This window comes from Hemiscyllium ocellatum, chromosome 35, assembly GCF_020745735.1.
Source record: "Hemiscyllium ocellatum isolate sHemOce1 chromosome 35, sHemOce1.pat.X.cur, whole genome shotgun sequence".
NCBI classification, from domain to species: Eukaryota; Metazoa; Chordata; class Chondrichthyes; order Orectolobiformes; family Hemiscylliidae; genus Hemiscyllium; species Hemiscyllium ocellatum.
Genome location: NC_083435.1, coordinates 13,573,074 through 13,645,162, shown reverse-complemented (window position 1 = coordinate 13,645,162; position 72,089 = coordinate 13,573,074). Strand labels below are relative to the sequence as shown.

General features: G+C 39.1%; 1 protein-coding gene across 2 annotated transcripts; it reads left to right on the top strand.

The window, feature by feature from the left end:
• Nucleotides 1-29,519: 29,519 nt before the first annotated feature.
• On the top strand, nt 29,520-56,941 carry LOC132832733 (myelin protein zero-like protein 1). Of its 2 annotated transcripts, none has more exons than XM_060850854.1 (8): nt 29,520-29,601; nt 35,393-35,462; nt 39,163-39,486; nt 39,783-39,917; nt 41,493-41,511; nt 41,597-41,631; nt 53,678-53,721; nt 55,647-56,941. In XM_060850854.1, exons 2-8 carry the CDS (start codon nt 35,402-35,404, stop codon nt 55,731-55,733), a joined length of 705 nt encoding a protein of 234 aa, XP_060706837.1. In that variant the 5' UTR covers nt 29,520-29,601; nt 35,393-35,401; the 3' UTR covers nt 55,734-56,941. The 2 variants fall into 2 exon arrangements, with proteins under 2 accessions (XP_060706837.1, XP_060706836.1); XM_060850853.1 differs by lacking the exon at nt 29,520-29,601 and adding an exon at nt 35,259-35,302.
• Nucleotides 56,942-72,089: the final 15,148 nt, after the last annotated feature.

Genomic DNA, 72,089 nt, shown 5'->3' with positions numbered 1-72,089 from the left:
TTTGCATCTTATTACAATGTCCTGCGTATGACTATTGCAGAGAGATTAAATAGCATTAGTCAAATAAAAAGATTGGCTACAACGTATAATACCTGACTGAATACTGTCCGTCTTAGTCTTATCCATGAATGAATGTACGTGTATATTGAGGTTTAAAGGGGTATAGTTTATGTCCCATCGGCCTAGATAATAGTAGTCGGGATTCCTTCCTTTCCCTGTCGTTTGTTAAAGTTATTTTTGCTACTTTATTTGTGTTAGAATAAAACGCGAGTTACTTTCTGTTTATGATGAAATGTGATGTGTATTACCGTTGTGCAGAATAACAGGTAGCCAGATAATTTGCTGTTCCTAGTTGTTTTAATGAGATTTATAACTTGTAATGGTTCTTCGAACAGTGGTGATATAATTATTGTTGCATTCATTCCAGTTAAGTGAGAATTGCTGCATCTGAGCGGGACACTTTCAACACACCACCGCTTCTACACACAGAAGGGCTTGAGCAGCAGATGAATGAAACATCACCCCCTGTAATTTCCTCTCCAGGTCAGACAACATCCTACTTTTCATATCACTGCTCCCTCGCTGTTATAACCCCAGATCTTCCTTCTTTTGTGGCCTTGTTAGTGTAGTGGTCATGTCACAGGATGAGTTACCCAAAGTATCCTTATCCTCTGGGAGTTGGTTGAATTCTCGTTTGTAAAGTACTGAATCAAAAGTTAATCTCAGTGATGTTGACCATGGCTAAATTATTCAATTTTGTTAACAAGCATCTGGAAGGTTTTTCTTTTGCCCTCTTTACCCAGTCTGGTCCATATGTGATTCCACACACAACATGCTTTAGACTCATTTATCCCTCTGCACCACTTAGGCCTGATCATGGAGTGCTGGCCTTGTCGCACTCATCAAAGTGTCAAGAATAAAAAAGAAATGGCCTTTTCTTCACGTTTCCTGTGACAAATCCAAGAGCTCTCTTCTGTGACAATGTAAACTTCACAACTTTAATGACTTAATGCATTGAGACAATCAGAAAAACTCTCTGGAATAAATTGTTTCTCAAGATGAAAGGGATAACGAGAATCTGTTATAAAGGATATTAAAGCAACATGCAAATTAACCATCCTGAGAATAAGCAACATAAACAAGCTGTTTCCTGGGAGAGAGGAAGTAATGCTGCTTGATAACTTTCAGCCTCGTGACAAATAAGCAATTAAAACTGCCTGCAGAAGGACTGCTCTGAATGAAAGGGGTTAATTGGAGCAAAAGCTGCGTTTTAAACAGACAATTAGCTTCAAATGTAACAAGGAGCAGAGGAGTTACATCTGATCAGAAGGCTAACTACAGATTGGAGGTCTCTAGAAACGTAACCAATTTGGGGATGAAAGAATTTAAAGAATATCAATAATGTCACACCATAACTTGAATGTGAGAAAATCGAATAAGAATTCAACACCAAAACAATTCCGTAGTGGAATTTTGAAGCACAATACTGTTCAAGGATCAAACCTTGGACACATCCAGTGACAGATACTGTTGCTGGAATCGTAGCTGAGTTCCAAGATTAGTTGGGTATCAGACAAATTGAGTTGTGAGTACGACTTAGTTATTTGAAGGGAATTATTTTAAAGTTTAAAATATCTTTTCAGTACTTGACTATCTGTGAAATTTCTTAATAAGTAGCTAAATCAAAGATAACTTGCTTACATCCGTTCCAAACTTTTTGGTGTCCTTACTTGAGATGAAATGAAGCAATTGAGAGTTCTTGCCACATTCTAAGTGTAATTAGAGATGGGCAGCAACTGTCGATCTGGTAAGAGAAGTTCATGTGCAAGAATGATAACGTGCATATTATTTTATTTAAAGAAACAACAACTTTCAGAAGACTGAATGCTAAGTAGCATTCGTGTCACTCAAATTCCAGGCAAAGACCATCTCCAATATGAGACAAGCTAATCACCACTCCTTGACATTCAACTCTATTATCATTACTGGAAACTCTATTCTCAACATCCGTCGGGTTACCATTGCCCAGAAGCTCAACTGGACTTGCCACATAAATACAAGAGTGGCCACAACAGTAAGTCAGAGGCAAGTAATACTTCGCTGGGTAAGTCATCGCCTGACTCCTCATAGACTGCCCCCTTCTACAAGGCACCACTCAGGAGTGTGATGGAATATTCTGCACTCATTGAATGTGTGTAGCTCCAACAACACTTGAGAATACTGCATTGACACTGTCAGGGACATAGAAGCCTCGTAATTGGTGCCACATACACAAGTATGCATTACCTCTATCACCCACACTCAGTAGCAACAGTGTGTACAATGTACAAGATTCACTGCAGAAATTGACCAAAGATCCTTAGATAGCACCTTGCCATCCCACGACTGCTTCCATCTAGAAGGATACGTGAAGCAGATACATAGGAACACCAACAATTGCACGTTTCCCTCCAAACACTGACTATCCTGATTCTAAATGTATCCCAATTCCTTCATTGTTGGTGGGTAACAAACATTGAATTCCCTATATTAGGGCATTGTGGGTCAAATGCAAGCTATTTTTCATTTATTATGGCTAACTTGCTAAAAAAAAACAAAGACCAACGTATTGGGAATATGATTGTAGGATGTGATGAAACATTTCAAAAATGGGAAGGCATAAGTGATTTGCCTGCATTCAAATGCCATTATGAAGTACAGGAACTGTATTTGATTCGAAGGTAATGCCTTATTTTGGGGATTCTATAGACAGGTGAACACCTGTTTAAAGTGTGTCAGCATCAGCAAGAAAACAAACAAAAGTGTGGCCTTTACTAACTGGGTCACAGAGGTGTAAAACCATTAACCTAACCAAAGTCTGACTGCGATATGTCTCTTGCACGTGATTGACCCTGTACGTTGTGGAAGTTCATGCAGAGGCTTTTATTTAAGTCCTTTTCCACCAATTAGGTGGTTGCAGAATGTAAGTGTAAGTGAGTTGTTTTTCTTGTTGCTTCAGTGACAGAACACACCGGACACACACCGGATTGTGGTTTTGTATTAGTTTCCATCAAAGAGTGCTTAATCGTTCTGATACTCAACCTAAAATGCACAACTTACTTGGTCACGTACGTGTGAGGACATCTTTTGCATTGCAATCGTCCTTCTATTTTTTGATTTCATAAATGAGCAGCAAGGAGTGATCTTTTGGAATGATCTTCATCTTGAAGAACCCGTGATCAAGAGGTTTCACTCTGCAATGTACAATAACAGGAACGCTTTACACTCAAACTCAAACCACAAATTGTTCCATTTACGTGCACATCAAATAAAGTGTGTTCATCTGCGGACTGCAGTGTACATGCCAAGTATCTTTTTCATGATCAAAAGGATGTTACAAATCATCCAACGAAATGCATTTATGCAGCTGATTTTCTTTGTAATCTGCACGGGTCAGTTAACTTATTCTCCCGAGTTTCTACTGTACAAAGCAATAAATAGCGCTTGAACCTTCATCTGAAACTGCTAACAATTTGAGAATTATTGCAGTCAGTTATGTTGATGTTGATATGATTTGTTACACTCGAACATACAGATTTACGACAGAGTTCGGCCAATCGGCCCCTTTTTCCTGTTGAACCATTCAATAAGATCAAGACTCATGTAATTGTGGCCTCAACTGCAGTTCACTGCCTATGTCTGATACCCCTTGATTCTCCTTTGAGTAAAGAATCTATCTTCAACTTAAAATAAGCAGTTATCCTATCCGTATTGCGCTGTGTGGAGGGGAGTTCTAAAGACCAATGACCGGCTGAGAACAAAACGAAGTATCTTCACATTTGTCTTGTAGTCTGGGATTCATTATCATAAAGGTTGACATTCTATATCATGTCATACACTGTTCAGTTATACCCTTGTTGATGTCCGTCTGAGCTTTACCACTGTTAGAATTGCACTGTTTTTAAGGTACATTGAGCTCCTTAACATTATTAGCACTGAACATTTTCAAAGGGAACTTGTGTAGAATTATTTCTTGATGGAAGCAAAGTTCTGTGAATGATGTAAATCAAAATTAAAAACAGAAACGCTAGAAATTTTTTGCCATGTCAGACAGCATCAGCAGTGTTAGAAAACAAAATAATTATATTTGATCATTGGCCTTTCTTCAGAACATTCCTGAACAGATACCCTTGTCCTGGAACATTTACTCTACTTCTACATCCACAGGTGACGTATTTGACATACGGAGTTTGTAGTTATAATTTCATAAGATATGGAGTACAGTTAAATTTAAATGCGAACCGTTGTGCTGCCCAATATCCCTAACCAAATGTAGTGCTCGAATCATCTTAAGCCATTGAAGGACGATGCCGATGTAGAGAATTGCCAGAATAAATTGCTGCTTGATATCTGCAGGTTTGATTGCATTTGTCTAGAAATTGGAAATCACGTACACAGAAGGAACATTTTCCACACCTTTTTCAAAATCTCGCAGCACGTTTGAGCTGTTGGGTCCGACAGTTACATACGAATATCATACAAAGTGCGCACCCTGATTTTCTATTCCTTGGTATTAAAATTTATGGCTCCTGCAGCAGAACTGTGCTTCACTGATATACCTGTCTCTGTTTCAAGGCCCACCTCTGTGAATGGCCTCATGCAATCTCCTGCTTCAAAAAATGACCTTTGCATTCACTGCATCGATCAACTCCAGCCCACAAGTTTATTATTTTCCTTAAGAATTAAAATCTTGTTTATTATATTTGGATTGTACGTTAGAGTTTGAGTTCAAACAGCGAAGTCTTTATTCAAGCATTTTTTTTTGCATGATTTGTTTCACCAATTCAATTCTACTCTTAAGAAAATGCCTCCATCTTGTGGGTGAGTGGAGACATTTTCTTGCACTTTCTGCAAATGAAAATATATCGCCCATTATAAAAGTGATCTAATTACATGTTGTCGAAACAGAAATATGTCACAACTCACTCCATCAAATAATAACATGATAATCCCACCACAGTCTTGTTTACTTGTTGATTTGTTCGTGGTTCAATAAATTATTGACTTCTTGATTCTGGTTTGCAATTTAGCCCCCAGCTGCTCATATTCCCTCAGACAACCTCTTTGCTCTTTCTACTTTTATCATTGGACCACGACAACTGGATCTTGTACTTCCAACTCCGAATTCCTCTGCAGCCCAGATGGGATCTCCTGAACCCAGGAACTAGGCCGTGCACACAACTTTAAAGATTCTCGATTCTGACCACAGAGAATGTGATTGTTCTCCAGGACATGCTAATCCAATTACAATTACATTTCCCTTTTCTCCACTACCGTCCAGCACCTCACACCGCCTCAATTCCCACTCCCAGAATGACTCTCTGTACCACGGTGCAACAGTCAGTTTGTTCATTTTTCCTGCAGCCCAACTCTTATCCACCGACGGATAAGAGGTGGATCTTACATGTTAGACAAGCTCAGGGGCTGGGGCTCTTTCAGTACCACCTCCTGGATACCTTTACCTTCCTCCCTGGTAGTCACACTCTCCTATAACCACTGAATGAATTTGAGGTAGTTAATCGAAGCAGTGTTTCCCCCTCCTGAAACACAGAGTTCAGATAATTCCCCCCTTCCTGATGTCTCGCAGCATTTGAAGCTCATACACCAGCTCACCAACTCTGAGCCAGAGTTCCTCAAGCATTCAACACTTGCTACCGATGGCATCTCTGTGAACCATAATGCGCTCCACTAGCTTCCATATAATGTATTGGTCTGGTGTAGTACAATATAGGTTTACAAAAATGATACCTTGACTTCAGGGGTTAAGCTGTGAAGAGAGTTTATGCAAATTAAGCCTGTTTTCTCCAGAATGTAGAAGTTTAAGGGGCGATCTTGTCTTCAAGATATTAGTTGGAAAAGGCACGGCAGCTAAAAGTAAATTGTTTCCACAGTTGGGGATTCCCAAGCTAAAAGACATTGCCTGAGAATTTGGGCCAGACCATTCAGGACCTGATGCTAGGAAACAGTGGTATATTTTTGCAACTGCCCTTCACAAATAGCGTTGGTGCTGGCTCAATTCTTCATTTTAAATTTGAAATAGACAGTTTTAAAATCATAAATATCAAGGGATGTTGGCTAAAACAAGAAAGGTGATCATCAGCCATAATCTCATTGAATTATGGAACAGGCTGCAATATCTAAACCTGTTGCTATGTTCTTAAATATGATACAATATAAGGTCAGAAGTTGTTATGGTCACTGGCCATTGCACGATGTTCAGCATCATTTGTAACTTTTCAGATTCTGATATTCATGTATATGCCTTAAACCTGGACATTATCCAGACGTGGGTGGACATGTGACAAGCACCACTTGCAAAACACGAATTTCACACAATAATTATTTCCATCAATAGAGAATCCAAGTCTCATCTATTGACATTCAGTGGTATTAACATCATCCAAACCCTGATTGCCAACTTACTGGGGAATGCAATTGACTAGACGTTCTCTGCTCAAGCCATATGCATTTTTTTTCTGCATTATCAGGTCAATGGCCAGGAATCCTGTAGCATATAACTCATCTCCTGACTCACCAAAGCCTGTCAACAATCTACAAATGTCATTTATTATATCCGTTGCTCCCGATGCGATCTCCTTTACATTGGGGAGACTGGACACCTTCTCGCAGAGTATTTTAGGGAACATCTCTGGGACACCCTCACCAATCAACCCCACTGCCTGTTGCCCAACATTTCAACTACCCCTCCCACTCTGCTGAGGACATGTAGGTCCTGGGCCTCTTCCACTGCCACCCTCTCACCACCCAACGCCTGGAGGAAGAACACCTCATCTTCCGCCTCAGAACACTTCAACCCCAGGGCACCAATGTGCACTTCACCAGTTTCCTCATTTCCCCTTCCCCCACTTACCCAGTTCCAACCGTCCAGTTCAGCACCATCCTCATGACTGTCCTACCTGCCAAGCATCCTTCCCACCTATCTGCTCCACCCATTTCTCTGACCTATCACCTTCATACCCACCTCCACCCACCTATTGTACTCTTGGCTACCTTCTCCACAGCCCACCCCCTCCCATTTATCTCTCTACCCCGGAGTCTCCCTGTTTTAATTCCTGATGAAAGGTTTTTGTCGTAAATGCCAATTTTCCTGCTCCTTGGATGCTGTGCTTTTCCAGCACTAGTCTAATCTAGACTCTGATCTCCAGCATCTGCAGTCCTCACTTTTGCCTAGACAATCTACAAAGCACGATTCAGTATTTTCGTACAACATTCGCTGATTCCCTGGTTGAGTGCAGCTCCACCAACAGTCAAGAGGCTAGAGATCATCCAGGATAAGACAAACTATTTGATTGACTCCATACTCACAAATATACATAGTAGCAGTAGTAAAAATCTCCAATACACGCTGCACAAATTTAACACAACCAGATAGCAGCTTCCAAATTGAAGTCCACTAAAATAGTGCAAGCTCCCCTCCAAACTGATCGCCATCCTAACTTGGAAATACATCGCCATTCCTCCAGTGACATTTGGTAAAAATTTTGGAACTCCATCTTCATCAGTACTATGAACCTTTCACTAATGGGATGCAGCAGTTCAGGAAGGCCGCTCACTACAAATATCTCAAGAGCAACTAAGAACAGACAATTAAAACTTTGGCCTCACCAGCAACATCCACTTCATTTTCATGAAAAAATATAAAATGCCATGATAAATATCCTTGAATAATCGTTACTTTTCATATTCAAGATTAATTCTGTCTCTCATAACGTTACAACTTTTTCCTTTGCCAGAAAGTGTGGACTCACTGCCTTACTGTTTCCTGGTTCATCTATACCACCATTCTTAAATAACAGTACAATAGCTGTTTGTCTGTCCTCTGGCATCTCTCCTACATCTAGAGAGGTTATATATATATTAAGTCAGTGTATGTGTAATGTCCTTCCTTGCAACCCCATACGATGTCATCCCGAATAGTTTTGAATGACCACCACCACCATCACTGTTATCAGCCAAACACAGATAAATTCCGATCTGGTCACATGCTTTGTAAATAAGAAAAAATCTCTGGTAACTTCGCCCAAAATTGTAAGTGTTATTTCTACGTTGTGCAACTGTAGAATAACTTTTTACAATCTGCACTACTGTATAATTGATATTACAGTTGTCCAACAGGGAACACTGTGACGCCTAAACATAGATTACAATGCTTTCAAAGTTTGTGGAGACTGTCAAGTGAACCATAGAACAGCAGAAGTCTACTTCACCCAACACTTGATTGCACTTTCCATTGAGGTCAAAGGAAGTGAAAAGTGGTCGAAGCAATGTACATTTCAAAATTCCACAGAATACTATCTCTCAAAGTTAAGATGAGTGCAAAGACATCAGGTGGTGTTGAGTGCACCTTCACAGGAAATACCACATTCTCAAATGTGTAAGATTCAGAGGAGCATTCGACAATGATGCGCTTCTGCCTCATTGCATTATCTGTTCTCATGGTAACCCAAAAGAACCTGGCACTGGAAGAAGCACACTACACTTGTGTGAGAGCTTCTGCAGCCTCATGACCAGCAGTGGATTAGCCGAATGCTTTGCTGAGTATCTTCAATCTTCTGTAAACATAACCTCGGTTTCCAATTCATTTAACCTCTTTCCCACCCCGCTTGAAATTCAATATCTGTTAAATCTCGCCTTCTTGTGAGTTAACCCAGATTTCTGGAATAACTTCATATTTTGCGAAGACCACGAAGGCTGGTTCTTTGCTCCCAACCTAGAAACGCCTCCTCAGTTTCCTCACTGGTCGCGTTATTGACTCGGGTCAGCGTCTGGAGGAAGTAATGCAGGGTCATGATTTTGTTGATAGAGCACATTTCTGGCAGAGATAAAAAAAAACAGTTCAATTGGTTTCATGAACTGTGAATATTTATTTTTAGTACAGAAATGGGGGTAATTTATTTGACCTATTTCAATATGAATTCAACCTTTGTGGTGCCACTGTTATTTGCAAGTGTTATAAAGGAAGCCAAGACGGACGTCATGCCGATCCTGCTGGGCGTCCTGGCGTTGATAACTCTGTTCATTATATTCCTGACAATTCGGGTGTTGTGGGAAAAGCCAGGTTTTTATTCTCGTTACACTGAAGGATTCCTTATCATGCAGTGCCCTATTCCGTGTATGTTATCGATGTAGGGATTATTTCCCTCCCAGTTGGCAACATTTATTTGGTAACATTCCAAAAATTACCCCAATTTCAATGGGAACCATGATGTGAAGGTCTGAGAAACGTTTAACTATTGAGAGGGGCAGTAACGTGGATCCATTTCTGAACACGACTGGGCTGATTTTCTCTCTCTTTGTCAGTTGCACCGAGATGTTAGCCGCAAAATGCTAAGGCTCCAGTTTAAATCGGCCTTCAGGACTTGATCGCAAAAATCAAAGACAACAGATAAGAGCAATACTGAGGGAGGGTCTAAAATATTGCTTTGCTTTCAGATGCAATAGACAGTCCAACCATGCTGTATTTGCCTGTTTGAGTATAAGTGTACCATCGCCTGGTAGATTTTAAAAGGAAAGGTGGCTATTTCCCAATCATATTTCTCTCACCAACAATTATCCCCAATAACCACCACAAAAAAAAGCCAGAATGTGGTTGGTCATAATCTCTTTGCAGTTTGTGAAATTTATTTTGAGAAAGTTTACTTTATTACAAGATAGCTTTAATGTGTACACCGTAAAGAGTGGCATTGTCGTGAAAAAAGCTAATTCTTAATTTTTGCTTTTTATTTTCGTGGTTGCAATTCGTCCACAAGGTCAATTGTCATAACTATTTTACCACCCTGTTTGATGACAAAAGCCTTTAGGTATGTCATCAGATAACAGAAACATGGGACGCCTTAAATAATACAGGTTGTCTGAGCATTAGGCTGGAATTTAAAATCACCCACTCAATAGTATCACATTATTGCCACGATATCCCCTAGATAAGTCTTGCCACCGTGCTCTATGTCTACGTTTCTAAATGCAATCAGATACCAATGGTAAGTCACGAATTAAGACGTCAATTTTTTGGATAATTAAGGAAAATATTTTGTTCATATTTTCAAATGATAATGATGCTACTTCGGCACAGAACAGTGGTTACCATTGAATTACAACACCTTACTGATTACCTCTGGTTACAAGATGAATGTGGTATCATTGCCAATAGAAGAATCAAAGTTTATGTATTGATGTTATCTGGTATTTCTTGTTCAGTAGAATGTGAAAGGGATAGACAGCATTTGACTTTGATGGTCTTTTAAATGGGAGCCGAAATGGGTTTCCTTTTCATGCTTATCTAACTCATCTCATTACTTTCTTGAGTTATGGCAAACTGGTTTTTATTTCCAATGTATAATAATTGTGTGATTATTTATTCCCACAGATTCCAATAATATACAAGCGATGGCAGAAGTAAGAACTATTAGATATTTTACATGTTGAGTGATGTATTGTTATGTCATTAATGTACGGTTCCAGGGATTAACCAAAAACATAACTAGTCATTGCATTTCCTGATATAACATTGGTCCAGAGAGAAGAAATTTGATTTTGCTCAAATTTACCTTAACAGTGGGTATTGAATGCCCCAAAGGCTTCTATAGGAGGAGATGTTTCCTCCACCTTCTAACATACAAAATATACAATTTGCCTGATATCCATCCCAATCATTTGAAGTGTGATATTTTGTTAACATGAGATTGTTGTCTTATCCCATACAAACGACTTGTTTGGGATTTTGCTCCTTTCTTTTTGATTTGCACCTCACAAAAGAGTAGATTGCTGACGCAGTATCAGTATTAAGTGAACAATGACTGGGTTAGAAGTCTTGTGGGAATCAGGGGAAGTTTAGCAATTCATGATTTTATCACCAGTCAGAGGGCCCGTCTGAATTAATCGGTACTGAGAAAGCACCGACTTCTAAATTGTCTTCCAATGCGTGGAAGACAATTTAGACCTCAAAACAAATATTCCAAACTTTCGTTTGAGACAATTGCTTGTGAATTAACCTGGGGATTTCTACGTCTCGGGCAAGGGGAAAGGTTAGAAAGAGAGAAGTTCATAGTAAACTTAGCCAATGGGGAAATTAAACGTATGCTTTAGGTATCACTCTGCATTGGAAATCAGCTTTCCAACCAATGGTGCTGACTGACTCTCAAGCGTGAGCACTCGTTTCAGTTGTGGGAATATATGACTTGGTCGTTTTAATCCTTTTAGGAACTTCCACGTTGCCATGTTGCTGGAATGGAGTCACTGCATTGTGCTCAATTGAGCATAAAGCAAGGGAGAAGGAAGGACCGAGTAAATGGAAGCTTAGATCACATAGAATACGCATGAATTAATTTACTGGGCGTGGACAGGCTACTCAGACCTCGGAGACCTGAATACGAACACGCCAATCTCACGGGCCAAATGTGAAAAGCCTCTGAGTGAGAAACTTTTTATGGGCAGAAGGATTAAACAATCGGAGCTGAACTCCAAAAATTGGAATTTAGTTCCATGCGGAGCATTGATCGGCTCAGAATATCGTGCAATCCTACAAATGCCCACGTTCTCCCTGGCCTCCACCTTATCCCTCTGAACCTACTTTATAAAATATTAATGATTTAGCAATCCCTGCCATTTTAACAATTGTCCAATTGTACAGTAACACTGTATATTGAACTGATCTGATAAACAGGAAGGCTTTTGTGGTTGCAAAGCTGCATGACTTTTCTAAAAGGCCTGGACTATGTGAATGATTAATGATACAAATGGGAAATTACGTTAAGCGTAGGGTATTAGGGAGGCCCTTCAGTTGCATTTTTAATCCAACTGGCCTGCTGAGAAACTAACGTGGTGGGTTCAGATTTGTTCTGTACCTGCCAGTTAATTCACTCCTTCAAGATGATGCAGATTGATCTTCGGTGTGAGGAGCTAAAACCAGCACGTGTGCTGCGGGCAGCCCTGTAACCATTTAACTGTCTATACAATGTAGTCTAATTTAGAACCTGAAACTCTTTTATAATCCTTTTCTTGCCATGCTATCATGAACCCATACTATGAGTCGAGCTTTCCATAGCGTTTTCATGATGAACATAGAAAACATATAAAATAAGGTGCAGAATGGACCACTTGTCTCTTCAAATCTGCCGTTCATTATAATAATGGCTCATTATCCAACAGAATTGCCTGTTCTTTCTTTTCCTCATATCATTTGATTATTTTAGCCCCAAGTGTTCTATCTAACTGTTTCTTGAAATCATACAATATTTTGCCTGAACTGTGCTTTCCGTGGCAGAGAATTCCACTACCTCAAAACACTCTGGGTGAAGAAATTTATCTTCATCTCAGTCCAAACTGATGTACCCGTATCCTTCGACTGTGATCCTGGTTCTGGGCTTGCTGCTATCAGGAATGCCCTTACTACATCAATCCTGTCTAGTCTTGTGAGAATTTTATAGCTGTGTATGAGAGCCACTTCCATTCTTCTAATCACCATTAAAAGTAATCTTCACCAATTTAACCTCATCTCAAATATCAGTGTCGTCATCCCAGCAATTATTCTGGAAAACTGCTGCAGTCCCTCTACGGCAAGAACAACTTTCCTCAAATGAACAGACCAAAAATGCATACAATATTACAGGTGCCATGTTACGAAAATCCCATACAAATGAAATAAAACGTCCCTGAACTTGTACTCCAATCCTTTCGCTCTGAAGGTCAGCATATCTTTTGCCTTCTCTACCACAGTTCTGTTGCTCCTGATTAAATTGAATTCTCAAAATGCTCCACATCAAATCGCTAATTTTAAAAACAAAATCTTTGGTAATATCCTTGACATATCCATTTGTCCTTGACACGTTTATTTATTAATTTCCATGCAAACTGATAGTCTCCAACCAAAGCCACGCAAGAGGTATTTGTTGACGATGCTCAGGATCACCTCACCACCAATTTTCGTAAAGGTTCGACGGTTTCAAAATTGTCTGACTTTGAGTACTGAATTTGAGCAATAAGGAAAAGCTGAACAAGCTTGGGCTTTTATCAGTGTAGGGTCGGAATCTGAGGGGTGACTTTATAGAGGTTTATAAAATGATGAGGACAATGGACAGGGAGAATTGCTAAGGTTTCCCCGCCCCCCCCCCCCCGCCTCCCCTAAGGCATTGGAGTTCAAAACTAGACGGATAGGTTTAAGGTGAAACGGTGAAGATTTAAAAGGAACCTGCTTCAACTTTATCTTGCAGAGTGTGATGAATGCATGGGACGAGCTGCCAGATGAAGTTGTGGAGTCGGGTAAATTGCAACAGTTAAAAGGCATCTGGACGGTTACGTGAATGAGAGGGATATGAGCCAAATCATAGCAAATGGGACTAGATCAGATTAAGATTTCTGGTCAGCAAGGATGAGTTGGAGCAACGGGTCTCTTCCCATGCAGGCCAACTCCATGACTTCTATGAATTAATGAACAGCCACCTCCGATATTCAATAAACTAATAACTCATCTTTGATCTCAAATATACTTTCCCACTTTATCCCCATGTGGCTGGGGATGAGGCTTGGCATCTGTCAAATTTAGGCCTGCATGTAGTCAACAGCTGAGCACCCTCAGTTTCCTGTGCGTAGTATTTACTATGAAATACAACCGTTTGAATGACTAAGTTTACCCTTAACTGAAACGTGTTACAATAATTGCATGCAACATTGTCATTGCTCCTTCCTCCTTAATCCAAACATCCAACGTGCGAAACACTTGATGAATGATGGACACACCTATCGGCAGCCCTAGGTTCCCAATGATCCCATACTGTCTACCAGGCATCGTTAGCATCAATCAGGCGTTGGGATCTTACAATGTCCCCCAGTAATTTGCATTTCAAAGTTAATGACTTTATTCTTTTTCAGACATTTCCTAGATTCCCAGAAGGATTGCTGAAATGTTGTTATTCATTTTATTCATTGCCTCCCCATCAAACACTGTTACAAGTTTTATATTTCTCATTATCCTAATACACAAGATACCGAAAGGCGTCAATCTTACTAATTGTTGAAATATTCTTGACATTCGCTCTAATATAAGGTTAATTACATATAATCACACTACTGTTAGAATTGTTTAGTTAACGAGTTATGTGTTAAAACATAGAACTGTACACACAAAAACGGGCCCTTTGCCCAACAATGTCACATGACGTCAAATTAAGCTAATCCCTTCTGCCTGCCCATGCTCCATAACCCTCCATTCCTTGCTTATCTAAAAGGGTCGAAAACACCCCTGTGGCATCCACCTCCACCATCACCCCGGCATTATTTTCCACACTCTTAGCACTCTTTGTGTAAAAAACTGGCCCTCCACAACTCCTTTGAACTTTCTCCCTCTCACATTATATGCATGTCCCTTATTTTAGACATTTCAAATCTGGGAAAAAGATTCTTACCATCAACCCGATCAATGAATTGCATAATTTTATAGACGTATATCAGGTAATCCTTTAGCCTTTGCTGCTCTAGAGAAAACAACCCAAGTTTTTCTAGCATCTCCTTATAATTCTTTACTCTAATTCACGCAGCATCCTGGTAAACCTCTTCTGTACCCTCCCCAAAGCCTCGATACCCTTTCTGCAACGTGGCGACCAGAATTACAAACTTACCTATTACTTAAGGACCTTTCAATATCTGTTATACTGTTTATTAGTTATTACTGGACATACAAAAGAAGATTAAATTTACCAGTTGTTGTAACATTTGTAATATTAGTTGCAATAAGTTATATAGTTAAACCAAATTTTTTTGGCCATCGGGTTGTGAGCAGCTACTGTCCCACCTGACCTTGGAAGATTAGTTAAACACTGCCCCTTTATCTTGCAACTGGACTGAACACATTCTAGTCACATGCTATCTTCTGAGATTAAATTACCGACCCTACTCTAGAGTTTTTTTTAGATCTTTTACCAAATAAGGCAACATCTATTTTATTAATGAGGCTAAAACTCAATCACTGTCACAACTCAATGAATTTATCTGATCTAGGTTTTATCTCTGTTCTTGTGGAAATAACTTTACTTTTTAATGCTTGTTATAAACTTCAGGCTGTCTGCTCCCAGAAATCTTTTTCAGACTCTGTCTTACAGGCATTGACAGCTGTTGTTTTTGTAGAATTCCTTTATATTAATTTGTGAGATTCTTTGTTCAAAATAGATCCTGTTACATTGGGCTGCCTCTTTCTCAATGCTTCCAATATGCTAACAATGACCACACTTTAGTGGTAAATAAGGCAAGCTAATTCTGTTATTTCGGTCGCATTCATGACAACAAGCGACCATATTGTGCAATTGCTGACTAGGAGATACCCCAACATTCGCTGATCTCTATCTTCTCAGTTCTCCAACTATTCTATTGAGATCTCTAGAAACCTTATATGTTTCAATGAGCAGACCTAATATATGTGTACATGAATGCCCTTTCACATCAGGAATGAACCCACTCGACGTATTCAATGTAAATATTCGAAGATTGAATTGAATGAAATGGAATTGAATTGAATTGAATTTATTGTCACGTGTGCAGAGGCACAATGAAAAGCGTTATCTTGCGAGCAATGCCGGCAGATTACATAGTTAAATAGCATAAATAAGTAAATAGTAGGCAAACAGTGGCGAAACCAAAAATAAAACACAGGTATAGGCGAATGCTAAGAGTTTGTGAGTCGATTCAGCATTCTAATAACAGTAGCGTAGAAACTGTTTTGAAACCGGCCAGTGCGTGTGTTCAGGCTTCTGTGCCTTCACCTCGATCGTAGCGGTTGTAGAAAAATATTGTCAGGGTGGGATGGATCTTTGAGAATGCTGGGGTCTAGATTAGAGGGATGCTGGAAAAGCAAAGCAGGTCAGGCAGCATCCAAGGAGCAGGAAAATCGACGTTTTGAGCAAAAGCCCTGCATCAGGAATGGAGGCAGGGAGCCTCCAGGGTGGAGAGATAAATCTCTTTGAGAATACTGACTGCCTTTTCTTGACAGTGGGCCTGGTAGATAGATTCTATAGATGGGAGATTGGCATTTGTGATTGTCCCGGCCAAGTTCACCACTCTCTGGAACCGTCTCCAATCTTGAATGGTACAGTTACCATACCAGGTAGCGATTTATTCAGTCAGAATACTCTCGATGGTGCACCTATAAAAGTTGGCAAAGGTATTCACCGTCATGCCAAATATTCTCAGCTGCCTGAGGAAGAAGAGACGTTGTTGGGCCTTTGTAACCAGTGCGTCCACATGAAAAGTCCAAGAAAGCTTGTTGTTGATGACTACTTCCAGGAGTGAACACTCTCCACTCGTGCTGTTAATGTGTAGGGGGGGCATGAGTAACATCCCGCCAAAAATGAATAACGAGTTCCTTGGTTTTGAACATAGAACACAGAAAAATACAGCGCAGTGCAGGACCTTTGGTTTTTGATGTTGCGCCGACCCAAGCCCACCTAACCTACACTAGCCCACTATCCTCCATATGCCTATCCAATACCTATTTAAATGCCCATAAAGAGGGAGAGTCCACCATTCCTACTGGCAGTGCATTCCATAAACTCACTACTCGCTGAGTAAAGAATCTACCCCTAACATCTGTCCTATGCCTACCTCCCCTTAATTTAAAGCTGTGCCCCCTCGTAATAGCTGACTCCATACGTGGAAAAAGGTTCTCGTTGTCAACCCTATCTAAACCCCTAATCACCTTGTACACCTCTATCAGGTCTCCCCTAAACCTTCTTTTCTCCAATGAAAACGGCCCTAAGTGCCTCAGCCTTTCCTCATACGATCTTCCTACCATACCAGGCAACATCCTGGCAAACCTCCTCTGCACTCGTTACAGACCATCCACATCCTTCCTATAGTATGGCGACCAAATCTGCACACAATACTCCAGATGCGGCTGCACCAGAGTCTTATAGAACTGCAACATGACCTCAGGACTCCGGAACTCAATTCCTCTACCAATAAAAGCCAGTACGCCATATGCCTTCTTCACAGCACTATTTACCTGGGTGGCAACTTTCAGAGATCTCTGCACATGGACACCAAGATCCCTCTGCTCATCCACACTACCAAGTATCCGACCATTAGCCCAGTACCCCATCTTCTTGTTACTCTTACCAAAGTGAATCACTTCACACTTACCTACATCGAACTCCATTTGCCACCATTCTGCCCAGCTCTGCAGCTTATCTATATCCCGCTGTAACCTGTCACATCCTTCCTCACTGGCAACAACTCCACCGACTTTCGTATCATCTGCAAACTTGCTCACCTAACCTTCTAGCCCCTCCTCCAGGTCATTCATAAAAATGACAAACAGCAATGATCCCAAGACAGATTCTTGTGGAATACCATTAGTATTTGCTGGCATTGAGAGCTAGGTTGTTCTCAGTGCACCATCTTCCACCTCATGTCTGTAGCCTGTCTCATCGCCATTTGAGATTCGACTGACTATAGTTTTGTCATCAGCGAACTTGTAAATGGAATTAGTGTGGTATTTGGCGACGCAGTCATGGGTATACAGTGAATGCAGTAGGGAGCTGATTATGCACCTCTAGAGGGTTCCAGTGTTGAGTGTTAGTGACGATGAAATATTGTCCCCAATCTTCACTGTTTACTCAGGTTATTGCAAGCCTGGCATGTTAATCAATTTTGCAGATATAATGTCATAACCTGAGGGACGCTTGAAACCCAGTACTCCAAGAATTAGGTGTGTTTCAGTGTCATGATGGCTCAGTAGTTAGCACTGCTGCCTCATACCACCAGGATTCCAGCCTTGAGTGACTACATGGAGTTTGCACATTTTTCCTGTGTTGCATGAGTTTTCTCTGAGTACTCCGGTTTCCTCCCACAATCCGAGGATGTGCAGGTCTGCCAAATTGCCATAGTGTTAGGTACATTAATCAGTGGGCCACGGGTCTGAGTGGATTACTCTTTGAATGGCTGGTTAAGCTGAAGGGCCTGTTTCCACACTGTAGGGAATGTAATCTTCAACCATTTTAGTGAGATTGGTGTCTCCCTATCGTCCTGATGGGTAAGTGAGGAAGGGGCTTAACTCAGTTAAGTAACTGCAGTTAGTTAAGCCCTTTCTGAATACATATCTTGAAGTGAGCCAGTAAACTTCTGCTAAGTCATGTTGTTAACCATAAGCAATCAAGCAGTAATATCAAAATACCACAAATACTTTAGCAGATAAGTTTTACAACTGAATTTTGACATGATTGGTAGGATTAATTATTTAAGTTGAGAAAGCAAAACATACAAAAGTAAATGCAACCAGATCAAATTTTCTTCAGAAATGAAGAGGAATATGAATCCAGTGGGTTCCATTCCCATCACTTCTTTGAGGTTACCATGAAAGCCTTTCCTTCCCAACCTCTTCCCTCGCCTAAGGTCTGCAGGGCCTTAGGTTAACCACCACCAGTCACTTCTCTTTCTAATGAGCGAGCAGCCCCTATGGTCTGGTAAGACGATTGAGATACAACTGCTTGCTAAACATTTTAGCCCATTCATAAATGTTCTGTACATATAGTTGTTTGTTGTACAAAACTTCAGTATCCCTAAAAAAAATTATCTTAATCTCATCGAGGCGAATTGCATGGGTACAAACGTACTTAGAAAATCAACACTGCTATTGTAGGAGATGAGATTGTTTAGCAAGTGGACTCTAGTTGGCAGAAGTATTGCCATCGAGAATGTAACAATTAAGGGAAATTAACAATTAACTGCGAGGCTTTGCTTAAACCTGACAAGTTGATTCTAATTGGGCATGGTATTGTGGTCATTGGATAGCTGTTGTGACGATGCTGCTGCTTTAACAAGGTTATGTTGTCCTTGTTTTGTTTTCAGCGGGTTCGTAAATGCAGAGACTACGGGAGGTCTAGGTGTGAAGGGTTTTAGGGCCAGTTTGATTGTAGCTAACAGGTACTGCCTCAGGAAAAGGGCTTTTAAGTTTTAAAAACTTGTACAATGGAAGTTCTCCCAGTTCAGCTTTACACTGTTTTGGTTTGATTTTAGCAGGCAGTTGTGAAGCTGTTGGACCCAAAGACACAGGTCCATGCTGATCTTTTCTCTCTCTGACATGTCTCCTGTAAGAACTTGTGTTGGATTCTTCCTTTATTTTGCATAGGGGTGTTGATGAGAATTATTGCACGTATTTTGAACAGCATCACTAAGTTGGGATAATCTGTTGGGTTTTCGGATATGTTAAATTATTCTACGCTCTGTTCTCTTTTGTTTGTGTTTTTTTTCCAGTAATCTTGCAAATAAATTCTATTTTGTTTTAAGCTAAGTGGTTAGGCCAGCTGCATCACTCCTGGAATATCCACCGTACATCTGCTTAAAGCAACTAGCAAATGTAGGGTGGGGCTACTTTCTTGAAATATTTTGAGGGGTCTGGCCTGGTCCATAACTCTGTCACTTCTCTTTGTGTTGAACTGGTGTAGTCTCGATGAAAATACTATCAGTTAGAGTCAACTTCCCAATCAATCAGCAACTTCCTCACGTATGGTATTAATTTTCGTTGTCCCTTGATTTGACATTCTTATGAATTGTTCTGATGAGTACAAAGTGAAAAGTATTGATAAGATGCATATTTTTCAGTAAAGGATTAATAAATCAGTTGAACAAATGAGTCATGGCAACAATTGTTTTACTGAGAGTGGAATTCCAGTCATGGAAGTTCTTTGTGTCCTGGATTCATCTTAGATTTGCTTGAATTAAGAAGTTGTCCTGAGAAATATACATTGTTAAATGGCGTGACCTACTTTCAAGAGTGCATCCCATTTATTCTACTAGCTTGTGAGGCATCTAAAACTTTAAAATTTAGTTATTTCAACTTTGTTGCATGGAGTTGTTCGAATTGGAATTGCATTACTTGCCATCAAAATCTCCTTCTATCAGAAGGATCGAAGACAATTGACACTTCAATGCAATTATAAAGCTGCATAATGATCATTGACCGGGTGGAACGTAAACGACTGTAATACCAGAAAGTTCCAGCATGTCGCGCTGTTCTCTACAGAAAATGATAATCCATAACGTTATTGCTGGTAAAGTTAACGTGTTACAGTATTCCATGCATTTAATATTATAGGCATCTGAATGGGAATGTTAACTGACAAACATCACACCATTCAAATTGTGAGGAGTATGTTGTAATTACTGTTCGTGCATATGCATATGCTGATAAAACCAACAGTAGATTAGAGAATATTATGAAGAACAAAGCTATACATTTGCTTGAAGAACAAGCAATAACTGAACACAAAATGCATTTGGAAAACTGTTCGTTGCAGTTCACGAACAGTTTGTGAAAGTACAAGATGATCATTAAGATAAGGGTCATAATATATTAACAACAACAAACCAAGGTTGACTGCGATTTGTGGCATGTAGAAAAAAAGAAGATACAGACAAAACGAAATAGCAACAAAGGAACATAAATCACAGTTCAGACTTCCAGCCCATCAGTGGTTGTCATTAGGATAACATAATGACTGACTTGCTCCAATCACGCCTGTATTTTGCTCTCCAAGAGTTAACACTGTCACTGGATTGTGGTTAGCTCAGGTTACCAGAGGGCTATCATTCCTTTGAGAAGCCAGCCGCCGCTGGGCGTTGGTTTAGCTCAGTTGGCTGGTTGCTGGTTTGCAGTGTTGTATAGTGTTAGTTGTGTGGGTTCAATTCCCATCATGGGTTGAGGTTGCCATACAATACCTCCCTTTGCCTGAGGTCTGGTGGCCCCAGGTTATGTTGCTTCTCTCTAATGAGAGAGCAGTCCCTATGGTCTGGTAAGGCTATGGTGACGCAGCACATACTTAGTTCTGCCGAATTTTATGTCTTTTCCACTCCATGTGCATTTAGATCTTAACTTCTCATCCGCCCCTATAGCAGAATAAAAGTATAGGCTTTGATTTGCCATCCCTAGAATACTCAAGACTGCTGCATCAAGACTCTGAAATATAAGCTGTAAGTGCTGGAGAAACTCAGCATTGTTGTCACCCCAAGATTTAACACTACTCAGCATTCAGATTCCCGCTGGTTTGGTTTGCCATATGCTTATGATTTGTAATTGATTAATGTAGCGCTTAGTCAGGAATCAAAGCTGTCAATTTTCTTTAATAACAGAATATAAATTTACCAAAAAAAGATAAAACAAACGAAGTTATAGCATCAAAGCAAAGTTTCAAACTGTTTCCTCTCTAAGGGAGACTCATTGCCAGAAAAATGTCTTTGTATGTCAGTTTTCTAACTTTTACTAACAAATGCTTTCCTACTTATTACCCTTGAGCTTGGCACAAAGCTGGTCCTTTTTGTTCTAAAAGCGTTCCTTTTCTCAAGGATACTGTGTCCTTGAATTCTTTTAGAGGGGTCATAAACACGCCGGGCTCTGAAACGGCTGGTTTAGTACAGAAGTGAAAAGTGTATTGAGTGGCCTTTTTGTTTATATGTAAACAGATGAGACTTCAGGCCAAAGCTTCTATGTTTTAGAAGTGACCAGTATAATGAAAAGGGGAGTGGTCTGTTCTGAAAGCTGGAGTTTGTTGAGTCAGTTCAGTATTGGATTATGTGGAAAGAGGCTGCTAGGCTCTCTCTCCTTCTACCCTTCTAACTTCGCCCTGTAAGCCTTTGTTTCATTTTTGCTCTGTGTTTAAGTGGTTCGTTTATTGGGCCTGTAGTGTATAGTTGGAACAGCATAATTTAGTCTAGTTTAGGATAGTCTGAGATCTGTGGGTATTCTATATTTTGGTCTTTGTGTTTCATTCTATAATTTTGTGAATAAGATTTTGTCTGTTTTAAAACCTGGTAGTCAGTCTAGCTAACTTTCTCTGGGTAAGTTTCACTGTACACTTACTGAAATAAATTGTAAAGTTACAATCTGGTCTGCCTGCTTAAGAATGTTTACAGTGGTCTGGCCTCGTCCATAACAACTCTTAAGAACGTTTATAAAATTCTTTGTAGGTTCTGCTAGCAAAAATCTCTCACAATTTAGATAGCCTAAACTTTTTTAAAAACTCTAAAACTTAAGGACTTATCCCCAAGTTCTGTTGGGTGGAGACTCCACAGATGAGAACTCATGTCTGCTAAGAGGACTGGTCCCCCTGTATTGAACCAAAAACAACTTGGCTCCACTGTTATTAGAAAAATAAAGGATGTCTTAGCTGCCCTCTGAATTGAACTCAATTTTCTATGGAACAAGCAGTTTTAGATTGCTGTTATTATAGCAAATCTAAGCACCTTATCTTTATGAATTTACCCTACTTGTCATAACCCAACAAAATGCACATCAACACGACAGGGCGTCTTTGACGTACTCCTTTGCAATGCTGTCCTCGTGGAGCTGATATTACTGGTATTACTCTTTCCTAACGAAAACTGATGGAATGTATTAATTTGACAACTCTGCCTATTGTATAAACTAATCTTTACGGCTTCCTACACGTTTTGCTCACTTTTCTGTCCTGGTAACTCTGCACCCGTGTTTCCATATTGTCACACATAGCAAAGTGTGACCACATCTTTGTTTAATATTACCCAACAGAATAATTTTCATAGAACCCCTACAGTGTGGAAGCAGGCCATCGAGTCCACACCAACCCTCCAACAAGCATCGTACCAGACCCAAACCCTACCCTCTCCTCATAACATTGCATTTCCCGTGGCTCATCTACTTATCTTGCACTTCCCTCGAGACTATGGGCAACTTTTTATGGCCAATTCACCTAAACTAGGAAACTTTGGACTATGGATGGAAGCCAGAGCACCTGGAGGAATCCCACAGAGAGAACTTGTATACACTGCATAGATAGCCACCCAAGGCTGGAAATGAACCTAGGTAGATGGTGATGCGAGGCAGCAGTGCCAACCACTGAGACACCGTGCCATTCATACTCAAAACTGCATTTTCTTAATAACTTGCTAACTGTTACTGGAATTCCTGGAGCCACACCTAGAAATTCATAACCATAATCAGCTCGTTCTACTACCTCATGGATCACAGCACATTCTCCATTGGACCGATTTGAGGTGGTCTTCGTTTACTCTGAATATTGTAATTTAAATAAAATATTAGATGTTGGTTCTGGATCCATAACTTAATAGACTGTTTGATGTAATTCTCTCAATTCAGGATGCATTTGTTGTCTTTCCATTAAAGAATATAACCTGATCACGTTATCCTCAAATTCTTTGCCTACATATTCTTTATTTGTCATGCTTTGTAACTGAATTTGACAATCATCTCCCATTTTCATATGTATTCCCTCTTCCTTTATAATTCGGTGTCCTATGTTTTAGTCACAACATAATCAGGAAACAATCCTAGAAAACTCTATTCAATCGCACCAGGTTTTAACCTTCATGTATACCTCCAATTCATACTTTGTCTTTCATCAACTTCTTGACAAGACCAATAGTATCAACAGTCCAGACTAACTTCTTAAAGTGTTTCTCAATACATTTATTACTTCACCTCTCCTTCCTGAAAATTAAAGAAACATTTCCCCTTTTGAAACAAATTTTTCAGAGTCTCTAATGGTCTGATTCTGCTAATTAACAATTGAGATATAATTTCCTTGACTGTGTCGAATTATCTCTGCTATTCTGGTATATGCTAAGGAACATATTCATTTTGTTGCACAGCTAGAGTTTTAATACACCTTCCATTTACTACTCTACCATTTGCTTGTCTAATATAGCATTTGGTCTCCAATTTAATTTCTAAGAACTTACGTTCGTTTGTCAAGTTTATTTACAACGTAAACATATTATTGTGTTTATGACATTTTTAGGACCTAGACTTTATAAATTATTGTGTTGGCATCCTCTGTTCATTCATTTAATGAAACACCTCTTACATCCGCCAATACTCTATTCTTCAACTTTCCTTCTGGATTCCTCTGTGAGGTATCATAGGTATTTACCAAATTTACTGTTTCTCTGAATTTCGAGACTTGACATTCAATTAAATACGGTTACTTTAACATTGATAATTTCCATGTGACTCACATTTTTGTCTGACTTCTGTGATCAAAACCATTCTCTTATAACATTTCTTTTTCTTATCAAATTCTACAATAATCTGAATGGTGTTATATTCATAAATTTACATTGAGAAACATCAGCGACAAGCCAATAGTTCCTTTTTCTTCCTTTTCCCTTTCCATTGTTCTCTTCTTTAAATTTAAGTTCTTTTATTTCTCTTTGTTCCCCTAAATGCATGGTATTCATTTCTAACCGAATCTCAGCTAATTCTCGCCAAAACACATCTGTTCAGGTCTCTGTTACTTGCAAACATTTGCTATGGCCCAGGTCAGACCCCCTCAAAATATTTTAGGAACGTAGCCTAGACCCTATATTTTTCTTAGTTTAATGGTAAGTGTGAGTGGGTGTACCAGGCAGGGTGCAAGGGGTCAAACCATTCAGTTTTAAATAAAACTGAATTTACGTAAATATGACTGTTGAAACACAAACAAAAGAAAGCTGAGTTTAGACTCACTTAACTATTGGGTAAAACTAAGGACTGCAGATGCTGGAAACCAGAGTCTAGATTAGAGTGATGCTGGAAAAACGCAGCAGGTAAGGCAGCATCTGAGGAACAGGAAAATCGACGTTTTGGGCAAAAGGCCTTCATCATAAATAGAGGCAGGGTGCCTGTAGAGTAGAGAGACAAATGAGGGAGGGATGGGGATGGGGAGAAAGTAGCATAGAGTACAATAGGTGAATAGGGATGGGGATAGAGATGATAGATCAGAGAGGAGGGTGGGGGAAGGTAGTAAAGACTACAATGGATGAATGGGGGTGGGGATGAAGGTGACAGGTCAGAGAGGAGGGTGGAGTGAATAGGTGGAAAGGAAGATAGGCAGGTAGGGCAGTTCATGAGGGCGATGCTGAGCTGGAATGTTGGAGCTGGGGTGACGTGGGGGAAGGGGAAATGAGGAAACTGGTGAAATCCACATTGATGTCATGAGGTTGAAGTGTTCTGAGGCAGAGGATGAGGCGTTCTTCCTCCAGGCATTGGGTGGTGAGGGAGCGGCAGTGGAGGAGGCCCAGGACCTACATGTCCTCGGCAGAGTGGGAGGGGGATTTGAAATGTTGGGCCACAGGGTGGTGGAGGTGATTGGTGCGGGTGTCCCAGAGATGTTCCTTAAAGCACTCTTCTAGGAGGCATCCAGTCTCCTCGCTGTAGAGGAGACCGCATCGGGAGCAACGGATACAATAAATGATATTGGTGGATGTGCAGGTAAAACTTTGATGGATGTGGAAGGCTCCTTTATGGCCTTGGACGGAGGGGAGGGAGGAGGTGTGGGCGCAGGTTTTGCAATTCCTGCGGTGGCGCGGAGGGCGGGGGGGTGGTGGTGCCTGGAAGGGTGGGTGGGCTGTTGGGGGGCATGGACCTGACCAGGTAGTGACAGATGGAATAGTCTTTGCGGAAATCAGAAATGGGTGGGGAGGGAAATATATAACTGGCGGTGGGGTCTGTTTGGAGGTGGCAGAAATGTCGTCGGATGATATGGTTTATGTGAAGTTTGATAGGGTGGAAGATGAGGGCGGGGTTCTGTCCTTGTTACGGTTGGATGGGTGGGGTTTGAGGGCGTAGGTGCGGAATGTGGACGAGATGCGTTGGAGGGCATCTTTAATCACGTGGGAAGGGAATTTGTGGTCTCTAAAGAAGGAGGCCATCTGGTGTGTTCTGTGATGGAACTGGTCCTCCTGGGAGCAGATACGTCAGTGGTGGAGGAATTGGGAATACGGGCTGGCATTTTTGCAGGAGGTAGGGTGGGAAGAGGTGGAATCCAGGTGGCTGTGGGAGTCGGTGGGTCTGTAAAAAATGTCAGTGTCAAGTCGGTCATCATTAATGGAGATGGAGAGGTCCAGGAAGGGGAGGGAGATGTCAGAAATGGTCCAGGTAAATTTGAGGTCAGGGTGGAATGACTTATCTATTGGAAGACTTAAGTGATGTGATACAGCAACTTAACCAATTAACTGTTCCAATATAATTACATCCATGAAACACACTCATTAGCAAAAAGGTAAAATCAGACACAGATTATTACAGGCAGGAGGGAACAACATCCAGAGAGACTTCAGAGAAAGTCAGTTATGGTTCTTTTACTGAGGCTTGCCATTCTTCTGGTTGTCAAAGCTTCCTTTGACAGCTGCAGCTGAAAGCAAACCTGCAAAATCCTGAACTGGGAAAACTGGCTACTCCCCTTCTATTGTTAAACTGGTTGAAAAAAAGACCTAGCCCCTAAACTCTTTGGCACCTCTGCCTTTACAACCGGTCATCAAAAAGAAAATCCAAGACAAAATAACCATTTTATAGCGATAGCATTTTCACGTATTGAATAATTAATTTAAACATTTTATCCTTGTCTCATCATACTTGCGCTTCTAACCTGAATTTACCTGCCAACTCTTTAAATTTGATATTAATCAAAGTCAACATAACCATTGTTACATTTTCTACTCCTGGAAAGGTTTTCACGACATTTAAAGCCATTTTGAACGTCCACTCTGTGCAATAAATGTCACCACAACGCTCCTGCTTTATTTCAAGTGTCTCCAAGTGATTATGCTTTTAAAGACAGCGCAGTGCTTCCATTAAGTCAATCAATCCTAATCCTGTACGAGCTCCACTTTATTAGGATGAGGTTGTTTTTGTTCGAGACATGTTACATCCTAGAGTCAAACCTGTATTTACACGTCATATTTTATTTTTGCTTGCAATTGGTTACTGTATTGCTTAGTCTCTGAAACGTATTCACGAAAGGTTGTACATGTTCTTTACTGGTAGAACATATAGTTTGTACAAAAACAAACAAAGAAAGTCACACATATAGGAGAGAATTAGAAAGATGCTAACACACACAATGTTTCATCTTTCCAATTTGATTCCTAATGCCACCGTTAGAGAGACGCAATCCAGAGAAATATGGCTCTGGGTTCAAATTTCAAATCATTACTTGACTGCTTTACAGCTCTGTCAGTCCGTTTTCTTTCTTTTTGTGATCTCCTTATAAGTCTGTTGGCGTGAATCTCTCACATTGCTAAACGAAACTTTTTCAATTTTAACCATTGGACTCCTCTTCCCAGCTGGGAAACTCTCTCCTCTAAAAATCACTTCTACATAGGAAATTATTGCCCTCACCTAAACTGCTGAAAAGAAAGATTCTCCTGTTGGGAGATTCATTTGTTCTCTGGTAAATTACACTCCCAGTGAATCTCAACTTAAACACGAATGAAGCTTTATAACCATGAATTAGACATGGGAGTTGGCATTTCAATGCATTTAACATTGCTAAAGAGAAAATAACTTAGGTTGTTACCTAGTGTGAAGATTCAGAGATACGTGGAGTGACAGAATTATTCTGATGAAGGGTTTTTGCCTGAAACGTCGCTTTTCCTGCCTCTCGATGCTGCCTGACCTGCTGTGCTTTTCCAGCACCACTCTAATCTTGACTCTGATCTCCACCATCTGCAGCCCTCACTTCCGCCTAGAATTATCCATAAAGTAGTCAATTCCTGTACAGGGGTGCTGGCAAGAGAAGGCTGATGTGTTGAACTAAATATTAAGGCACCCAGAGAAGAAATACTGGAAACTGGGTTGGAGGATTCATGTTTAATACGGAGTTAAAGTTATAGTGATTTTGTTTTACACGTTTACAAATGTGAGGTGATGCATTTAGGCAAGTCTAATTCTACAATGAATGGAAGAGCCTTGGGAAAAGTCGATGGGCAGAGAGATCTGGGAGTGCAGGTCCATTGTACACTGAAGGTTGCCGCACAGCTGGATAGAGTGGTCAAGAAGGCATATAGTATGCTTGCCTTTATCAGACGGGATATTGAGTATAAGAGCTGGCAAGTCATGTTAAAATTGTACAAGACATTGGTTCGGCCGCATTTAGAATACTGTGTAGAATTCTGGGTGCCACATTACCAAAAGGATGTGGACGCTTTGGAGAGGGTGCAGAGAAGGGTCACGATGATGTTGCTTGGTATGGAAGGTGCTAGCTATGAAGAGTGGTTGAGTAAGTTAGGTTTAATTTCATTAGAAAAAAGGAAATTCGCAGGGACCTGATTGAGGTTTACAAAATCATGAAGGGCTTAGACAGGATGGATGGAGACAAGCTTTTTTTCCCAGGGTGAAAGATTCAATAACGAGAGGTCATGCTTTCAAAGTGAGAGGTGGAAGGTTTAAGGGGGATACACGCGGTAAGTAGTTCACACAGAGAGTGCTGGGCGTTTGGAACGTGTTGCCAGCAGAGGTGGTAGAGGCAGGCACGGTAGATTCATTTAAGATGCGGCTGGACAGATGCATGAGAAAGTGGGGAGCAGAGGGATACAGATGCTTAGGAATTGACTGAAAGGTTTAGACAGTACATTTGGATCGGCTCAGGCTTGGAGGGGCGAAGGGCCTGTCCCTAGGCTTTAAATTTTCTTTGCACTTCTTTGTTCTTTATTGTTTCAGGAAAATGCAACAGACGAAATAGGTATACAAATTGTGAACACAGAAAAAATTGCTGAAAGAACGACAATTGTAGCTGTGCCAGTCTGAACAAGAATTCCGACTATAAAATGTGTGGCAATTATTGACTGAAGCTTGAACGTTTATAATGACGTTGCTGGGAGAAAGGGATTGGGCATGAATCCATTGCGACGTTTCACTTTGGGATCTGATTTTTCTGGTGTTAAAATCAGTTGCAATCATAACACATATTTTACATAATTTACCCGAAATGAAAAGAAATGTTGTTACGTGACTGTCATGTTAAGTTTAAATACCAATCAGCACAGTTCAGCTATTATCACTATGTAATCTACAACAGGTCCTAATTTCTACACCAGTTGTATAAAGATATGAATTGCAAATATTTGCATATAATTAGAATATTTCTCAGAAATACATTTGAGAATAAACGTGTGTGCATTCTTCAAATATTATGGTACATCTCAACAACTATGTTCAGTTTCTTGTGTATATTAATTAAGTTGCTAATACGACTATGATTGTTGTGGGTATGGTATGGATTACTATGTAGTTGCAGCAAAGCCATTGTTGCAGGGATTTTTTTTTCTGGATAACAGAAGTAAGATGGTACAGGGTAAACACAATGAGGTTTTCATTTTATTAAAATAATTTCCCGTCCCCTATCAACCAAATAAACCTTATATATTGGTGGTAGCAGCTTGTAGGAAACAGCTTTGATGATGCATACCGCCTGGCACACCAGTGAAATGCAAATGCATCAAGAATCTCGTTGAAGCATAAAAGAAAAGTAATTGTGTACACGCTGCAATCATACAGCATTTAAACATTTATGCAAGTTAAAAAATGAACTTGAGTCAATTAGTAGTTAAAACCTTTCGTATCCATGTGTCACAGACGATTTCGCTGACAGGAAAACCTGTTTGCAGGTCAGAATAAACAGTCAGGTAACTATGTTAATTGCTAAGCTTTTGCACTGAACGTACTTGGGACAATTTTGAGAAAAGTTTTACAGGATTCTTTGAGGACCGTCGAGATCCCAGCATTACCTCCGAAAGTCAATCGTTCCAAAAGTGAGTATACAATATAACCTACAAGGTGAAATTATGGTTGTTCTTTTTTTCACAACAGAGGTAGTTTTAAAACCGTAACCACGCTTCTTATGAGGTCTGGTGCATTACAAGTATATTGGAATATTTTGGGCAAGTGTGCTGTTTCTAGCAACATTTAGAAATCACTCTGGTAGGATGCACTATATCACAATAATGCTCAAGGATAATATTGTACCTTTGCCGCCACAGGCATATACAATATTTGGCAGAATTATATCCTTACCAATGTGATGTATAACTGCAGAAATAAATTTTACAACATATTTTTCCATGTGGGGATCGTAAAAAAAGTATTACTTTGGTATAGGCTTGCTTTTATTTCAAATGTATCACTTGTTGATTCAAAATTGGGGGGGTGTAAGTTGTTTTAATGCAACGTTTTTAGCATTCTTGGGATAAGATGAAATATGTTCATTACTCGCTGTAATCACTTAAAATTAACAAATGCGAATTTAGTTTTCCAAAAACAAGAAAGGTGCCATCAGTTTGGTCCAACTAATACTGCGAGACACCTACAGACAATCCACCTGTCTTTTACATCTCAATATACCGTTAAGAGAAATTTGGGTCTCTATTGTTGTACTTTCAATATTTGATTTTGCTAAATGTGGTTTGGTCAGTTGCATCAGTAAGTGTTTACCCGTCTAACAATGCTCTACTTGTAAGATTAAAAATGGTACTATTTTCCCCTTCCATTACTTATTCTTCTAGCACTGGAACATTCAAAGACTTGCACATTTGAGACTCGAGTTCTCGATCCACATCTGGATATTCTCCCCTTGATTAATTGCTCAGTTTTATTTCTCTTCAAAATGCTTGTTTCCGTTTCACACATGGTCTTCCTTACAGTTCTTTGTTATAAGCCGTTCTGAGCAGTTATTTCTGTTATACTTTGAACTAGTCCATGCTATTTGGGTCATCAGCAAATTTTGAGATTTTGAGCAGTGCATACATTTCTAAATGGAGACTAATTTTTGCTGGATTTGTGAAACACTTAATGCATGAACGAATATCTGACCTTATTTTTCTGATGGCCTTTGCCGTTATTTTCTCTGATGAATTAACCCTGCTATATTAGTTGCTTACTCCTCGAAAAGCACAAATTAATTTTTAATCTGAATTCAGAAGTTTGGCCATAGTTCTGTTATTTCATCTTTTGTAAATTTCTGGATCTCAGAGATCCATTTAACTAGTTTTGATATGAGCATCTGGTCTCTCTATGCTCAAATGCAATCATTCGAAGGTGACTGAAAAATTGGTCCCAGCAGCAAACAATTTCCCGTTCCAAGCTAGTATTGAATAATCACTCCATATCTTCTGCCACATTTCCTTTTTTAAAAATAAATAATGTCAAGTGTAGTCTACGTGGGAAGAGGAGAGCCAACGGTTCTGTTATTGCAGCAAACAATCCCTTAAATTTGCAAGTAAAGACCCCTTCACGTGGTACACAAGTTTTAAGAAGCACTAAGAAAAGCAAGAGTACAGAATATATTCAAGTTAGAACTTCAATAACCGTTAGCCAGAGTGGTTAAGTAGTTAGGAGAAAGTGAGGACTGCAGATGCTGGAGATCAGAGCCGAAAATGTGTTGCTGGAAAAGCGCAGCAGGTCAGGCAGCATCCAAGGAGCAGGAGAATCGACGTTTCGGGCATGAGCCCTTCTTCAGGAATCCTGAAGAAGGGCTCATGCCCGAAACGTCGATTCTCCTGCTCCTTGGATGCTGGTTAAGTAGTTATACCAGTAACTTTGCCAGCTGAGGTTTGTTGAACATCACTTCCAGATTGGACATCATCCTCCTTGACGTTTTCTATTTAAATTGAATGAACGTTTCCAGAATTTTAAGGAGGGTGTCACTTTGAACCACTTGAATGTACTTAAAGTGGAAATTGGCTAAATGTGGCCATACCTGTTTGAATGACTAAATAAAATAAGAATAAATTTAAACTGAATAAGGGAATTTAAGACGCACTCCAGATTCCTACTGCAAATTAGTATGAAAGTCCACAAGATGCATTGGAGAAAATTATCAAAAGCAACGAGGACAAAGGTTCCACAACGAGGCCAAAAAAAGTAGAACTTGAACTGTTTTACAAATATAGGTAACCTCCCGTTTTTCGAAAGTTTGCTTTATGCCAGTCTGCTTTTACGAAAGACATAGATTAATACCTGCTTTCACGAACCAGAAGACATCCAAAGAGGATTTTCAGTTTTATGAAAAAAGACAAAACTTTTCCCTTATAAATTAATGCTTCTTTGCTTTACCCCATTTCAGCTTTTGTAAGGTTTCAGAGGAATGTTCTACATTTGAATAGCCGGGGATATCTGTATGCATAAAAGTACATTAAAGGGAATTATGGAGTCAACTGATAAGAAAGGGGGAAATCTGCTTGTGGATGTAGGAGGCTTGCCTGAGGCGTGGATAATTCTTTGATATCTTCAAAAAAGTGGAATTGATTCCTCTATCATAGAGAATCGTATGCTTAGAATGAAATGGCGAATGGGGAATTACTTAATAGATTAGTAGCATTAAAAGTAGAAATGTTTCAGTGGTATGATTCATTCATGGATTGATAGGGAAAGTATGGAATAGGTCTTAGGATGTGACACTTGGAATTTTCGAAATAATTAATGATTTCAAAGTCATGCTAAAATCTTTGTAAATCTTTGGTTGCAACGTTTCTCTCTTAAATGTCAAAGCCTTGGAGATAATGCAGAGAAGATTTGTCTTAATTATATCAATATGTTTACAATTGTGACGAGGGACTTCTGTCATGTGGGAGTCTGGGACAGTTCTCGAAGGATCAAAGGAAATAAGTGACAAGTAGTAATGGTGTTCAGAGCAATACTTGACTTTGATAGTTCAGGTAAGAACACACCGTTTCCACTGGCAGAAGACTCGTAAGCAGATGACACTAACATATGAGAATTAGCAACAGAACCAGAACGAAAATAACAACATTCATTTCCCACCAGTTATTGAAATCTACATCACCCAAGTGCATCAGGATAAGAATTCAAAGGTAAGTTTAAAAATGGAATATATTTACAATTGAAATGCAAGTTACATGCAGGACTATGCCAAACGTGGAATGGAGTGGTTGGGGCTGTGGGACGCGTCTAATTAGGATGTCCTTTCAAAGAAGAAGAAATGGCACGTTTTGTTGACTCCTGTATTGTTAGATGATGCCCTGGTTTTTAATTTCCGCACATGGATCGCTGAACAATAATCCTGCTGTTCTTGGAATGTGATGTTTAAAATTAGATCACGTAGGTGACGTGACTCAGCTGGCATCGGCAGTTAAGGAAAACAGAACAGATAAATTCAGCGTTTCTTATGAAGAATCTGATCATACATTAGCGTGTACGTTAACCAGCTCATATCTACCACAACAGCGTATGTTTATTTAGGTCAAGTGCTGACTATACTAAAGAGAAAATATTGACTCTAGAGTGTGGTGCTGGAAAAGTACAGCAGGTCAGGCAGCATTCGAGGAGCAGGAGAATCGACATTTCTAGCATAAGCCCTTCACACAAGATATGAAGACATTTGTTTTTCTTGACATGCTATTCTATTCAATTCAGTTATTCTAGCAAATACAATGCAGCTTATTTACATGACGATGTAAGAAGGAATGGAAATTCAACTAATTGCACATTTTGCACACATGCCCTCACATAATCAATCACGCTTCATTTAGTCATTCACAAAGCAAAACTATATTGACTACAGCTTTAGTGCAACATGCGTGTTGTTTTAATTACATTTAATCCTAAAATGCAATGGCATATGAGAAGTAGCTTAGAATTTCTTGATGTCCTTCATTTTATGCAGTTAAAGTCTGCCATCATATTACTTTATTTGCGAAGAAACACGTAGTCCTGCATTCAATTTAAAACCTGACTGCATTTTATGCATTTTTTACTTAGGAGCACAGAACCTGCAGTGTGCGTGTTCTCACCTGTGTCCTTCAAAGTGACTTTCTATAGCTAAAATCCACAGCACCAAGCATGTCGAGTAGCATCTTACACTGATCAGGTGTACCCTAGAACTCTGTGGGAAACTAGGGAAGTGATTGCTGAGATATTTGTATCATCGATAGTCACAGATGAGGTGGTGGAAGACTGGAAGTTGGCTAATGTGGTGCCACGATTTAAGGAAGGTGATAAGGACAAGCCCGGGAACTATACACCAATGATCTTGACATCGGTGGTGGGAACGTTGTTGGACACAGGATGTCCATGTGTTTGGAAAGGCAAAGACTGATTAGAGATAGTCAACATGGCTTTATGCGTGGAAAATCATGTCTCACAAAATTGATTGAGTTTTTTGGAGAAATAACAAAGAAGATTGATGAGGGCAGAGCAGTAGACGCGATCTATATGGACTTCAGTAAGGCATTTGAAAAGGTTCCCCATGTGACACTGTTTATCAAGGTTGGAATACAGGGAGTACTAGCCATTTGGATACAGAACTGGCTGAAAGGTAGAAGAGAGAGGGTGGTGGTGGAAGGTTGTTTTTCAGACTGAAGGCCTGTGACCAGTTAGGTGCCACAAGAATCAGTGTTGGGTCCTCTACTATTGCCATTTACATAAATGATTTGGATGCGAGCATAAGAGGTATAGTTAGTAAGTTTGCATATGACACCAAATTTGGAGGTGTAGTGGGCAGCGAAAAAGGTTACCTCAGATTACAACGGGGTCTTAATCAGATGGGCCAATGAGCTGAGGAGTGGCAGATGGAGTTTAATTTAGACAAAGCGAGGTGCTGCATTTTGGGAAAGCAAATCTTACCAGGACTTATACACTTAACGGTAAGGTCTCAGGGAATGTTGCTAAACAAAAGACCTTGGAGTGCATTTTCATAGCTCCTTGTAAGTAGAGTCACAGTTAGATAGGATAGTGAAGAAGGCGTTTGGTGTGCTTTCCTTTATTGGTCAGAGTATTGAATACAGGAGTTGGGAGGTCATGTTGCGGCTGTACATGAGATTGGTTAGGCCACTGCTGGAATATCGCATGCAATTCTGGTCTCCTTCCTAACGGAAAGATGTTGTGAAACTTGAAAGGATTCAGAAAAGATTTACAAGGATGTTGCCAGGGTTGGAGGATTTGAGCTATAACAAGTGGTTGAATAGGCTGGAGCTGTTACCCTGGAGCGTTGGAGGTTGAGAGGTGCCATTATGGAGGTTTATAAAATCACGAGGGGCATGGATAGTATAAATAGATTAGATTGGGTTGGGATATCTAGTCGGAATGGACAAGTTGGACTAAAGGGTCTGTTTCTGTGCTGTACATCTCTATGACTCTATGACTCTATAAATTGTGAAGTAGGAGTTAGATGATGCCAAGTGTGCACTTTTACGTTCAATATTGCACGAGCAGAATTTCACAGGTATTGACGCATTTGCAGGCAGCGTGTCTCTATCGAAGAGATTATAAAGCAGAATTTCATGTTTTAAAATGGTTTATTGCCGGTATAAGGAGTGTGTAATGGAGTTCATGCATAGCTTGCCATCTGACATCTTACTCTTCCTGCCTGCCATGCCCGTTAATTTCGTTGACGCCTCACTTCCTGTCAGATGTGAGCCTGTCAGTTCAGCAGTACTCTACAAAACCACTTTATGAATTTACTAGCAACCCGCAGTTCAACTTGTACCGTTTCATGCTGTAAGCCTGGCTATTTTATCACTCTAAAGGCTGATCTTATCTTGTACTGCAATTTGGAGTAACGATATTTATTTTCCTGTTTAAACTCAGTTCATAACAATGGTGACAGAACGGTGGTCAACAGCCCCTTTCTTCCTTCTCTTTTCAATTTTCCTGTCAGGTAAGTGAATCGTCATGCTCTTATTATTGTTAATTGTAAGGCAGGAACAATAATTAATTTTAGTAAGTTGACGATTACGTGCATTTCTGAAAGCATAGCTTAATAAGTTGCTGTATTGGCTGAAGCAGACACAGGACTAAATAGCATTTTCAACATTTGATGAAGCATGCATTTAATTACACAAAAAACATTCAATTATTCCATTTGGCATCAATACATTTTAAAACTTCAGCACTGAAAATCACTCAAACAAAAGCACGTCTTTCGATAATATGGTATAAATTTCAAAGGCAGATGTCTTGTGCTAACAATTTACATTAACATCATTCTTTGTATGCGCCGATGTTGTTCAGCTGATTGCATTATGTATCTCCATTAATACAGCTGCGCATTTTTATTTTGATTAAAACAATTATAAGCATTTTATGTACGTTTTATGATATCTTTCCTATTTGTTTTGCTAAATAGATACTTTGCTGAGTTAACAAGCTTGAAGTACCAAACAGAATTCAGTAAGCAAGTTAGTAGATTAGTGGTCTCCGAAAATCAAAGGCTACCTTCAATCTAATAACTGCAGAACATTTAGTTCAGCTACCACAATATTCCTACCGTGGATTTCTGAGAGTCGTGAATCCTAACACTTGACAATAATATTTTTATAACGTTTTGAAACCTATTACATTCTCTTTACACTACTTATGCTAGCAACATATCTAACATATTGACTGCCAATGGCAAGTTAGTTACTTCGTTTCATATTTTCCTCTTTGTTTCTGATTAGCTAGATTTCATTTCTGGGCAACACACATAAGGGAAGATGTGCATCAATACGTATTAGATAGACTGCAAAAGAGGTTTACGAGAATAGTTCCCAGGATGAGTAACTTGAGCTACATTGATAGAATTGGGAAATTGCTTACTTTGGAATTGAAAAGACTGACAGATATAGTCGATTAGATTACCTACAGTATGGAAACAGGCCCTTTGGCCCAACACGTTCACACTGACCTCGGAAGAATAACCCACCTAACCCCCGACTAATGCATCTAATACTATGGGCAATTCATCTTACCTGCACATCTTCTGATTGTGTGAAGAAACCCACGCAGACTCAGGGAGAATGTGCAAACTCCGCACAGTCACCCGAGGCAGGAATTGAAGACATGCCCCTGTCGCTGTGAGGCAGCAGTGCTAACCACTGAGCCACAGGCTTCCTTCATCTGAGTATATCGGGAGAAAATATTCTTCCTAAAAGTGACCAGAAGTAAATACATTTGCAGAAGAAGCAAATTTGTATAAAAAATGAACATTCCCCTACAATGTATAAAAGCAAGTTATTGCAGAAGGTAAAAATTTGAAATGAAAGCAGTGTACTGGAGAAATCTGGTGATCTGGCAGCAGATTCAGTTTTCAGACACCGAAAAATAAAAGCCTAGCGTTCTGAAGAAACGTCAGATCGCCCTGGAAATGGCAAATTTATTTCTCTCTCTATTGATTCTGCCAGACCTGCTGAGCTTCTCCAGCAATTGCTGTTTTATTTTAATCTCCCACCGAGAATGCTGAGGGTCGGAAATGTCCGGTCTGAACTCACTGTGTAGGAAGAGTCAAGCAAGACATTGAGACAGACATTAAATGATTATTTGAATAGATACAATGATGAGGGTTACGGCAAAAAAGCAGAAGGATAAATCATACTGTTCATTCAAAGAGGCGGTGTATACATGATGGGCCGGATTGCCGTCTTCTGCACCGTAATAATTCTGTGCTTTTATAATTTGTTAATCCCCTGTAACCAACAGACATTAAACCAGCCAATTGTTTTATTGTTTGGAAACGATCTACCATTATCACTCTTCAAATCTTCTTGTTAAAAATGTCTCATAGTCACCAATATTGGCGCTCACATATCATTGCCCTTCAGTGAGGGACAATCCTTGCTGCCATTCCCCATAGCTATTCTGAGTACTGGGTATTCAGTTTGAAACAGTGACCAAAGATCACGAGCAGCACTCCAGATGTAGACTCACCAGCGTCAAATACAATCTCAGAATAATTAAACTGGATTCTTCATTTTTTTCATCTGGAATGCAGCAAATGGGGAGATATAATTTACACAAATGATTGCTTCAAAGTATTCCAGAAACTGAAAGAGATAACCCTACGTTTACTAACAATTTGTAAATCCACTTTAGGTTTTAGAAATGGCATAATTGTCTGTATATATTTTGAAGAAATTAATTCTGCAGTTATAATAACAATTTTGTAAACGTATTAATATGGACATTGAGGACTAATTTGAAAATATCAGACTATTTGAAGTTGATTTGAATTGTTACAACAATCTCTCAGATGTTGGAAATAACGTGATTCTATCACTTATAGCGTTTTTCAAATACTGAACTTTTTTTAAAAAAAACTATGCAATAACTAATGCTCAGAATCCTTTCCTGGGGATGCGTATTTTCTCTGAAGTTAGATACTTGTTGCGGGTCATGATCAGCGTAAAATCTATCGTTTATTGGTTGAATACTCCTGATTCTAACATTTGTTTAATGATTCAGCATGCAGCTGAACTGTACAGTTTTCATACCCCACCCCTATGGATTTTAAAACTCATAGATCCAGTAAAAATTTTTGATAAAAACTAAAACGAAGCTTTAAATGTGCACAATCATTCAAATAACTTGCATGCAATATATTTATAGACAGCTTTCGCTTTCTTTGAGGTGAACAGGCGAAGGAAACACCCATGACAAAAAATAAGATTACAGTTTAAGATTACAATCTTTAAGTCTAGGAAGTAAATGATGTTTCTTAATTTAATGAGGCGATGTAACAAAAATAAGAGGCTTGATGTGATTCCATTCAGTTTGCACACTGTCACATGCAAACAAATATCAGTTCATTTGTAGATGAAAAAAATGCAGCTTATGTTCCAAGAGAGAACGCTGCCGAACTTTATTGCCTAAACAAAGACTTGAAGAGGTTCACGAGCTCATCATGATGACGATCTTCCCCTTCACTGGCAGCATGTTACATAAGACTTGATAATCACTATCGCCCATCAGATGATTCTCATAACTGGAACGTTGATTCAATTCTTTTAAATTTAAGATATTGACAGTTTTAAATTATTCATTCTGTATGTTACAGTTTATTGATGAATTAATACAGGAAACTAATACTGAACATGCATACATTTCTCCTATCTGCCGCTGGGTACATTAATTAAACTCATGTTATTACATTTCCATCACATTGAAATGAGACATCTGTAGATAGATAAAGTGTATTGAAGGTAAAGTGCATTGAGTTGATTTAGGACGTCTTTGTAGTGAAGCAAAAAAAAAAATCAACATTTCCTTGCTTGAGATGTTAGTACACCAAAGAATTTCCTCGCAGCATTGACCTGCAAGCGCAATTGGATAAATCGCTCAAAAGTATTTTTCTTTCGAACAGTAATCTTTGGCTACTGCACCAGCTACACTTTATACACTTAATACAATTTGGACAAAAAATGTTCATGTCGTCACCGCCGTCAAATGATCTTAGAATAGCATACTCAAAATTTACTAAATAACATTTCAGTCAGAAGTGATGCTGCGATCACTAAACCAAGTCAGCATGGTTAAATCGTGCATGATGCAACAATTTAGCCAATTATAATGATAATTATTTTTTCTGTTTCGTGCACAATTAGGTATGGATGCTGGTGATGTAGTTCAAGCTCCCAAAAACATTCATATAATGCAAGGCCAGAGTGTGATTTTGAACTGCTCCTTTCGTTTGCAAGGACTGGGTACCTACAGCTGGAGAAGGGACGACATTCCCATAGACTTTGACTCACCAAGATACAAACAAAGAATTACAAAAGCTGACGCTAATGCTTTCAAGTTGAGGAAAGACGCATCCATTCAAATTAAGAATATGACAGAGTGCGATTCTGGCAGATATTTCTGTGAGATTGAAATAATGGGGAAACAGAAGAGTACAGGCAATGGAACCATGGTTACTGTGGAACGGCGTAAGAAACCGAGCCATAAGGAATTTTGAATTTGTTTTTGGAATTAAAACATTACCTCATTGTTTCCCCCAATCTATTATCATTCTATTTCTCTGTGTTTGCCTGCGTTGCTCAGTCTTGCCACCCGTGAAAAGTGCACATTTTATCTCTCTCCCTCCACACTTTCACCTTGTCTGTATGTTTTTATGTCTCTTCCTATGTTCCTGTCTCAACTCTCGTAACTACTGTTTTATTTACCTTTATGCTTTGCATATGCATTTATAAATAAATAAATGGTTTTTCTTTCATTTCTACAGACGCTTGTGACAAAGAAAGGCTTTTAAAAACCTTGCCATTTGACTGGATATGGATTGCAGTAGCAGGAGGAGTCACGCTGCTGGTCACTCTGTCGCTGCTTGTGGTAATCATAATTCTTGCTCGACGAAACAAAGGTATTGATCGTATTGAAAATGGAAAGCAATAATAATGCTTTCTAACTCTTGCCCCATAGTACTAAAATATTACAGTAGTATGAAAGATCTCATGCAATTTTGAAGTGGTTAATATATTTACCATTTTGAAAGTAACAAGACTAGGTGATACTAATGTTTTTCATGCGTCATGTGAGCAGCTCTGGTCTCGAGGTCATGCAAAGGTATTTTGCCAATGGAAAACCTGCAAGAAAAAAAGATTTACTCTAATGATGCCACGACATAGAAACTATGCGTATCAGGAAAGCTTAGGGAGGCAAAGTATGTTTTCTGCAGTAAACTTGAAAGGACGATATAGATAGATAATCTAAACATAGATTACTTGAATATACTTCCATTAAATGGTAAAATATGGGTCTTCAGTGAAAACGTAATATAGATTATTCTATATTTAATTTGGGAAAAAAACAATCCTATCCAGAGAATAGTTAGAATGTGCAGCTCGCCACAAGAAAGTGTGATTGAGGTGAGTAGTGATTAAAGGAAAACTTGGATAATCATATAAGAAATAAAGAATAGAAAAAATATGTAATGGAGTTAAATGAGGAAGGGTTTGAATAATCTGGTATGGATAATAAACATCAATATGATGTTGTGGACCAAGCCAGTGCCCCTCAAATGATTTTAGAAACTAGGTAGGATCTTAACTTTTTTATAAGGCAGATGTAAAGTGGATATTCCAGGACTGCTGCAGCTGTTGAAACTACTCAGATTTAAACAAAATAATGTATCTCAACACTACGGATGAAACACAAACAAAATAAAACAAAATTTAGAATACCTTAATTATTCGTAAATCCACTGACTCGAAAATGCAACTTAACAATATTGTTTCAAATCACACCGCATCCCTTAAACAGCCCTTGGCAAATGATAAATTCAAACGCAGGTTGTTAAAGGCAGGAGAGATTTCAGAGAGAAATTCCAGGGGAGACCTTTGTTGAAGCCTGGAACCTCTTTTCACGGTAATTACTTCACTAGATCCCCAGCAGTTTTCTGACTGAAAGCAACCAAACTAGGGAAAAATAGCTGAACTGGGACAACGGACAACTACCTTGCCATTGTTCAAAGTAACCATATCCAGACAAATCTGCACCTTTGACTTCACGACCCCTCTTGAGAAAAAACAAGGACAACTTAACCTTGTTCAAGGGGCAGCATCGTCACCATGATGACGTTAGATTGAATGACCAACTTCTTTGCTCTAATTATAACACAACTTTCAGACTTCCAACATGCTCTGCTATCTTTTGTTTTCCTAACAATGGAGAACAATATGTCTTCATAATATGACTTATAAACTGATCGCACTGACATGGTCAAATAACGGGCAAAAGTGAAACTAAGCAGAAACAGAAAATGAATTATTGCTAGCAGACTTTGCAGTTCAGATCATAACGTTAACCAACAAATTATAGCAAGAAGTTCATGAATCAGCAGAGATATGTGTATAAATTTATAAATAGACAATTTGTTTTCATTTGTATTAAACAAAAATAATACTAACCATAATCGTATTTTCCAATTTTCTTACAGCATACGCATTGCTTGTCAGGTCAGTCGCTCAATAACTTGCTTGTCGATATATTTTGATACAAAGATTTTCTCTGAAGGTTGCTAAGCATTTTCTTATTCTACAGAGAATGTTCCTCATTCGATTCTGCAAAAGAACAGGGTAAGTGCTATCCAGATTTATTTGTTTCATTCAAAACACTGTCAACAATTGCATTAGCATAATGATTTGTATGTGTGTGTGCGTTTTGTGTGTGTGTGTGTGTCATTGCTTCAAATCTTTGATTTCTAGCATATTTGGGTTGAGAAATGTAAGCTTAAACAGAGCATGCAAACATGCACTGTTTGTAAAGGAAAGACTTTGTGTGCATCACCGTGTCTGACAAATGTAAACCTGTCTTGGACAATCAGTTGCTATTAATAGCGAAGTATTAAAATCCAAAATGATTCCTTTTTGCACAGAGCTATAAGGAACATCTATGCTGTGTTTTACATTGGAAAACAGGCATCTATCCATATAGATAGGTGAGGGAGGAGGTGTGGGCGTAGGTTTTGCAACTCCTGCGGTGGCAGGGGAAGGTGCCAGGATGGGAGGGTGGGTTGTTGGGAGACGTGGACCTGAGCAGGCAGTCACGGAGGGGATGGTCTTTGTGGAAGGTGAAAGGGATGGGAAGGGAAATATATCCTGGCGGTGGGGTCCGTTTGGAGCTTTCCATATCCATCAAAGTTTTATCTGCACATCTGCCAATATCATTTACTGTATCCGTTGCTTCCGATGCAGTCTACTCTACATTGAGGAGACTGGACTACTCCTAGCAGAGCTCTTCAGGTAACATCTCCGGGACACCCGCACCAATCAACCACACCGTCCTATGGCCCAACATTTCAACTCCCCCTCCCACTCAGTCGAGGACATGGAGGTCCTGGGCCTCCTTCACCACCGCTCTCTCAACACCCGACGCCTGGAGGAAGAATGCCTCGTCTTCCACCTCGGAACACTTCAACCCCAGGGCATAAATGTGAACTTCACTAGTTTTGTCATTTCCCCTTCCCCCAATCACCCCAGTTCCAAAGTTCCAGCTCAGCACTGTCCCCTTGACTTGTCCTACCTGCCTATCTTCCTTTCCACCTATCCATTCCACCCTCCTCTCAGACCATACACCTTCATCCCCATCCCCATTCACTTATTGTACTCCATGCTATTTTCTCCCCACCCCCACCCTCCTCTCACTTATCTCTCCACCCTTCAGGTACTCTGCCTCTATTCCTGATGAAGGGCTTTTGTCCGAAACGTCGATTTTCCTGCTCCTGGGATGCTGCCTGAACTGCTGTGCTCTTCCAGCACCACTCTAACCCAGAATCTGGTTTCCAGCATTTGCAGTCATTGTTTTTACCTAACTATCCATGTAGGCTTGAATTTAATCGCATATCAATTAAAATTTGGGACTTCAAACTGAGTGAAATTTCAATGGGATGTGCCTCAGAACAGGTTCAGCAGAAATTGTAACTGTCACTTAACGAACTCAGAGATATTTCGGTAACATTATTTCATGACATGCTAAGGCCTCAGAGGACAACTTTTGCAAGATTGGCCAAGCGTAGTGCATCTGATTATCACCAGCATTCAAGGTATTGTAGGATGACAGTTCCACTCAGGCCCATTTCTAGACTTCCTCAAATTCTTGATTTGTAAGAATTTGGAATTATTCAAATCAACAGCAGTTTCGGAGATGCTGAAAAGCAGGCTGTGCTTTAAAGAAGAGGTAGAGCGTAAGGTGCAATGAAAATATTTGTTCTATTTCTTTTGACGTGATATGAATGCTAAATATTAAAGCACAAAAACTTCACGAAATCGCCATTTCTTTGAGGACGCTCTTTTTAATCAAAATGAGTGCTCACTATTTTTAACAGCAAATTCACGGTCTTAGAATACCTCGGGCATCTGAAGAACAACTATTCTCAAGTCTCAATTTCTCTAAACATCTCGAAAATACAGATTCCTTATTGTGCCCTTATCGACTCAACTTTGCCAATCACTTAAATAAGATCATAACAACATCAAAATTAGGACATGAATACACAAATTTAAAACAGGAGTGGGCCACTTGGCATCTTAAAGTGCAAGGGCACTCAATTACTCCACATTCCGCCTAATGTAAAATCTTTGACATCGTTGTTTATCAAGAATCTGTCCAACTGTCTTACAAAAAAAGTTTCTGTTTTCACTTCCATTGAAGAAGAGATTTACAATGAATCCAGACACAGTGAGAAAAGAAATCTTCTTGCATCTGTTTTAAATGGGCGACACTTTAAATAGTGATCCTAGTTCTCGTCTTCTCAGCGAGTGGAAGGATCCATTCCATATCTGTCCCCTCAATACCTCACAGTACTTTTCATTTTGAATCATATCGGCTTTTACTCGACAATGGATAAAAGTCTGTAGGTGGCTGACCTTATTCTCATAAGAAAATGAACCGATTTCAGGAGGAGAACTAAATCATGCGACTTAAGCCTGTTACATAATTCAATACCTTCATGAATTATCTGCTAGATTAACCACGTTTTGCCCTTTAGCGGCCAGTCACCGTGTTGAGAATGTGCTAATTTATTCAGAAATGTGGTTAGCTAATTTTAGTTGCAAAGGCAAAGGCAGAAAACTCAATGTCGTAGACAGTTAACTAATTTTAGTATAGCGAAAACACAACTAGTATAGTGAGATTCATTAAAGAATCATCGATCAAAGGCCTTGGATTGCCTCTAATCATTTTACCGGAGGTGTTAAAGGTTTAAACATTATGCACGATGTTAAACAGTTCAGAATAACATACAGTATACACATAAGCATTGTCAGAAAATGACGTCTGCTCATTTCTTATTTTAATTTATTTTCTTAGGACAAGCTCAATCTTTAATATATTTTGTGAGCTTCCTAAATCTATTCTTCTTCTCGCAGCTAATAAAGTATTGCCCACAAAATCCCTTTTTTCGCCTTTGTTTTCTTAAAAAATTATTAAGTATACATCAGGCTGAGACACATTCACTTTCCATAGAGATATTAAATGCCTTGATTAAGCTAACGCGAGTTCTTCATCAAGGACCTTCCTTTCAATTTCTAAAAAATGTTGTCTTCTTCCTCTATATCTAACGGTTTCTGCTAATTATTTTTTTTAAAAATAAATCTAGCTTTTAGCATCAACTGATGACTACATGTCATCCAACTAATTTCAATGAGATTTTAATTGCTTAGACTATATAATTTCCCAGTGATTTATTTTCCCTGAATGTAAACAGATTACAGCATTTCTGTTTCTCGACAAAGACCATTGTTCAACTTTCGGTCAGCAGTGGTACTTGTCTATTCATTAATGCCCGGAGGGGAGTTAACTGTCAACTTTATTGCTCTGTTTCTCGACCTTGTGCAGACTAGCCCATAGTGAAGATGGTATATTTCCTTTCTTGACAGACATTGACGAAGAAAAAGGTCTATATGAGACTAGCTTTCCATTCCAGCTGTTTTATTGACCGCATAATTTCCACTTTTTCACATCACCATTGCTTATTTTTCTCTAAAAGGTACTCTTCTTTCTTTCACAGAATATGCACAATAGTATTTTGAATAGTTGCTGTTCGTCTTTCAATACACAATTTCACTTAAGTTAATCATTTTAATGAACACCATGTGTGATGCTTGGCCTTCTTAGCCCGGACAATAAGGGCTTATGCCCGAAACATCGACTTTCCTATTCCTTGGATGCTGCCTAACCTGCTGTGCTTTAACCAGCAACACATTTTCAGCGGACAATAAGCTTGCCTAATGGGGCTCCAGCGTCTTCTGCATTCTTGTGCATTTGTACAAAACCCTATTCCTTCCTAACTGCTGTATCGCTAACTTTGATGATTTGTTGGTTCAGTTAAATGGATTTGTATGACTGGAGTAATACATTGGGATGGAAGCTATGTGCTCTGACCTGGTGCAATTTCAGGGTGGTGGGGAGGGTTTATTCAACAACAAGAAGAAAGCCCTCATAATCTGGAGAGTGCTAGATGCCAAAATTGCCCACAGTGTCCATGGATATGTAGGGTAGGCGCATTTTTCTGGGGTAAATGCAGGGGAATGGGTCAGGATGGGTTACCCTTGGGAGGGTTGGTGTGAATTTGTGGAATGAAGGGCCTGTTTCCACATTGTAGGGATTCTATGATCCTATGATTCTAAGAAATAGGCAGTTCACCCACTATATGTGAAAAAGAGTCAATTGAACTTGTTAGAAGTTCAGTTGACAACACTCTGACTTGGCCAACACCATGATGCAGCTGGCGTTCACTCATGGGTGTACTTCGACAGCAAAATCTCTTTCAAAGCTTTTATAGTAATGAGCAGGGAAAAGTAGTGCGCTATCTTTGAAGCATATGTTTATTCATCAGGAGTACCTCAGTGTATACATCGACACTCTGCACAAGATGAAAATACCCCCCTTATTCCTACTTGCTTTACTTTTATACACTACCCCCACTCTTTAAAGATGGAAACCCTTCTTAATCAAACCCCAAAGGTATATCACTCCAGAATTCATTGCTGCCTTCCTCATGAACTTATCTATAGTATTGGTAGCGCCCACTACCTAGCTCTGGCGTTACAGAAATGTTTAGAACTGAACATTTACTGGAATTGTGGGTCTCTGCCATGTTTTTAAATTCGGGGACGTTTGTGTGTGGGTTACTGAACTGGCCTCCGTAAGTTTAGGGCAATTGTCTTTACATTGTTGATTCATACTATTCTGCATATTTTAAACACCATTAACCTACATGCAGCAAGGGAATTGGTTTAGATCAATTGGCTGGATTGTTGGTTTGTAGCATAATATGATTCCAACAGTGTGGATTCAATCCCTATCACTGGTTTAAGGTTGCCATGAAGGGCTGTCCTTCTCAACGTCTTACTTCACTGGTGGTCCTCAGGTTGAATCACCACCCCGAACTCTATAATACAAGCGCAGACCCTACCATCTAGTAAGATTATGGTAACACACAGCAGTCAGCCATAATAATACATGTCTCTTTTTTCAGTTGATCATCAGTGACTCTTTTCACTTGTCACTATGGAAGTCAACAGTTAACTAACTGCTCTATCACTAATCAATTTTTTTTGACAATCTTCTCTGATTGTAACCATGGAGACTTGATCTAATAGCTAAAGTATATCTTGGATGCGCAGGACAGTTATTTTGTTAAATGAAATTGGAATTTCTAAATTTCTAGGTTGTTCTTGGCACTTGTAGGAAATAGTGACAGTAGCGTGGTAGAATTTTCCATTTAGAATTAAAACCTATATAGTGTGGAAACAGGCCCTTCAGCCCAAAATGTCCACATGACCCTCCGAAGAGTAACCTACCCAGACTCTATTCTCCTACCCTGTATTTATTCCTGGCTATTGCACCTAGTCTAGGCATCCCTGAACACTACAGGAAATTTAGCAGGACCAATTCACCTAACTTGCACATCCTTGGAAGGTGGAAGGAAACCGGAGCACCTAAAGAATGCCCACGCAGACGCAAACTCAACACAGACAGTCACCCCAGGCAGGAATTGAATCTAGGCCCCTAGTGCTGTGCGGCAATAGTGCCAACCATTGAGCCAGAGTACCACCACAGTGGTCTTAGTTTCAGCTTCAAATGGGCTCAAAATCTAAATAATTAGATTCTGACTTCTGAAGGTATGAGAGGGAAGTTGGCTGTGTTGTATGAGAAAAGTACATTTAATGTTCTGACAGTAGATTGGCAGTGGCAAATATTTAAAGAATTAGATTAGATTACTTACAGTGTGGAAACAGGCCCTTCGGCCCAACAAGTCCACACCGACCTGCCGAAGCGCAACCCACCCATACCCCTAACCTAACACTAGGGGCAATTTAGCATGGCCAATTGACCTGACCCGCACATCTTTGGACTGTGGGAGGAAACCGGAGCACCCGGAGGAAACCCACGCAGACACGGGGAGAACGTGCAAACTCCACACAGTCAGTCGCCTGAGGCGGGAATTGAACCCAGGTCCCTGGCGCTGTGAGGCAGCAGTGCTAACCACTGTGCCACCGTGCCGCCCTGAAAGCAATTAGCATTGCTTTCAAAAGGCATACATTCCTTTAAGGCAAAAATAACCAACACGAAGATATGACAATCAATGGACGATAGAAATAATTTTAAATAAAAATAAGAGGCTTATAATTTTTTTTAAAAATGTGCTGTAGGCCTAACGATTGGAAGCATTTCGAATTCAGCTAAGGCGAACTAAGGAATTGATAAAGAAAGAAACAATGGAATATTAACTTAAATTATCAAAAAAAAGCATAGCAAGGCTTCTTTTTTTACATAGATGTAACGTGGAAGCAATTAATAAAGGCGAATGTGAGTCAATTACAGGCAGAGTTAGGAGAATATAGGAAGCAGCAAGCTAATATGCATACCGGAGATGTGGAAAAAAGTGCAGGAGAAACGTAGCAGGTTTAACAACACCAGTGGAAGAAAAGTAGAGTTAATGGCTCAAGCCCAACGACGCCTCCTTTCGACATTTGAATCCACGAAGAATTATTGGCTTGTTTAAGACATACAATCCTCCCCTGACAGCTGTTCTTGCCGCATCCTGAGATCCAAATTCAGTGCCAAGTGCCACCATATGTACATGGACATCTCAAAATTTCTGCATCAGGTCCGCCTCATGTTTCCTCAATGCTGTCATAGTTTCCATTCTGCCCAAGTCTTCATTGCATTCAATGCATAAATAAAGGGAGAAAAAAAACATTTTTATGTTAAGGAGCACAAGCTTCAACAACGCATGGATATCGATGATTCTATGAATTCTTCCTTCTACCGTCTAATTCCATCCCTTCTCCTAAGCTTCTAAGTCTCTTGTTGTATGTTTATTATACATGAGTTTTGAAGCCGAGTTATTCGGTGTAAAGCATTAGCGCTATTTCTCTCTCCACAGACGCTGCTAAACCTGCTGGCTACCTCCAGCATCTTGTGTTCTAATTACAACAGAAATTCTAAGAGGAAATAGAGAAATTGCATGGAAGTTTAAAAAAATAATTTTGTGTCATTTTCATAGAGGAAGACACAGAAATATTGCCCTGAAATATTTAAGCATGAGCATAGAAGTGAACTAATATCTATTAGTATGGGTGGAAAATCAGAGTAGTACTACTGATTGTGAATGAAATGCGACAAATATCTGGGACCAATGAATTTAACCTAGAATGTTCAAAGTGACAGTTAAAATCCTAATAGATACAATGTTGATTATCTTCCAAAATTATATCAATTCCACAACGTTGCTGCAGTTTTGGAACTTTCAATTGGAATCCCATTGTTTAAGAAAAGACGAACGGAGAAAGTCGGGATCTCCAGATCTGTAAGCATGACGTCAGCAGGAAGGAAAATTTTAAAATCGATTGTGAGTGATGTAACTGCTGGATATGTCGGAAATAATTGTGAGATTGAACAGAATAAATATGAATTTATGAAGGACGATTCAAGTTTGACAGATAACAACCTTTTTTTTGTTTGGATGTTTTAGCAAAATTGATAATGACAGCCAGGGAACGTGGTGTGTTTGAACTTTCCAAATCTTCATTAAAATACCAGAAGTAGGTTAGAAAACAAATTTATACTGCATTGGATGAGGCAAGATACTAAAATGTATTCAGGATTAACAAATGTAAATTAAAGAGTAACATCAATGGTGCATTATTAGACTGATAGGTTGTGACAAGTGAGTAACAAAAATGTCAATGCTTTGGCCCCAGCTGTACAAAGTTATTTAAGTATTTGGATATGGGGACTAAGTGAAATATCTCAAAGTTTGTAGATGATACAAAATATGGTGATATTGCGAATTTTGAGGAGATTGCAAAAATGTTTCTACTGAAGTTTTATCGATAGACTGAATCATTGGGCAATAGTATGGCAGATGGGAAATAATAGGGTAAGAGAGGTTATTGTGTTTGGTGGGAGGAACAGAGAAGCACATGATTTTTAAAATGGTTAGACATTCTAAAACGTTGATGACCAAAGGGACATTACATGTCTTTATGATAAGTCACTGAATGTTGGTTTGCAGCTGCAGCAAGCAATTCGGATAGAAAATTAGATGTAAGACTTCATTACAAGTGGATTTGAGAACAGCAGAAAGGAACGGTTGCTTCAACTGCATAGAACACTAGTAACACCACACGTGGATTGTTGTATGTAATCTGGTCCTTTTGACTCAGGGAGGATATACTTTCTATGAGTGGAATTCAAAGACGTTTCATCAGACTGGTGAACTTGAGAAACTTTTTCAAGGGATTGACTGGGTGGATGCAGAAAGCATTCTCTCCTGCTGTAAAATCTAGAAGCAAAGGTCATACTTTCAAAATAAAAGGAAAGTGATTTAGAACTGAGTAGAGGAGGAATATTCAGGGATTGGTGAATCTTTAGAATTTCTTGCCTCAGACAGATGTGGAAGCTTAGTCGATAAATAAGTTCAAGATATTAACACTTGAAAGAACTGTGGATGCTGCAAATCAGAAACAAACTGAAATTATTGGGAAAGCTCAGTAAGTCTGGCAGCATCTGTGAAGAGAAATCAGAGTTAATGTTGTCAGGTCGAGTACCCTTCCAAAGAACTTCCCCAGTTGAGGAAGTGTCATTTGACCCAAAGCATTAACTCTGATTTCTCTTCACAGATGCTGGCAGATCTGCTGAGCAAGTTCAAGATAGTGGTTGATAGTTTTCTAGGTACTAATGGCATCAACAGTTTCGTGAATGAATGGGAATATAGTGTTGAGGGAAACGCTGTAAAATCAGGGAGGATGTTGGAGGGCTGAATGGTCTACTCCTTCTCCTATGTTCCTAATCTTTTCATTACAGTCAATGAAGTCCTGCCACACCCAATTTCTTTCGGCAATCTGCATAAATTATATAGGACATAGGACAGTAAAGTACAAAAACTGGTCTTTCAACCCATCATGTGCGTGCTGACCATGATGCCATTGTAAATTATTCTCATCTGGCTGCACATTCTCTGATCCATCTATCTTCTGCCTGTTCACGTGAGTGTCTAAATGCCAGTTAACTATTGTTGTGGTTTCAATATCTACTGCGCCATCTGACAGTATGCTATTTGCACACATCACGCCCTACGAAAAAGAAACTTGCCTTGTACACCTTAGTCGAACGTTAAACTTGTCAGCTTAAACATATGGCCTTTAGCATTTGACAAGACCACGTTGGAAAAAGACTCACACTGTCCGCCTTCTCATACTTTTATATTCTTCTATCAGGTCTCCTCTCAGCCTCCAACACATAGCAGAAACAGTCCAATTTTGTCCAATCTCTCCTTATAGCTAATAAACCCCAATCAAGGTAACATCCTGGTAAATCTCTTTAACATTATCTCCAAAGTCTTTCCATCCTTCATATAATATGGTGACCAGAACTGCACACTATACTCCACATGTGGCTGAACAAAGGTTTTATACAGTTGCAAAATGACTTGCCGATACTTATACTCAAGGCCCCAACTGACAAAGGCAAACATGCCATATGCAGTCTTTATCACCTTATCAATTTGCGTTGCAACTTTTTGGGAACTATGGATTTGCACCACAAGATCCCTGTGTACATCATCGTGATAAGAGTCATGCTATTTACTATACAAGGTCTGTTGTCATTTGACCCATCACAATGCATTGCCTCACACTTGTGCAGAGAAAACTCCATCTGCCATTCCTCCATCCATCTTTCCAACTGATCTATATCTGGCTATAGCTTCCGAGAAATTTCTTCACTGCCTACAACTCCACGAATTTTCGTGTCACCTGCAAACTTACTAGTTAGACCAAAACGACTGCCACAAACCTCCAGTCAGAAATAACCCCCCCCCACCTTACACACACACACACACACACACAGAGACACACACACACACACACACACACACACACACACAATTATATTTGGTTATATTGGTCTTCTGTAACGAAGTCAATTTTGTATCCAATATGCTAACTCACCGTGGATCCGAAATGACTAGCCTACCATGAGGTACCTTAAATACTTTTTTAAAAACCCATGAAGACAACTTCCACTGGCCTCCCTTGATCAACTATTTTCATCACTTCCTCAAAAATCAAACAGATTTGTGAGACAAGGCCACACCCCACCTCCACTCCCCACCACCCCACACAGACACACACATAAACACACACAAGTCATGCTGACTGTCCCTAATAAGCACGTTCTTTTCCAAATGCATGTAAATCCTGTCCCTAGGAATTTTCTCCAATACTTTTATTAGCACTGATGCAAAGATCACCAGCCTTAAATTCCCAGATTATCCCTGTTAATCTTCTTAAACAAAGGAAGGATATCTGCTATTCTTCAATCTTCTGGGATTTCTCCTGAGGCTAAAGAGTATACAAAGGTCTCTGTCGACACCACACCAATCCCCTTCTTTGCCTCCCTCAGTCTCGTGGGATAAATGCCATCAAGTCCAACCTCAATGTTTTTCAGGGCACCAAATAGCTTCTTCTTTATATTGTCATGCCCTAGAAATCAACATACCTAAGCCTAATGTCACAATCTTCAATTTCCTTCCCCCTGGTGAATATGATGTGAAGTACTCATTAAGGACTGCACCCACTTTCTCTGACTCAACGGATGAATTGCTTTTTTGACCGTGAGTGGACGTAATCTTTCCCTTGCTCCAAATATACGTATAAAATGTCTTGGAATTCTCATCAACTCTACTTGCCAAGGATATTTCGTGGCCCCTTTTAATCCCCGTAATTTCTTGTTTAAGTTCTTTCCTGTTTCCTTTAAATTCCTCAGGGCCTTGCCTGATTTCAGTTCCCTGAACTTTGCATTTGTTTCTTTTTTATTTTTGACTAAACTTTCAATATCTCTTGTTACCCCAGGTTCCCGAATCTTGCCATCCTGATCGTTCATGCTTACAAAAATGTACTGGTTCTGAAATTTGATTGCCTGACTTTTCAATAAAACTCCCACATGTCTGATATTGATTTGTCCACAAACAACCACTCCTAATGCAATTTATCTATTTCCTGCTTAACTCTGTTGCAATTACTCTTCTGTTAATTTAGCAGTTTCACCAAGGACCCAACTTATCCTTATCCATAACTATACTAAGACTTATCGAATTATATACACTGTTCCCAAAATGCTCCACATCTGAAACTTTGATCACCTGGCCAGGCTGAATTGGTTAAGATCTCTCCTCAGACTTACTTGTCAGGATTGATCTTGCAGTTTAACTACATAACATTGCATATGCCTACTACTGGTTAAGCATTTGCCTTGGTGCCATCAAACCACTAAATTGTCATAAAGTGACCATATAATGGGCCCAACTATTTACCAGGCAAGAAAGGTCCTCCACTTCACACTTTCCTGTTATATTATGCACTTCTTTGTCTCCCAGACCATCTTTGCGGAAAGCATTAAATCACACCCAATGTCTTTGTTGAATATTTTCAGTAAGACAAGTGCAATTGTGCCAAAAACCTACAGAAATAAGTCATAACAAAAAAAAAACCTAGATAATAATTCGCTTACTAGGCGAATCTCTTTTTTTCTTGTCAGTTCACATTTTACAATATGATGATAAAACAAGTTAACACACATGGATATTGAAATTTTTTGGCAGTTTAACACTAAAGTAAGCGCAATCTTCGTCCTGTCACATTTGACAATAAAGCATCTTCGATATTAACCAGTTACAATCCATACACAAAAACGTTGCTATAAAAAGAAAGAAAATTCACCTATATAGGAGATCCATTCAGATTCAAATCGTACTCACTTACTGTCCGGCTAGAACATTTTACAGCTTTTGATGTGTTTCGCTGATTGCAACACCTTGTGTACATTTCTGAGATTCTGTAATACTTTCCTACCTCTTTAAAGTTTATTGTAAATGGTGATAAGGTCAATTGGCCATGCATGCAAGCATGCGTAAGCATTGCCATTAACAGGCAGGCTAATTCTACTAAGACCATACAATACAACTTAAAAGCTTATAACCAGAATCTTGGTTATAAGTGCTTACAAAAATATGCTTTATAAATGGAAAGTTTTTTCACACCAAAGTATCCTATATATGTCAAAGCATATTCCATAAATAATTTGTTAACTTCATTTCTCCTTTGGCCAAAGCAGAATTACCACAAAGGAACAAAGTGCGAAATCCTGCCCAGCATCAGGTAAATTAATATTTGCCTACTTTGTTATAATTTTCACGGATAATTTAGTGTGCAACTTTATAGATATTTATGCGCTATGGAATTAATTAAACCAAATTACTTATTAAAAAATCATCAGTTAACACCACTGGAAAAACGATGATATGGTGTACAAGACTATCTGAACAAAAAGTCATCAAAGCAAAATGCACTAAAGCGGATTGAAACAGAAAAAAAGTTTCATGTGGTTCACCTGTTTTTCTTCCATATATAGTAGTAAAGATCGCCATTTGAATAATTCTTATTTTATAAAATTCTCAATTTTCATGATGGGTTGGCACTTTCAGAGGGAGAGGGAAAATATACATTTGAACAAGTGTTAGAGAATTTGTCATTCGTTTTACCTTTTTCAATTTGCATTTCAACTTGAAGCAATACTCCGAATATTTCAGTACTTCTAAGTCATGAATTTCAAAGCTCCTCAGAGCGCTATTGGTTCTGCTTGTAAAATGTGACAAAAAAAAGCAATTCAGTCATTGCTTCCGTTTGCAAATATTATAAAGGTCAATGATAAACTGTGTGGTTATCTTTTAGTGTACACAGTAACTTTAAGTGGGACACTGAAACCTATAAACATTTGCAGCAGCAGATACCTCTGAAGTTATTTCATCATCAGAATATTAAGCACAACATGCTTAACAGCTCCGATCACGCAAATATGATATAGGATACAAAATGTCAAATGGAAATAACCCTACTGCACCTATTTAATGGAATACTTCATTTTGCCACTCTGTAGAAACTGCTTAATAATCATATTAAGATTAAAGTTCTATATTCGGCCTTACAATTCCTAAACCCCTCCCCCCCAGCCCCCACCCCCCGCCACTATGGAACATATTTTAAAATAAAAATTGTGCTGAATTAGGCAGTCTCTGCTGTTGGATGGAACATTATGTTTTCTAGAGAGCGTCACACCTGCCACCCACTCGCCAAAACTCAAGGGTGGTTGATGCAGGAAATTCTTGGGGTGTCTTGCTAGCCTTTGGGACTATTCAGGCAGTTAGGTAACCAGGAACAAGTAGAAGGAACAACATCAAGCGGGAAGCATGGCATTCAGTCCTCCCTTCTCTGTGAACTGCCAAGCTTGCTCTGTGTTCTTTGAATGGAGGGATTGCCTGGAAGCGGCAGTCATATCTGTGACTGCAAGTCTACCAGTGAGTTTTATTGGCTTGCAAGGCCATGAAGGAATTGTGCACCTTTACCCAATTCTATATAAAATCAGGGGACAATTGAATTCGAAACATCTTCACCAATTTATACATCTCGGAGAGTATGTGGTTGATTGCACTAATGGAAAATTTCCTTTGAAGAAACTCAAGAAGCTGATTAGGGTTTTCTTTGCAATTTATTTCCAAACTGAAAAAAAATCACATCCATTATTTTTATAAAATAAGGATCATCCTTTTAGATGTCTCCAAAGAGCAATATTAGATGTATGAATGTCACTGAGATCAGTCTTTGTTGTATAACTGCAAATGCAATATCGCATTCATTCAACACGACTTACTTCCCTGTTGCTTACTCCTTCTTTTCCTCTTTATTTATTCCAATCAGCACTGGGATTGTTTCATTAATCTTATTTCACTTCATACAACACCCTACACTTGCTCGTTCTTTCCTTGCTGCTCAAACGTATACATTCTGGACACCAAATCGAGTGTCAGTTGTTATTTTTAAGGAATTTTTGACCTTAATACATGTTTTGCAACGGCTTAATTTTGTACACCACAATTTCAGGTAGACACACATGTTAACCCTATAACTGAAGGGAAGGATGGAAATGTTGAGTTACAAATGCTCACTACACAAATTAAATGAGTGAAAGAATATCTTATTTTGGTAACAAGACTAACGAATATAATATGCATGATTTTTCTTCAAAGCGTGATGATGCTTACTTTCACTGCCATGGCAACGAACCCAAACGAAAGAAAAAACGCCCACATCCTCCAAGGAGAAACGTGGAGTAGATCTCGTTGTAATTAATTTAGTGTCAGACATCTAGCTCAACCATCTAACCTTATCGAAAGAAAGTGTAAGATAAGAAAGGAGCACATTACTTCCAACATTTGGGTTTTGTGCGTGAACTAGTTGTTGACCATTTATGTACATGTTGAATGAAAACTTAACTATGTGACATTCCTTCTTTTACAATTTAACCTTCTTCAGTCTTTGGTATACTGTTACCAATAAGCAACTTATTGTCAGCAATAATTGATGCGAATAAAAAGTTTAATTCCACAAAAATAATTCCCAGTAACTGAATATTTGGAAAGATTACCACATATATGTGATTTATTTATTCAATTTATTCCATTTATTATTTGCATTTTCTCCGTGCCATATGAGTTTGCCTTATCAATCTCATGTTACAAGTGCTTCCTTCTTAGATTTCTATTTCGGCCATGTACAGTCATATTTTCAAACCTGGCCAGGTCAATGAGTTTCAATCACATAGTAAGGCGTCCTCACTGTAAAAATAACATTTGGCTATGTATGGTTTATTGTGTCGTTGCACAAATGCCTAGCAGATAGCATTTAGCACTGGTGCCCAAATATATACTATGGATTATCTGCAGGTTTTCAAACCTGACAGCTGGTGAATGGAGAAGTCATTTCAAAACCCAAGCTTTCACTAGCTAGTCTAGAAGATGAGTGAAAATGCCGTCCCGAACTGGGAAAAAACACACAATAGAATGTATATGCCAATAAGTTGCTTCTAACTAACAACTGAAAATATGATGTAAAGTAAAACATACAGTTGAACTGATGCATATCTACCTCTGTATTGAGTTTAAAATTTTAGACTCTTCAGTAGTACATGAACATTCTACAAGTAAAAGATTACAAAACTGGAATATTAAAATTAACTATGTATTGAGGTAGATATGTCACGACGGAGCAAAATGTACCAGATTGCTGTTATATGTTCTGTTATTTTCAAATTATTTATTGTGCAAAACATTGCATGAATAAGTTAACAAGAATGATGTTTTCATATTTCAGTGTCTTTCTTTATGGTGATCAAATGCCACAGGTGATTTATTGGTAACCCGTATGGCTTATGAATAAATATTTTATTCTGCAACAAATGAGTGCTTAAAGTTAAATAAGAGACTGAAACACAAGTTTAAATGTATGAAGTCAATCTGCACTTTCACAATGTGTAAAATTCCAACTTTGTCCAATTGAAGCCTAAATCAGGCCATTATTTATGTAATTTTTCTATGTCTCATTGTATTTACTGCTACATAGTTAAATAAATGCAAAATCAATTATATTAATTAATTTATTTCTGCAGAGCGGCTCATCAAATGGTCAACATCTCAGAGAAAGTTTCAAGTCTGAATGAGAATGAAAGTAAATGCGAAGTGTTAGGAGCAGCGATGGAAGGAAGGGTAAAAGAATCAAGCATAGTTTTATTGAGTTATATCAGGAAATAGCAATCCATGCTATTGAATATAAGGAAATTAGTGATCCTCTCATTTCATTAGTGGAGGCAAAAAGCACCCTATGTGATTGAGTTTTTTGGAAATTTGATGTTCCTTTGTGTATCGGTTGAGGTCTAAATAATAGTCTCATTCGAAAACCATGGTTTGTTGCAAGACAGGGGTAGTAGGTGTATATTGTTGTGCTATGGCCATATGACTCTTTCACATTATCCATTTTCTTGGGAAAACAATTTGAAGTTAAGTCTTTTAAAATGGCTTTTAAAAAGGAAGAGGAAGCAAAGTGTTTGAACTATATAATGACTACCTTAGGATTGGGGCATTATCATTAAATAAATAGCTATCTGTGACTTCTCTAAGAGATTAGCATTGCACTGAGCATGACGTTATTATGTGTTTGGGTATCATTTCATCTGTGAAAGGTTATGCGAATACAGCTTCAGTTTGAAGATGTGGTATGAGCTTTTTCTGTATCACTCATTCTATGGGCAAAAATTTGGTTCTGGAAAAGCAATGTCTACCATAAGTATTACATTTAAAAAGTTGTCTCTCACCAGGTGTGTAGGATGACTTCTGTTGCACTGTGTTTGTAGGGTTGACATCTGTTTTGGAGCTTTTGAGACCACATGCACCGATGCAATAAACTTCAGCACAGAACTGGTGTCGTCACTTTATTAATCATCACATAGATTTCTAACATTTTATGATTTACGTAGGCAATTTCCAAGTCTATGTTGATCAGATCTTACATCAAAGCTCTGGGCGTCCTAAGGATATCTTGGAAAGGTTTAGCTCTACTTATACCATATTTTCGAAGATGTGACAAACTTTGATCCTGCATAAATTCTCAAATGAGCTGATACTTATTTTCTTGATCAACACTAGTATACTTGGCATATTTTCAAGAAGTGACTGCTACATTTGGCGACTTTTATCGTTCCTTGGGATCCCAAAGACACCAGAATTGAAAATTATTGGGATGTGGAAGTTGTCCAGGTCTCATTGCCTCAAACCATATGCTGGAGATGCAGGTGTTAAATCAATTTGAAATATTTCAATAACTGTATAATTAGTAAGTCAAACTTGTGGATGCCTTTCTAGTCTGATTGTTTGTCACTGTACATCCAAGGTTTTAGAATTTTCCGACTACCTCCGTGGAGTGTTTCTGAATCTGATCACAGACAAATGCACAAAACCCTGTCACAATAGTGAGGAAGGAAAATATTATACAAGCATGAGACAGATAATACATTATGCTTTCGAGCTGACCTTCTACGTTGGGCAGTGGGTTATGCATAATCAGCAGACAAAAACGTCATTCATCATGTATACTACACTTCTGTCTTGGCTTTGAGTTTTGGGAGGTCTAGTAGTTTTGTGTGTAATTATGTGCATAGGTGCACATTTTCATTATCGCAGTGTAACAGAAAACAATGAAAAGCAGTGCAGGGACCAAAGTGCACACATGTTTCACCCCATCATCGGCTTGAACATGATTAAATGTATCATGAAATTGAATGGTACCTATGATTAAGGAGGATAATTCAATTAGATCTTGTGTGAATATGACCAACGTTTGAAGGTTATTGTTTTGTGAGCAACTACAGTATATGTTACTGTGAAAGAAGTTTAAGTGCCATCAAAACTTTTAAGCACTCCTGATCTTTTGTCTCTCATACCAGCATCAGAGCTGAGTACCTATCTTGCTTATCCCACTTATGATGACAAATCTTTTTGTGAAATCCACAAAATGAAGGTATAGTTTTGTTGTTGCTCTGCACTTCTCTTGAACTGAGGTAATAAGAATAGTGTGCCTCCCGTGATTACACTTCTGCAAAGATATATTGTGCCTCTAAATATATTTTCCTACTTAGTTGATGGAGTCACGTTGTAATTACTGTGGCAGACTTCTTCAGTGATTCTCCCCAGTCTTTTTCCATGTAGGCTTCCCCGTCCTGTCATCTCAATTATCGTGTATTTCTTTACTGAAATACTGTCCGAACTTAAGATCAGTTTGAGAATAATTTGGGCTCAGAGAAAAAAAAACGATTCTGCAAAATATCAACATAGACCTGATTTGTTTTTAAATTGCTACTAAGCACATCATGATTTTGACTTATAATCAGGAGGAGAAAGTGAGGACTGTAGATACTGGATATCAGAGTCGAGATTCCGAGGAACAGGAGAATCGACGTTTTGGCATAAGCCCTGATGAATCGTCGATTCTCCTGCTCCTCGGATGCTGCTTTCCCTGCTGTGCTTTTCCCACACTACACTCTACTTATTTTATAATTGCCTTATTATGCAGCAACTTATTCGTTTGTATAAATATTGATTAAGAATCCATTGATTTACGTTTGGCTGCTCAATGCTCATTATTTAATTAATTTCTGTCCATCACTACCATATTCAATCAAGAACTATGTCTGTAACAAAACTTATATCAAATACTATCTTACCAATCTGTGAATTCACCCATTTTGAACTTCGCATTTGTTCACAACGTTGTATAGATACAAAGGCATTGATTCCTGACATCTGTCAATAAGTCTTTTTTTTATAATTAGTGCCTATAATCGCAAATGTCCTTCTCCAAGTATTTGGTCGTTCTTGCATATAATTTATTCTCCCCCATATGTCATATGAAATTCTCAAAGTTTTGTAGGTTAGAATGCTGAAGCCAAAACAATGATTTCAATCATGACAAAGAATGTTGATAGTGGAATGCAAAAGACCGAGAGAGAAAAAAATAAATTAAACATCCTGAAGGGCAAAATTGAAATATTGAAGCAAATTTAACTCAAAATTTGTTTTTGTAAACTGTATATTGTTTCTGAAAATGTGTTGCTGGAAAAGCGCAGCAGGTCAGACAGCATCCAAAGAGCAGGAGAATTGACGTTTCGGGCATAAGCCCTTCTTCAGGAATCTTCAGGATTCCTGAAGAAGGGCTTATGCCCGAAACGTCGATTCTCCTGCTCTTTGGATGCTGTCTGACCTGCTGCGCTTTTCCAGCAACACATTTTCAGCTCTGATCTCCAGTATCTGCAGTCCTCACTTTCTCCTCCTGTATATTGCTTCTGTAAAGTTCCTTGGAATGTGGTATTCCAGCAAAGACTCCATTCAACTGTAAGTTCCAGTCATTGATGAAATATGATTCAATGTGCACTTTAGTGGAATAGAGCTATGATATAAGCAAAATGTTAATTCAATCAGGTTATCTAATTTAAATATGTCACAAGTCGGCTTCATGTTTGAAGATCAAAAGATAAATGTTTTTCATTTAATATCACTTCACACTGGCTTTGTGTGGAAAAAGAAACAGCGTCAGTTAAATACTTAGAAATGATATTTCTTAATCCGCCTTGGAGTTTGCAATTAGCGGTGGTAAACATTATTTGAACAACAGCCTTATGTGCAAGTACTGTGGTTTCTGCTTGTTCTAAGTCAGTGACACCCACGTGCATTGCAGCCTATGTTGAATTTCCACGCCAGAGTAACGGTTGGTTTTGATTTAGCTGTGTTGTGAAATATTTTGTTGAAAAGTACATGAATAGTTGACTATAGCCTTTAATCAATTATGTGCATAAACACGGTCGGTGTGGTGGTTAAAGCTTTCCGTTTTTGAGTCACATCCGAGCGTTTGTAATAAATAAAGGCAGAGTGCAAAACTGCTGGCAACTTTAATGCCCGTGAAACTCAAAACAACAAAAATATTTAAACCATTCAGTTTAAATTAAACGACTGGTTTGAAAGGATATTTGAAAGTTGGAAGAACTTTCATCGTCCCAATGTATATCAGAAGCTGCAATATTTCTATGTGGAGCACGTTTCATGGTACTCTGTTAGAAAAAATAATCTCAATTCATCTAAACAGCTCTTTCCGTGGTTCACTTATTGGCCTTAAGGAGAATATGTCCTGAGAGGCATCAGGAAGTGAGGAAGGAGAGAAACGAAGGAATGATATAAGTTCATAGCTAGTGTTGATGGCGTTCAGTCAGATTAGCGATTTCAAGAACTGACTCAGCATAAGCAGTTGATCAGATTGCACCCCTCACATTTATTGGAGGCAAATATAGAGGGGACGGGAAAAAAGGCTGGAGAACTTGACCTGAAATAGTGGAAAAGATCATTGCATTCCAGGATGACTAGAACATGATACCACAATTGTCCACCACGTGTTTTGAATTCAATATATTTGAGATTTAGTGAAGATGGGATTAGGCTCAAAACAGGGTGAACAGAACAGCTGAAAGAAAATAGAAGTTATATTCAGTATCAGAACTTCAACAGTGTGAGGAAGGGCACGGTTGATAAAGTCAGCCATTCTGTTGCTGTACAGATGTTATGGCAAATAGCAGTCTAATGGTGTAGGGAGCTCATGGGCTTCATTGTCACTATAATAGGGCATCATGTGATGGCACAATGGGTCAGTGGTTAGTGCCAGGGACCAGGGTTGGATTCTAAATTTGTGGGGTTGTATGTTCTCACTGTTTCTTATCTACACAGTTGCAAATTCACTAAGTGTATGACCTTCAGTTTTGGTAGCATCTGAAATAAGACTCCTTACACCACCCTCCCCCTAACCACCAACCGCCCCCCCTCGTGTCACACACACACACACACACACACACACTCCGACACATATCCTTTGACATTTTTCATTGGTTCCCTACATGATTTCTCTTGGATCCCTCGTTCAAAAACACAGAACTATTTTTCAGATGAATGATGATGGCATCCAGGTGAACTTTACCATTATACCTAACTTTTTCTAAGCAGAAAAACTGCTTTTTTTGATGTTCAAAACACTGTAGCCCCTTTGGAAACCATATGCAACGGCTTAAGGGCTGACCTATATATTCACAGCCTTGGTTTCATTTTGATCCCACTTGTGCACGTACAAATGCCTAACTACGATGTCAAGACAAAAATATTTCCTCACTTGTAAATTGTCCAACCTTTCAACCTTGAGATTTAATTATTCTATTCCTGCCGGACATCTAATATTCGCCCTTCCTTTTTTAAATTTTTTTTTGGAATGTGGGAATCTTAAGAAAAGAAATAGCATTGCATTTTTGTAATTGATCTTCGTCAGAATCACATGTTCAACCACTTCACAGCATAGGTAATAATTAACTGCATTGTTACAGATTGGAATCTCATATAGGCAACATCAGATAAGGGTGACGAATTTGATTCCTTAAAGGACGTTAGTAAACCAAATTGCTTTTAGCAACAATTAACAATAATTTCGTGTTTGCCATTACTGAGAATAACTCCGTATTCATCCTACACGCCTTTGAGTTGGAAGAAGAGATACTGACAATTTTGATGCAATTACCAGAATGATTTTTGTGTGTTTTTTCTTTTGACTAGCTGAAACTTTGGTCTGACTTATGGAACCATATAGTACAGCAGAGGTCCATCAGTGCATTGAATCTGCATCACCAAATATATACTATTATCTACAGTATTCCCACTTTTCTGCCTCAAATCAACTCCCAGACAGTACATTCCAGACCCCCACCATGCTCTCGATGAAAAAGATTTTATTGAGCTATCATTAAACTTCTTGTGTTTCACTTTAAAATTATGTCCTTTGTTATTAGGCCAAGGCAAACTGCTTTATTGTATTTACCCTGTCCATGCCCCTCATAATCTTACAGAGCTCAACTGTTACTCGAAAAATGACTTCATCCTTCACCCATGTGTTCTTCGTTTGTGTGACAGACTAATATCTTCTTTCCTTATCTATTTGGGTATCAATATAAAGCACATTTTTTTGTAACATTTACTTTCTACTTCATCAAACTTAATGTTAACTTTAATTCACTTCGTTTGACTTCAGTATACTTTTCTTTAACTTAATTCACATTTAACCGTAACACTAACTTTAACTCTATAAGTTTGGCTTGAAACATGTACCACTCTGATTCGAGTGAAATGGCTAACTTTACAGCTCAGTGCAGATCTTAACTTCAGGGTCCATTCATCGTGAATGTGAGTCTCGAGTGTTCTCCCCAGAAAAAAAACCCTTCGACTGTTAACTTTATCCCAGAAACCTCTTTGGCACTCAGACAATGAATTCACTCACACCTGATCACAATGTCCAATCACAGCCAAAGGAGTTTACTGGTAAAAAAAAACTCCCAGCTGCTCATACCAAGACGTAAGCAGTTGAATACCATGCTCCTTATAAGGTAAAAGTGGCGGCAGTAAGTTTAGCAGACCATTATGACACATCCCTTATTTGGTGAACACAGGAAACTGCAGGTCACAGTTTGCAGGACAGTTCACAACATCAGGACTTAAACTAACTGTATTAAAGTTTCCATCATGCTTGATTGTAGCTCGTAACCAGTCCCGTGGCCATTTCTGCTGTTGGCCACCAGACCGCACAAGTTTCTCTGCTCCAAATAAAATTATTAAGCTTGTCCGGCCTCTCTTCAAAGGTCTATTCCTTCCAGTTCATTACTTCCTTCCTGCAGCGTGGTGACCAGAGTTGCTCCCAAATACTCCAGCTTTGGTCTAACCAAAGTTCTGTAAATCTCCAACTTGACCTTCATGCTTTTCTAATATATGACACAATTCATAAAATTAAGTATTCCATATGTCTTTTTTATACCACTATTAACCAATCCGTCTATATTAGGGACGTGTGCACAAGCGTGGAAACTTTTTTTTGCTTTGATTGCCATTGGGCATTCTCATGGTACTTTTCTGTGGGACAATGAAGTTCTGTGTACGTCCATTGCCGCTTCATCTTGTCTGGTGGCATTGGAAGTCAAGCCAGGATCCCTCAGTCAATATTCAACACAGGAGTTGATGTGAGGTCCATACAACGTGACCGTCCCTAGCTCGGAGACAGTTGAGAGGGTAGCAATGGCGTTCGTCATAGCAGAAAATGAGCATATTACCAAGACAATGGGGACAATATTAGATGGTGACAAATAAAGGAACAGAGAAGGTGGAAGTCTTCAGAGGGACAAATGATCTTTTGAAGCTGTTTCAGTTCTAGTAATATCAATTTATTGAGTGCTGTACCATTTATATAATTCTATAATCCAAAATGGTGCCAGAACGTGATGACATTATCTACTTCTCACTGTACCTAGATACAAGTGACAATATTAAATAAATCTAAATCTTAATCAGTGTCTAGCCATTAATTGAATGCTCCCTTGTTAATTTCTTCTTCCACAGTGTACCACTTCACATTATCAGGGCTAAATTCCATCCTCACTAGATTTTTCAGGTATGATCTCCCTCTGAGAAAACCATCTTGACTGTGCCTGATTAAACCTCACTTCTCCAAATAGAGATCAATTTTCTTATTCACTACTCTTTCCAATTTTTCTACACTACTGATTCTAGACTCACTGGTTTATAGTTCACTGGGCTATCTTTGCTAGTTCTCTTGTAAAATAGAATCACATTAGCTTTCTTCAGTCATCTGGCACTTTCTCTATTGCAAGAGACTATTTGAAAGTCTGAATAAAGGTTCTTGTAATTTCCTCCCTCTACTCCCACAGATGCCTAGGTTCCAATTCATCTGGACTTGGAAATTTGACCACCTTTTAATCTGCCAAAACCTTAAATTCCTCTTCAATTTTTATATCAATCTGCTCAAGAACGTTATAATCTATCTTTATTAATTCTGTACATGCATCTTCCTTCCCAACTTGCCCATTTCCTCGCCTCACCCAACAATCAAATTCACCACATATTAATCTGACCTACCCATGATGAACTTTAATTCATCGATGCATCACATATATCTACCCACTTACCAAATCCCCAATTTCCCAATCCAGTCACCTTTCCTATATGACTAACCACCTACTTACCAACCTACCCCACGTAGTCTAACCCAACCACTAACTTCCCTCCATACACTTAAACTACCCATTTCGCGCACACTGCAAATCACCAACCTATATAATTTACCCATGTTGCAAGTTGCCCACTTATTTAATCCATGTACTCAACTTTGCCCTCTAATTGTCTGTTGATCTACACATTTCTAAGAACTACTCACCTAGCCCACACAATCATGTAATCTTAGGGGGTTTTGAGAAGGTTTGTAGTTGGCTCGTTGAAATAATGTTCTGATGCAGCTTCGTTGCAATCATATCAACACCCATAAACGAGAAAAGCAAACAATATCTCTCTCTTTAATGGATGATTCCTTAGTTTAAACAGTTGTCCCTACTTCTAGATTCTCACAGATACATCTTGACAAGATCTTTCAAGATGCTAAGTTTCATGCAAGTCACCTCTTAACCTTTGCAACTCCACTATGTATAAAGCTTCACTTGTCCAAACTGTTTGCATAAGGAAATAAGTCTTTTTCCAGGTATTCTAGGTATAAAGAAAACTTTAAACCATTTTGAATGCATTTACCCCAGATCACTGTGACACGATGATGCATCCTACCGAGTTACTGATGTCAATGATGTTACTATATCCGTAAGCTGTTAATTTTTTTTCTACTGTAAACTTAGATGTCACGTAGGGTGTCAAATTATCTTCCGTGTAATTCACTTATCTGTCTATCATAGTCGGATAATTTACTTTTACTGATCTCAACTTATTTTACCATTTCATTTTATGTTGCTTTATGTTTATTTTACCGCGAAAGTTTGTGCCATACCTTGTGAAGGGGGATGAATCATTCACTTGCTTGGTCAGTTCCCAAGACCAGCCCCATGCTCTATTCCTCTGGAATTTTCACAGGCATTTGGATGGAAATTTGGCGAAATTTCCCTTGATACTTAATACAGACTTGGAGCTGTGGAAGTTCTAATCTGAATCATTTTCTGTTAAACTTAGATTATGAAGCATGCATGATTCTGTACAAATGTGGCAAGTGGAGATTTGTCTTCCACCAGCTGCATAGTCTGGAAAGTAGGAAGGCATCAACGTCAGAAAGGAGTTTGCCATTGCCAATTTATGACATCATATTTGTAAACGAAGATATCAAACTTTCACACAACTAGCCTTTTTACTGGTCTGCTACTGCGAAGATTTGCAGAGAGAGGAAGAGAGAATGTCTTACCTCACATCCATAATACCAAGTGACATCGTTGCCTTTCCTCTGCTTGTTCTAAATAAAGTCTTGACCTCTGCAAAGATGTTTTAAACTCCTTTGTTACTGTGATGCTGCTGCACCTTTAACAAAGTTATGCTGTCCTTGGTCATTTTCAAAAGTGCCAGATTTACCGAGTGGTCTGGTTTGGATGGTTTTTGGAGCCAGTTTGACTATGGCTAACAGAAACTGCCTGTGGAAAAGGCTTTCAAGTTTAAAATAAAACTCATACAATGAAAAGGGAGTGGCCAGTTCCCTCAGCTCAGCTTTTCTCTGGTTTGTTTTGGTTTTAGCAAGCAGTCAGTTGTGAAGCTGCTGGACCCAACAAAGCAGGTTTTGCTGATCCTCCCTGTCTCGGATATCTTTCCTTTAAGAGTCTGTTTTTCCTTTCTTGGAAAAGCGGTTTGTGGGGATTGTGGCAAGTATTTGCAACAGCATCATTAAGTTTGGATAATCTGTTGGGTTTTCAAATAGATTAAGTTATTCTATATTCTACTCTCTTTTGTTTGCATTTCATTCGGTATTCTTGCAAATAAATTCTGTTTTGTTTAAGACTAAGTGATTATCACTCCTGGAATATGCACTCTACACCAGTTTAAAACAACTGGCAATGTTAGGGCCCGGGCTACTTTCTTGAAATGTTTTGAGGGGACCTGGCCCGGTCCATAGCAGATTGGGGGCTCTTTGTGGATTTGTTCTATAGTTCCAAATTGGGATTGCAGTTGTTCGACTCGAAGGCACCGAGTAGTAGATGTTAGTATCTTTTCCTCGGAGTGTTGAATTCTGTTAGTTTAAACAGTGCTTGGGATAGTAATGGTTCTTTCAGTTACCAAGAGTTTTCTTGGGGTGTAAGAAGTGACTTTGGGGTCTTGGAAAAAGTTAATAAAGCCAAGGTGCTTGAATTATTAGTCAATCTGGATTTGGAGCTGCCTCCGTGAGTAAAGGAGATATATTGCAGCAATAGCTGCACATTTAGATTTGCTGAAAAGAATTTTTAAAGATGGCTGAAATTGAAATTGAGGCAACTTGATTTAGAGGCAACAGAAATACAAAAGTTTGAATTGTGATTAAAAGCAGAGGGAAGAGAGAGAGAGAAGAGAGAGACAGAAACAGAGGCGAGAGAAAAGTGGAGCGGAGAAAGGAAGAAAGAGAGGGAGCTTGAATTTCAGAAATTGACACGTAGACAGGAAAGTCATTTTAATTGGCGCTTAGTCAGGAAACTCAGCTTAAAAGGATGGAGATGAAGGCTGAAGGTCAGCTTAGTGGGGGCGAAAGTGAGGATGAGCAAACCCATGTTAAGCAAAATCCTGGTGAGAATCTGTTTAGCTATATTCAAATATTAGGAGAAAGTGAGGACTGCAGATGCTGGAGATCAGAGCTGAAAAATGTGATGCTGGAAAAGCGCAGCAGGTCAGGCAGCATCCAAAGAGCAGGAGAATCGACGTTTCGGGCATAAGCCCTTCTTCAGGAATCCTGAAGAAGGGCTTATGCTGCTCCTTGGATGCTGCCTGACCTGCTGCGCTTTTCCAGCATCACATTTTTCAGCTATATTCAAATATTGCTTACATTTGATGAGAAGGATGTGGAAGCATTTTTCGTTGAAAAGGTGCAAAACAAATGCAGTGGCCAGTGACCAAACAAACCTGCAGAAGGAGCGAGTGAGGTATTCACATCAATATTAGAGGAGATATCTGGGCTTATGAGGAGGTATAGAAAACCATCTTAAGTGCATATGAGCTTGTCCCAGAAGCCTACAGATAATGCTTGAGGAATCTAAGGAGGGACCCTGATCAAGTGTACATTGAGTTTGAAAAGATCAAACGAAGTAATTTTGATAGGTGGATAAGAGCATTAAAAATAGAGCAAAACTATGATGCGCTTAAAGCAACGATTATTTTGGAGGAGTTCAAAACTTCATTTCCTGAAGTGATGAGAATTCATGTGGAAAAGCGGGGAGCTAAAATAGGAAGATTAGCAGCTGAAATGGCCGATGATTATAAATTGGTGCACCAAGCCAAGTTTGGTTTCCAAAGTCAACTTCAATCCGTGAAGGATAGAAATTGGAAAAAGAGAAATCCTCACATAAAAAAGAAAAAGATAGATCGTGGTGAAGAACTTAATACGCGGTAAAAAGGAAGCACTTGAAAAGTTCGGGTGTTTTCACTGACATAAAGTAGGCCACAAGAAATCACTATGTTGGTGCGTTAGGAAAAGCACTGGGAAGCTGGATGCAGAAAAGTAGGGTAAGCCAGTGAATTTTGTTGGAGTGATAGCAGAAAGCATAACAGAGGCTAGAAAGCTGCACCAGAATGTACAGTCCAATTGGAAATTGGTTAAGGAAGCAGTGCCAGATATTCTTAAACTATATACCTGCGAAGGTAAAGTTTACTTATATAAGCCATGACCAGCAGGTAAAGAGATTCTAATATTAAGAGATGCTCTCATACTTTGATGTTGAAAGATGAGAAGATATGAGTCTCTGAAGGACTATTGCCAGAAAAGGTGCTAGTAACAAGAATTCATGATAAGACAAGAAGTGCTCAATTATGTAGAGTAGGATAGTGAGGTCAATTTCTGGAGTGGCGGGACTACCTTTCACTGAAAGACTGCAGCGACTGGGCTTGTATACCCTTGAGTTTAGAATACTGAGAGGGGATCTGATTGAGGCATATAAATTATTGAAGGATTGGACACTCTGGAGGCAGGAAACATGTTTCCGCTCATGGGTGACTGCAGAACCAGAGGACACAGCTTAAAAATATGGGGTAGACCATTTAGGACAGAGATGAGGAGAAACTTCTTCACCCAGAGAGTGGTGGCTGTGTAGAATGCTCTTCCCCAGAGGGCAGTGGAGGCCCAGTCTCTGGATTCATTTAAGAAAGAGTTGGATAGAGCTCTCAAGGATATGAAATCAAGGGTTATGGAGATAAGGCAGGAACAGGGTACTGATTAAGGATGATCAGCCATGATCATATTGAATGGCGGTGCAGACTCGAAGGGCAGAATGGCCTACTCCTGTACCTATTGTCTATTGTATATTGTCCCTGAAAAATGGAAAAGTCCTGGTAGGAGTACTAGACAAACCCTCAGCTCGAGGAGCACAATTTGTCCTTCCTAATGATATAGCTGATTCACAGATAGGAGTGGCGCCTACGTTAATTGAAAAGATGATGTGGAATTAGCAGAGACCCTCTTTGATCAAATGGGGTTGACACAAACGAGGAGTGGATAGATGACAAAGTAGACATCTTTAACTCGGATAAATTAAGTCAGTGACAGCAGAAAGATGAAAATTTAAAGTGATTGTATCAAAAGCATACACAGAAAAAAATAATCCAAATGTATACCTGAATTCTACTGTCTTTAAAACGATGTCTTAATGAGGCAATGGAGACAATCACATGTTCAGGCAGATGACAAATGGGTAGAAGTTCATCAAGTCGTATTGACAGTGAGTTATAGAAAGGAAGTGTTGTGAGTAGCACATGAACTAACAGTAGGGGGTCATTTAGGGTTAAGGAAAACGTAAGCTAAAATATAAAGTCTCTTTCACTGGCCTAATTGCACAAGGATGTAATTAATTTTGCCAGACATGTCATGCATAACAGAAATATAGGATATGTTGTTCCAATTAAGTCATATCCTTATAGGCATAACCCTGTAAAGTTGGCACAGGTTCAAAAGAATGCTTCAAGACAACATAAACGAAGTGAATTACAGTGACTGGACCTCACCCATGGTAATGGTGCCAAAACTAGATGGTATCCATAGGTTATGTGTAGACTATCACAAAGTCAATGTTGTTACAAAGACTGATGTACATCCGTTTTTGCCTTTGGAAGACTGTGTTGAAAAGATGGAGCAAGCAAGTGATATTTCTAAGGCTGACTTGCTCAGAGGATGATGGCAGGTATTCTGTCAGAGAGAGTGAAGATAATTTCGGATTCCATAATGGAATGTATTAGTTTAAAGTCATGTCATTTGGTATGAAAAATGCACCAGCCACATTTCGCAGATTAACCACTATAGCCCGGATCACCCAGTTGGGTAGATTATATTGATGACCTGGTGATTTTTAGTTGCATATGGAAGGAACATTTGCAACGGTTATCAGAATTGTTCGATTGACTTCTGGAGGCAGGTTTTCTGATAAAACTGGGTAAAAGTGAATTTGCCAAAACCAAAGTCACCTCCCTGGACCATGTTATTGGATATGGACGAATGGCCCCACGAAATGCAAAAACAAAGGTAACTGGGGAGTTTCCCATACCATTGATGAAAAGAGCAGAGTTACAATTCCTGGGAATGAGTGAATTTTATCGAAAATTCATACCGAGATTCAGCAGTGTTCCACTCACCGAATTGCTGAAGAAAGGCAAGAAGTTTCAGTGGATACTGAACTTTCATAAGGCATTTGACAGCCTGAAAGGTGTGTTAGCCACACCTAGTTATCCCAAGCCATTCAAGGTGGGTATTGATGATGTGGGTCAATGTTATGCTCTTACAGGAAGGCGAAGAGAGGATAAAAAGACCTATCAGGTACTTCTCCAGGAAATTGAACATTCATCAGCAGAAATATTCGATAAGGAAGCTTTGAGCTTTGTGTTGGCGTTACAATGTTTCAATGTTTGTGTCACCAATAATGTCTCTGAGATAATCATATACACTGATCATAATCCATTTGATGTTTGTGGAGAAATTTAAGAACAAAACTTCCAGACTGTTTAGAAGGAGCTTATTGTTACAGCCATTCATTTTGAAAATTGTGCATGTGGCCGGGTGAAAAAGCATGATTGCTGATGTATTGTCAAGAATCGAATGGGAATGGAAGGTATTCAGTGGCAGGAATAAAACAGATAGAAACAGAATGTAGTAGTGCATGTTTGCATGATTATTGCCAATATAGTGTAAATGGGTGTTGTAATGTACTAACAATTTAAGACTAAGGGGTTTTAAACTGAAGCCATCTTTTAATATTGATGGTTCTTTTTTTTCAGGGGAATGTTATGTTGGCCTTGTCTTATTTTTTCAAAAGTATTGTATGATGAAAAGTTGCCGAGAGGTTTGACTTGGATAGGTTTATGGCCAAATTGATTATAGCTAACAGATACTGCATCAGGCAAAAAATATTCAAAATAAAAAAAACACTCGTACAATGAAAGGGGAATGGCCATTTCTCCCAGATGAGCTTTACTCTGGTTTTGGTTTGGTTTGGTTTTCGCAAGGAGTCAGTTATGAAACTGCTGAGCCCAAAGAAGCAAGTCCATGTTGATTATCCTTCTCTCCTCTGAAAGCCTGTGTTGGACTTTTCCTTTTTTTGCAAAGGAGAGTTTATGGGGCTTGTTGCAAATATTTGGATCGGCATCACTAAGTTGGGATCATCTGTTGGGTTTTCAGGTAGGTTAAGTTATGCTATAATCTGCTCTCTCTTACGTTTCATTCGGTAATCTTGCAAATAAATTCGTTTGTTGAATACTAAGTGGTTGGGCCAGCTGCATCACTCCTGGAATATCCACTGTACACCTACTGAAAACAACGAGCAAAGTTAGGGTCCAGGCTACATTCTTAAAATGTATAGAGGTGACCTGGACGGTCCATAAAAGTTACCCCTACTGAAATTTCTAATGTCGAGATAAACATTAAGGGAAAACTAATAAAGTTGCAATGATTACACATTCTCTCTATTATTCAATTATCCAAGGCCCTTTGAGCCATTTTCACTGAAGCTCAAAATTGGGCAACTCTATTTTCACTTTGTCACACGCTTGTTAAACTCAAAAAAATAAAAT

Excerpts from the sequence above, each read along its gene's own strand:
- LOC132832733 (XM_060850854.1), top strand. The coding sequence starts at position 35,402 with ATGGTGACAGAACGGTGGTCAACAGCCCCTTTCTTCCTTCTCTTTTCA. Across the intron at positions 39,487-39,782 it reads CATGGTTACTGTGGAACGGC|ACGCTTGTGACAAAGAAAGG; the intron begins GTAAGAAACCGA and ends TCATTTCTACAG. Across the intron at positions 53,722-55,646 it reads GAAATCCTGCCCAGCATCAG|CGTGATGATGCTTACTTTCA; the intron begins GTAAATTAATAT and ends TTTTCTTCAAAG.